The sequence below is a fragment of the Populus alba genome, chromosome 10, assembly GCF_005239225.2.
Source record: "Populus alba chromosome 10, ASM523922v2, whole genome shotgun sequence".
Lineage (NCBI taxonomy): Eukaryota > Viridiplantae > Streptophyta > Magnoliopsida > Malpighiales > Salicaceae > Populus > Populus alba.
Window position 1 is genome coordinate 12,772,151 of NC_133293.1, and position 71,307 is coordinate 12,843,457.

At 32.9% G+C, this 71,307-nt stretch overlaps 7 protein-coding genes across 10 annotated transcripts; 5 read left to right on the forward strand and 2 right to left on the reverse strand.

Annotated features, from left to right (window-relative positions):
* Positions 1-4,259: 4,259 nt before the first annotated feature.
* On the reverse strand, positions 4,260-7,063 carry LOC118046359 (uncharacterized). The gene is made up of 3 exons (XM_035055227.2): positions 6,417-7,063; positions 6,139-6,181; positions 4,260-4,890 (listed from the first exon to the last, which is right to left on the reverse strand). Exons 1-3 carry the CDS (start codon positions 6,894-6,896, stop codon positions 4,457-4,459), a joined length of 957 nt encoding a protein of 318 aa, XP_034911118.1. The 5' UTR covers positions 6,897-7,063; the 3' UTR covers positions 4,260-4,456.
* A 2,144-nt stretch (positions 7,064-9,207) lies between these two features.
* Positions 9,208-16,802, forward strand: LOC118046358 (ABC transporter G family member 7). The gene is made up of 12 exons (XM_035055226.2): positions 9,208-9,757; positions 9,998-10,188; positions 10,273-10,423; positions 10,718-10,850; positions 11,427-11,628; positions 12,609-12,882; positions 13,276-13,407; positions 14,361-14,581; positions 14,911-15,123; positions 15,238-15,322; positions 16,050-16,347; positions 16,450-16,802. The coding sequence occupies exons 1-12, from the start codon at positions 9,491-9,493 to the stop codon at positions 16,458-16,460; spliced, it is 2,178 nt and encodes a 725-aa protein (XP_034911117.1). The 5' UTR covers positions 9,208-9,490; the 3' UTR covers positions 16,461-16,802.
* Positions 16,803-27,587: 10,785 nt separating this feature from the next.
* On the forward strand, positions 27,588-29,748 carry LOC118046357 (protein PIN-LIKES 2). Its single transcript, XM_035055225.2, has 2 exons — positions 27,588-27,850; positions 28,262-29,748. The coding sequence occupies exon 2, from the start codon at positions 28,284-28,286 to the stop codon at positions 29,631-29,633; it is 1,350 nt and encodes a 449-aa protein (XP_034911116.1). The 5' UTR covers positions 27,588-27,850; positions 28,262-28,283; the 3' UTR covers positions 29,634-29,748.
* A 5,639-nt stretch (positions 29,749-35,387) lies between these two features.
* On the forward strand, positions 35,388-36,856 carry LOC118046356 (probable ribose-5-phosphate isomerase 2). The gene has a single exon (XM_073412158.1). The coding sequence runs from the start codon at positions 35,773-35,775 to the stop codon at positions 36,568-36,570; it is 798 nt and encodes a 265-aa protein (XP_073268259.1). The 5' UTR covers positions 35,388-35,772; the 3' UTR covers positions 36,571-36,856.
* Positions 36,857-45,342: 8,486 nt separating this feature from the next.
* Positions 45,343-51,010, forward strand: LOC118046355 (uncharacterized). The gene is given in 10 exon segments (XM_035055223.2): positions 45,343-45,919; positions 46,365-46,552; positions 47,181-47,228; positions 47,230-47,360; positions 48,005-48,289; positions 48,379-48,437; positions 48,539-48,575; positions 48,684-48,755; positions 49,245-49,566; positions 50,418-51,010. Coding segments are annotated over 10 exon segments (1,695 nt in total). The 5' UTR covers positions 45,343-45,801; the 3' UTR covers positions 50,853-51,010.
* A 5,887-nt stretch (positions 51,011-56,897) lies between these two features.
* Positions 56,898-60,661, forward strand: LOC118046349 (uncharacterized). 4 transcript variants are annotated; one of them, XM_035055212.2, is made up of 8 exons: positions 56,898-57,050; positions 57,622-57,982; positions 59,097-59,168; positions 59,312-59,376; positions 59,473-59,623; positions 59,841-59,921; positions 60,018-60,107; positions 60,235-60,661. In XM_035055212.2, exons 2-8 carry the CDS (start codon positions 57,737-57,739, stop codon positions 60,322-60,324), a joined length of 795 nt encoding a protein of 264 aa, XP_034911103.1. In that variant the 5' UTR covers positions 56,898-57,050; positions 57,622-57,736; the 3' UTR covers positions 60,325-60,661. The 4 variants fall into 4 exon arrangements, with proteins under 4 accessions (XP_034911103.1, XP_034911104.1, XP_034911105.1 ...); XM_035055213.2 differs by having other exon boundaries at positions 56,913-57,055; XM_035055214.2 differs by having other exon boundaries at positions 57,038-57,161.
* A 1,183-nt stretch (positions 60,662-61,844) lies between these two features.
* On the reverse strand, positions 61,845-69,507 carry LOC118046348 (sulfhydryl oxidase 2). The gene is made up of 12 exons (XM_035055211.2): positions 69,057-69,507; positions 67,006-67,030; positions 66,843-66,935; positions 65,837-66,018; positions 65,172-65,241; positions 65,005-65,073; positions 64,836-64,909; positions 64,598-64,751; positions 63,720-63,760; positions 62,737-62,883; positions 62,217-62,660; positions 61,845-62,072 (listed from the first exon to the last, which is right to left on the reverse strand). The coding sequence occupies exons 1-12, from the start codon at positions 69,281-69,283 to the stop codon at positions 62,051-62,053; spliced, it is 1,548 nt and encodes a 515-aa protein (XP_034911102.1). The 5' UTR covers positions 69,284-69,507; the 3' UTR covers positions 61,845-62,050.
* Positions 69,508-71,307: the final 1,800 nt, after the last annotated feature.

Below are 71,307 nucleotides of genomic sequence, written 5' to 3' on the forward strand. Positions count from 1 at the left end.
TATTTGTTTTTGTATTTTAAAATTTTTTATTTAAAAAAAAAAAAATTTATTTTAAATTAGCATTATTATTTTAATGTGTTGATGTCAAAAATAATTTTTAAAAAATAAATAAATAATTTTAAAAATATTTAGTACTTTAAAAAACAACCACAATTACATTTTCAAATACATTCCTAGAAGAAAAAAATTTAGCACTCCTCATAAAACACACTTTAATAATGTTTATTTTTTTCTAATTTATATTTTTTTCAATTTTTGTATTTATATTATGTATATTGAAGATTCAACTTCATAATTTTTTTCAATTTATTTTTTATATTATTATCTTAGTTTAATTATATGAGATTGACAGGTTAACTTAGGTTTTTTTATTATTTTTTAATTTTAATTTTATCATTTAATTTTAATTAAAAATTAAGCTTTGTGATTTATTTTGATATATTTTCAGGTTATCTTTATCTTATAACCTGAGTCATGAATTTGACGAGTTAACCCGGATTAACTCAAATTATTTTTTATATTTTTTTTAATTTTATCTTTCAACTTCAGGTTTATTAATAATATAATTTTATAATTTATTTTAATTTACTTGTAAATTTAATTATTATTTTTTTAATTGTTTGTCCTATTCTATAGAGCAGACAAGGGGCAGGGGCTTGCAAGTGGATACCATTCCAGTCAGTCCAAGTAGATGTTAAAAACTCTGGCTGATTACCGGGATGTTTTTCATTCTCCACTGTGTTAGGAAAACAAGGAATAATCCCTTTTTAATAGAAGAATAATTACGAGTCCTATTAGAAGCTTCAGTGAACTTGCTGAATAAAAACTCTTCATGGCACTGAACCCCTAATCTTAACTAGAAGCACCTCTGTTCTCTGCTCTCGTTCAAAACAATTTTCTCAGCCACTTCTACTTATTATGCATCACTATTGTTATCATTTGCCATGGGAACATTATATTTATTGCCGATTAAAAGAAAACGAGGGCTTAAGCTGCTAGCTTCCTTCCTCTCTTGTTTTTTTTTTTTTAAAAAAAAGGGAGTAAAGGTCGTGATGAATTGATGGCCGACTACCTAGCTACATGTTGAAGTTTGGTGAGCTAATAGTGAGAAGAAACAAACAAATACCTTGCAGTGGACAATGTTAGGTAGAAAATTAAGTAATGTTATAAACACCTATTTTTACACTTCATTCGTCGATTTCTTTGCCATCCATCTCGGATGAACGGTCCATGATGTTTGGAATGAATCTGCAACTTCTCTGGCATCCCTCAAAAAGATCCAGATTCATGAATCCTACCATCCCATGAAGAAAATAATAATATTTGTACGCACACGCATGCAGTGAGCTTCTGTCAAATGCTTTATTTCTTCGCTCCCACTGTTCCACGTCCATCCTTTTCGTTTAATTTCAAAAATAAAAAAAGAAAAACGAGGAAGTTAGATTAGCCCACCAGCTCCTGGGTTTGAGCTGTCCTCCTCTCCTTTGTGACCGAAAGAAAAATCAAAGTCAGGCGCCGGCCTCTGAGCAAGGGATGTTTTCCACTCGATCAAAACGTTTTTAATGCAGGAAATAACAAGTGGCAATTAGGTCATTACCTCTTTTTACAGAACGGTGCACTGGCCTTGCCGTGTGGTAATTGGTAGCGGTTTCTGCCATGTTGCTGATTGCTTCAGCAACAGCGTCGAAGCTGACCATTCCCCTCGGGGACATGATCTTCTGCATCGTAAGATTAGATCGTCCGTCCAGTCACTTTGATTTTAGGAGTCCCGAGAACTTAATACTGTACCACTTTCGCAATTCCTTATCAAACACCGTTTGGAACGGTTGCAAACCGTTTTTTTTTTAATTTTTGAATTATTATAAAAAAATATATATATATTTTATGTTTTTAGAATGATTTTGATATAAAAAAAATTTAAAAATAAAAAATATTATTTTAATATATTTTAAAGTATAAAATATTTTAAAAATATAACCACAACCACACTTCTAAATATCTTTTTAAACCCCACTATTTTGAGATTACAACCAACAACACAAAGAAATCCAAAACAAACCTTCCCAAATTACTTTTATAATTAAGATACAGATCTTATCGTGTTTGTTTCTGGCTTGTTCTAAGAAAATACGAGTTGTTTGCTTGATATTTGACATGAAAGAACACGATGGTATTATTGCATAATATAATGTATCTCATCAAAGAAAGAAGGTAAGCAAAATGCACAGAAATGCATTCAAGGGATAACCAGAAACATGGCACGTGATATGTTGCGAGCGGTGTTAATTTTTTTTTGCAACTGTAAAGAAGAATACTCGTGCAATATTAGCATTTTAAAATGAATAAAAAAATTTAAAAATGTAATAATCAAAAGAGATTGCATGTGTTGTTAGTACAATGACTTAAAAAATAAAACATAATTAAGTGAACATCTAATGCTTACTCTCGGATAATTAATTCAATTTAATTAAAAAATAAAATTTCTTTTAAAAACCTAGATTCAATAGAGGGAAAAAAAAAAACCAAGTTAATCCTTGTTATTTTCAAAATCATGAAAAAATCTTATAGAAAATGAATATAAAAAAATAACAAAATATTGATGAATGAAATTAAAAAAAAAAACTTAAAAAAGAAAGAAAAAACAAAGTACACATGGGTGAATCTCGTAAACCCAAGTTGGTCTTTCAAACTCATAACCTATTGAATTATAGACTCGGACTCAATTAAAAAGTTCAAGCTATCAAAGGATAAAATCAATAAATTTAATTTAATAAAAAAAAAATTCATTATGAAAAAGCTAAATTTAACAAAGATCATGAAAAATTGAAACAAACCTTGTTATTTTAAAAAGAAAGACAAATCATATAAAACAAATAAAAAGAATGTTGAAGGGTGAAATAAAAAAAATGAGCTTAAAAAAAAAAACAAACCAAGTAAGTCTTGATAAATCTTGTAAACCCAGGTAAAACTCTCAAACCCTTGTATTCTCGATCCATGCTAAACCTAAAAGCTCAACACTTGAATAATTGAATATTAAATGATAAAATTAATTAGTTTAATTTAATTTAAAAATGAATTTTCTTTTAAAAAATAAATTTAACAAAGACCGAAAAAAAAGAAAGGCAACTCATGTTATTTTTAAAATGATTAAAAAATCGCATAGAACATAACTAAAAAATAATAAAATATTAGGAGATGAAAAAGTAAAACTTAAAATAGAGAAGAAAAAAACTAAAAAAGTCTGAGTAACTTCTTATATCAAAGTTAATTCTTATAATCTTGTAATTTATTAACTACCAAACTCGAACTCAACTAGAATGCTAAACATTTGCCCAATTAGATGATGTAAAATGAAATAATAAAAGAAGACAATCTAAAAGAATTTTGCAGGGTAAAGAAAAAGCAACACTAATAAAAAAGAAGATAGATTTGACTGGGGAAAAAAAACTCAAGAAATATGAAATTATATAAAAATAATAATTTAAGAAACTATTTTAATTAAAATAAATAATAATTAAAAAATAAGAACCAAACCTGACACATAAAAAAAATACACAAGAAATGAAATTAAAAAAATCTTTAATTTCATAAGTTATTCTAGATAATTTTTTTTGAAATAAAGATAATAGGAATGAAATTTTAAGAATAATAAATTCCAGAAGTTGATTTGATTTTTTTAAAAGTTGAAATGAAAATCAAGTAGGAGAAAGGGAGGAAAAAACAAAAACCCACACATGCTAAATTGATAACGATTATATTATATACGCAGCTTGTATATGGAAAGCACATCAAGACACTTCAACTGCTACATTGAAAGCAAAGTTTTGAACACTGCACATGTGCCGTTCAAATCCAATGGATACTATTCATATGTTTTTAGTTTTTTCAAAAAAATTGCTTCTTTACTATATTACCCTTAATAACACCCAATAACCACTAAACAAGCGAATGTAGAAGACAAAAATACCTTAAAATCTAAGGAATAATATTTTTAAATCCAAGAGTTATTTTAAAATTAAGTCAAAATCTATTTATCCAAGTTCAATATTTAAAAATATTTTTTATTAAAAAATATATTAAAATAATATTTTTTTATCTTTAAAAAAATTATTTTTTATACTAGGATATGAAACAGTTTAAAACTATATAAACAGATAATTTTTAGTAAAAAAAAAATTAATTTTAAAAAATACAGATTACACCCCGTTCAAAACAAAATCTTCTTGCTTTTAAGGCAATAAAATAACCACACTTCGCAATAAAAATAGAAAAACACTAATGGGTCCATTGAAAAGATCTCCCTGAATGATTTTATCAATCGAGGGTAAAGTAATAATTTTACTGTAGATTTCTACAGTTAAATATGAGCTCTTTCTGCTTTTGTTATAATTTTGCGGGTACCCGCTTGATAATTCTTTGATAGTGTTTAGATGTTTCTTGAGAGTTGCTTTAACTTTCAAATAGAGCTGACAGAATCTTCATCACTGCCTTCACTGTCACTGCTGCTGCTGCCGCTGCTCCCGCTGCCGCTGCTTCCGCTTCCACTGCTGCTACTAGAACTGGAAGTCTGCTCGTCTCTCTCATCTGCATTCTCCTGGGCTCTAAGGGCTTCTGCAGCATTGAGACCCTTGTCTGCTTCATCACCGTTATCATCCACATCAGCAATCTCATCATCAGTGTTGTTTTGCTGTGGTGCATGCATATCAAAGTCAACATCAACGTTTTCTTCAGCTGCATTCCCATCATCAGGTGAGCCAGCACCAAAAATGTCCTCGATGTCTATGTCTTGATGTTCTTCGGCTTCATCATTCTTAGGGCTTGGTGAGGAAGTTGATGCATTTGGTACATGGGTTGGATGCTCAGCAATCCCCTCATTGGCTACTTTTGTACCTATCATATGATGAGAGCATTACTACATATGATAACACGCAATAAGTGGTAGATAACAGTAAGCTGAAACACTGAATATCAATCCTGATGACGAGCAATGGTTGAAGATAACATAGGAATAATCATTGGAACTCAGGAAATATCCATGTTCTTTGCTTGGCAATCGTTTGCAAGTGACCTTTTCAAATGGCTGAATGATGTTGACAAACAGTAAGAATGAAAAAGAACGTGTTTTTCATATAACCAAGGATCAAACAATTTTAAATATTCTTGGATATCAGGAGGAAAGAAAAACAGCCAAACAAAAATGGCTAAAATAGGTCCAAAGCAAAAAATAATATTAATAGAAACTGAGACCAGAAAAGGCAGATCAAGGAGTGCCAGTTAGGAACTGTTGAAGTTGCCATACAGACACAGTGTCATGCCCACAAAACCTTTTAACTTGAACAGAGTTTTCTAACTGGATAAGTTGGTGGATATTGAAAATGGAAATATAAGAGGGTCTGAATCTAAGTGACAGATTTGATCCATGATCAAGAGTCCTTGAGGATAATATAGTTCTTCACAATAACAAGGAATGCATCATTTTTTCCACTAGAAATTCTAAAAAAAATCTCATGCAGAAAAAAAGAAGGTAAAACCCAGCTCAAATACTAAAAAATCAGAGGGTTCATTAAGAGTGTTCTTTTTTTCTAAAAAAAAAAAACATATCCAGCCCTGCGATATCTTCATTTAGAAATCCTATCTACCAAAGTAAGAGCATGATTTAAAATGATTTTTCCCCTCATAACGTTACATCGAAACATCTAGTTGGCTTATACAAAAGAGATGCAAGGAAATTATGTGCGAATTCACAAGCAAACAGCACCGCATGGCCATTGTGATATGATAACTAGAATCTGAACCAAAAAAATCTTAATTGGGCAGATAATCCAACTAAGGTCACCATAATTAGAATAAATGCACAGTTTATCCATCCTAATAGATGAAAAGAAAATGTCCTGTTAAATGACTAACAAATACAACTAATTAACAAAGGTTCTGAACAAGATTCAGAAATTACTTAACTATTTGTGACGGGATTTATTTGTTACATTCTCGAATTAAAGTTTGGTTTGTTTTTCTGATCACTTTTATTTTATCCATAACTGGATTGTGCGAATAAATTTTTGGTTTGTGGCCAAATCCATGGTGAAATCAGGGATAAACATGCACTTGAATCCAATCATGTGTGCGTATTCAAAATACCTAAAACATGTGGCTCGCCGACATCAATCCGTTCCACCTCAACCTGTTCAAACACAAAGCATAGGAAGAAATATAAAGCATCAGCAGGGAAGCGGAGTAACAAAGAGATTTGGATGATCACTTTAAAAACAGCGGATGCAGAGACAGCAAACTAACAAACAAAGACTTAACAACATCCAATCTTCAATCCCAATCTAGTTCAGGCTGATTATATGGATCCTTTTGCGCCATTCCAGGCGATCACGGTAATCATCAAATAAAATTCAATCGAAACTTACAGGCACAGTAGGAAATGCACTTCGCCCAATCTGAACAGGCTTCGCAACCTTCCCAACAGGAGGAGACAAGCCGGGAGCCTCCACAGCCAGCATGGATTGAGCAGAAGCCGCTGCAGCGGATTCACCAGGCAATCTTAGGTGCCTGAGCTGCTTAACAGACCGATGAAGGCGCTCCAATCGAAAAGTCCGGCCATCGAAAAACAAAACGGCATCGTTTTCTTTATAATCCTCGCTGCTACCTTCAAAAGTGACTTTCGATTTGCCTAATTGATTGTTCTGAAACTCAACCGAAACTCGATTGTCTTTGTTCTTGTGGAATAATCCAGGCTTGGTTTTGTCAATCGAAGCTGGCTTAAATTCGTATCGCAGAGTGCAGAACTTATTGGAGGATTGCTCTTTAAATGAAGGACCTAGGGCTAGATTGTACCACCGATCTGGTTGTGGAGCACTTTTTGGCTCTTCTTTGGAATTATTGGCCATGTTTTGCTCACATGGCAAGATCTGTCTTTGAGAAATGGGTACTGGAAGTACAGTACCGCTCTGCCTACGCTACCTCATAGGGATGGAGGAAGAGAGAGTGTTATTGTGTTGTGAGCTGTAGGGTTTCCTTTTCTTTTCTGGGAAGAAGACGGAGAGAGACGGATATTTGCGAGAGAGAGAGTGCATATTCGGTTGGGTTGTGAGTTTGTGGGGTCGGAGCAGTGCGGGCAGTAGTTTTGTTACACGTGGACTAAAAATGACGTGGATTGAATGGAGGTGGTGGTCATGGGTTGCAAGTGCAGCTTGAAATTGTATTACAAACAGTGTTTTAAAAAAATTAAAATTTTTGTCTATAATTAATTAAATATTAAAAATAATTTTTAATAAATAAAAATATTATTTTAATATATTTATAATAAATTAGAAACTCAAAAGCATAGCTTCTCGCATTCGATTGATACAGCAAGCACATGTATGCGCTAACGGATGAGAGGTGATCACTAATCATGAAGGACCTTCCACACGTGCCGTGAAAAAAGTTTAATTTTTTAATCATGGATGGGCTTAGAGCACTGTAAGGTAATGATAATCGCTTACCTATAGTAAATAGTTTAGAGTGTATTTGACAGTGTGGTAGCGGTTATTTTTTTAAATAGTTTTTCATGCCGAAATATATGCCAATGATATTTTTTTTATTTTTTAAAAATTATTTTTGACATCAGCACATTAAAACGATTCAAAAAATAAAATCACACTTAATTTTAGAAAAAAAAATTGAAATTTGTTAAAACACAGGTTGAAACGCAGAGTCAAACTGTGTCTTAGTGATAAAAACTTGAAATTAAAATGTTTTTTTTGTGATTTTATATTTTAATCCTATAATTACTAATATGATAGTTACTTAAGGGTTACAAGTTGTTAATTTCAGGACTTGTGGAATTAATTGAAGTACGCACAAATTGATCCGAACACCTATATTAATAAAAAAAAATATTTGTTTGGGTATTTTTTTTTCTAATAAAAACCTTGTTATTATTATTCATTCAAGTTTGTTTTTTTTAGAAATACTCACGAATCAGTTCCCAACCAATATGTGGCTACTAGATTCACATTGCGACCTTTAAAATCTTGCAAGATTTTCTTCACACTATTGAGGGGGGGAAAACACGTTTACCTTCCAATTCTCCAGATAATTTGAAAAAAAAAACGTTTATCTTCGTGTCTCCAGTGCCATGCTTTTTTTCTATGTCTCGGTGATTCTTTTTTGTAGCTATACAGGATCTACAATTTATTTGTTTCACCTTGATTCTTTTATCTTTTAGTAATAATCCTTATTTTGATTGCCTTTTATGATTATTTTTCTAGGAAATAATAATGTTCAAAAACGGAGAATAACGACCGCAAGGTCCAGATCTTTTCTTTCTATCCATTATTTTGTTTGGAGAAAACAGTTTTATTGCTTTTGAAAATGCACTGGAAATGATGTTTTTTTTAAAAAAAATGGATTTTTTTATTTAAAATTATGTTTTATTATTTTAAAGTGTTGGTGTCAGATGTTTTCTAAAAAATCAAGTTTGGTTATTAATGTTTTTGGCATTACTTTTAAATGGATACTTAACTTTTAGATTCCAGGACAAATCGGTAATGATAGAACAAGTAACTATTAAGTATTTGATTATTAAGGTTTTTGGCATTACTTTTAATTTTTAATTTAAAATTATTTATTTGTGTGTTTTTTAATAGTTTTAATATACTAACATAAAAAATATATGTTAATATATTTTTAAACAAAAATATTTTTAAAAATAATATCTTTCACTCTCTTAAATAAAACTAAATCTAGTCTAATATATATATGCTCGTCATATCACACTTACTTATGATTAAAATCACTGATTCAATGATTAAGTTAAAATGACAAGTAAATATAACCTTATTCAACCAAAGAGCCAAGTATATTTTGATAGCAATTAATTATAAGTCTTGTTTGAAATTGTATTTTAAATAATATATTTTTTAAAAAATAATATTTGTAACTATTTTAGATTTACAAATCATTTTAATATATTAATATTAAAAAATAAAATTTAAAAAATAAAAAAATTATTTAATATATTTTAAAATAAAAAACACTTTAAATAATAACCCCAAACAACTAATAATAACAAAACACTCCATCACCCCTATTTTATAGAAAAATTAATGATCGACATATATGTTTTATAATGTAAAACCAACCATGCCCCTAAGCTAATCCCGCTTCTTTTTTTCTTTTTTTTTTACCATGATAAACTGATAACCCTACGCATTGCTGTGAACTCTTTGTCCACACCGAAGGAAGCAATCTACCTTATCCTCAGATTGGACACGTGTTCCCAGAACCCCAGCCAAATCTGAACCACCGTTTTCCTTTTTCTGAGACCACGACAAGTCTCACAAAAGCAGCAGCAGTTTTTTGCCCCAGACGTCGCCGTTTATCCTATCTACGGACCTTGATCACTATCATAGTCACAGAATAGAGCAGTAGCTCAGCTTGATCTTTAGTCCCCTGCCCCAACGGTGTCTGCTCCAAGAAGAAGCACAAAGAGAGCGAGATGGTGCGTTTTGGCGGGAAAATGGCGGGTCAGCTAGTGAGTTTGGGAGGGAACGGTGCCGGCCAGTTTCTGGCTGCTGCCGCAGTGGCTCTCCTCCTCCGACTGTTTTCCGGTCCCGGCCCCGCTCTGATGCCGGAGGATGAGTCTCCTGACGACGAAAAAAACGACGCAGCCGACGACGATAGTCCAGATGTCGGGAAAGTTTTTCCGGTTACTATCCGGTGGAGCAACATCACATGCTCGCTTTCTGATAAATCCTCCAAATCAGTGAGTGGGAATTTTATTTCCCCTCTGGGAGTTTCACGTTTTTTTCAAGTTCTGTTTGGTTGTTGAGAAAATGAAGAAAAAGAAAATTGATCGAGTCTAGATGATTCACTCTCGTGTGCTGATTATTATTATTTTTGTAACTACACGATTTCATCCTTGCTTAATTTAATTTCCCTGCTTTATCAAATATAGCGTGGAATTTTGGGTCACTTGCATGCTTGACTGAAATTTAACTTATAGGTGAGATTTCTGCTTAATAATGTGAGTGGAGAAGCAAAGCCTGGAAGATTGCTTGCAATAATGGGACCATCAGGTTCAGGAAAGACAACATTGCTCAATGTTCTGGCAGGACAGCTAATGGCATCACCGCGACTGCATTTGTCAGGTCTTTTGGAAGTCAATGGGAAGCCTTGTTCAAATAGAGCTTACAAGTATGGTGCTTTGTTGTAGACCTGTGATGCTGAGCTCAATGTATAAGCTTTTGATTGTGTTTATGAGGTCAATTGTTGTTACAGGCTTGCTTATGTGAGACAGGAAGATCTTTTTTTCTCGCAGCTTACGGTGCGGGAAACACTGTCTCTTGCTGCTGAACTTCAACTTCCAGAGATAGCTTCGGTAGAAGAGAGAGATGAATATGTGAATAATTTGTTGTTCAAGCTCGGTTTGGTAAGGCAAACTTCTTCTGAAGTTTAATTTAAATGCATAAATTAAATTGATTGATCCCCTTTGCAGACATAATATTATTCACTTCTAAAATTAGATACCAAGCCCTCACTTTTACTTTCACACTTCAAGCTAATATCCCTTCTACTTCGCAAACAATTAATGGTTTATAGTTATACAATGAAGTCATGTAACTATCATCTGTCTTTCAATTCTTTACTTATCATTCATACCATGCATTTTTTCTCTGATTTAATTTCTTTACGGGGGATTTGCTTTTATTCTCTTTGTCCAAAGGCCAGCTGTGCTGATACCAATGTTGGTGATGCAAAAGTTCGTGGGATAAGTGGCGGTGAAAAGAAACGTTTGTCACTAGCATGCGAACTCATTGCTAGCCCATCTGTAATATTTTCTGATGAACCTACAACGGGTATGCGTGCTTGCTAGTCTGGATTTGATCTGAATTGTGGAGGCATTAAGCTTTGATATGATTAATGTATACGATCATAATGCAGCATGCACAGGATACATTTGCACCGACTTTGCTATCACTGTATTTTAGGGAGGCAAAATGACCTTGTGTTTTAATAAAATTCATTGTGCACAAGGCATGTTTAAGAGTTAAGACCAGTGTTTAACAATGCTATGATACTGACGGAGTAAATTCTTCTTCAAATGTGAGGGTTGACCCGGTAGATATGGATAAATACCTGCTCTACTGAATCTGAATGTGTTGAATTTGGCTTTGCATTGATTCCCAGCATTTTGTAATGCAGAGTGAACTCAATAGTATTTGAAACTAAGGTTTCTTAACTTTTGGGCTGTGTCATGCTACATCAATGAAGAGATTTTATTTGACTCCTTAATCCTGGATAGATATTAGCAAGACTATCAATTTGAAGCGAAAATAAAAATCTATAAACTATTGATCATGTAACCCATATGGTTCACTGCTGAAGTAAAATCTTCTTTCCAATTTTAACAAGGTCATGCATGGTGTTTCCAGGGCTTGATGCTTTTCAGGCAGAGAAAGTAATGGAAACTCTCCGACAACTGGCGCAGGATGGACATACTGTAATTTGTTCCATACACCAGCCTAGAGGCTCAGTGTATGGTAAATTTGATGACATTGTGTTACTAGCAGGGGGTGCACTTGTCTATGCTGGCTCAGCACATGATGTGCCACTGACATATTTCTCCAAATTCGGGTTATTAGCCTAAGCTCGCCTATCTTTTTCTCATTTCTATATCTGCTGCTTACTGTTGATTTTGCTCATTATTCTCAACTTCAACAATTTATTTTCTCTTTAAACTATTATCTTGGGATGGACATAGAGGTCCATAGTACATGTAGAATAATAGCTGGATGGAAGCAAAAAAAGGGGGAGTAGGTGATGTTTTTGTGTTGCCAGTGGAACTAATTTTTTCCCTCTGGCAATGTTGTTTTACATTTTTAGACTATAGACAGATTTGATTTTTAATGACTTTTTTTCTAATATTTTCAATGGCTTGAATTACATTTTGACCTGGGACTATGTATATTATGTTAACTAATATGCTTTTGGAATTGTAATGGCACTTCATACTCAATTAAATACATTTGTACATGACAAGACATCTTACTGGGTAAGGCAGTGGTTAAACTTGGGAATCTTGAGGTGTCAGCCTTAGTTCCTGGGAATGTGGATAGGAGTTTATGAGATGGCAGGGACTTCCAAGTGTTGCAAGCTATTATTTTACTGTGGTTTAGAAATATATAACTGTTTACGTTGAACATTTTGCCTCTCGTTTCTATGGTGTATGACCATTTACTATTCTTTAAATGCAATACTAGTGATTTCATAGTTGAGAGCTTATGTTTGTCATGTATATGCTTCAACTTTGAATATCTGGAACTACTAATCTGTTGGTTGGATTTTTGATAGAATGTCCATTTGATTTTAAGTTCTTGCTTTCTCATTTAGAGCAATTCCTTTTTCTTTAGGTTTTTGTGTTTCCTCTTTTTTTTGGGTCTGTATTTTCCTTTCTCCTATACAAATATTAATATGTGCTCTGGCTTACTGTCTTGACTATCTCTCTCTCTGAGGAAAATATGTTGCTGGCGGTGCATTTGATTAATCATTAAAAAAGTAGAGCTGTTGTCTCAGTTTTCCAAAATTACTGAATTGTCTGTTGATTCCTTCAACAGGTATCGTTGTCCAGACCATGTCAATCCTGCTGAATTTTTGGCTGATCTCATATCCATTGACTACAGTTCTGCAGAAAGTGTCTACTCTTCGCGGAAAAGGATAGATGGTCTAGTTGAATCGTTTTCACAACAATCATCAACAATTCTTTATGCAACTCCACTTACCAGAAAGGAGGACTCCAAGAAATTGAGCAGGAAAACTGGTGTAAAGGGGAAAGGCAAAGGGTCTTGGTGGAGGGAATTCTGGTTGCTCCTTAGACGTGCATGGATGCAGGTTGGTTTTTCAACTGTCACTCCATTAATAAACAGGCATTTCATTAGTCTCTCACCACGACCTGGTTTAGTGCAGACAATTCCCCAACCCCTGAAACAAGTTCCTCTCAAAGGGAAGGGCTGGATCGCATTGACTTGGACTGCAATTATGACTTTGCTTTATTTTGCTTTTTATGTCTTCAATCCTAGCTTCTTCATTTTAATTAACTAAACTAAGAAGTGGAACATAGCAAATCATCTCTACTCAATTCTAGATGACAAAATAAACCCCTAGGAAGGGGATGACTGGCATAGAGATATGTATTGTATTAATTGACAAATTCACGGAAAAATAAATTTCAGATAATTGTAATTCTAGCTCCTGCTTTTCCCTTATTGCACCTTTTATGACTAGGCTTCTCGTGATGGGCCAACAAACAAAGTTCGGGCAACAATGTCAATTGCATCAGCTATAATATTTGGATCGGTTTTTTGGAGAATGGGAAAATCTCAAACATCAATACAAGATAGGATGGGATTGCTTCAGGTATGTTACCTTATTTTTTCCTCCTTCAAATCCCTGCTCTTTTTAAGGATCAATACACAATAGAATGAGAAGATCTCAAACATCATAAAATAACTGAATATGTGCAGATTTTGGTTCTTTCATGTTGTCAAATAGTGGTTTTAATTTCTACGTGTTTTTTATATTTGCTTGAATACGTGACACGAGATTGTAGTTTGAAAGTATCAGCTATTCATTAACTGCGCTGATTATTTTCACCAGTGATTGACCAAAGGACCTGGGTCATGATCTTGACTCCAACCTAATTTGTTGGTGCCAATATATATGCTTTCTGCTACTGACCTATATTCTGCATCTTCCGCATTGTTTCCCACTTTTACGATTTCTGCCACATTCACGTTCAGTTTCCTTGCTAAGAATACAAACCTACATCACTAAAAAAACTGCCTGCTTGATTAATGACATACACTCAAGGCCTGGCTTGCAACCTTCTAATCCACCAGCTACGAATCTATGACCTGAGTTCTTTTTTTTCCTTTTCTTGTAAGCTTGTGTGATAGCTGTAGCCTGTCTATCCTAGACTGCATCTTAACTATGACCAGTTAAGGGAATGGAAGACCTTTTAATGTTCGTTATGAGTTCAGATATGAATTTCCTGATCACTTATGTCCCAAATTACTGCCATTCATAAACATAATAATAAATAAAGCTACCTTACATTTAACATGTATCAGGCGGGTACAGCCAGTAAAAGATACCATTGGCACCCAACTAGTTAATTCAGATAGGTCAAAATGTTAGAACAGATGTTTTAGCTCGGATGCCCTTTGATGCACAGACGTGACATGATCATTAATAATAAGCTCCCAGATTAGCTGATCAGCGTGGTGGCAATTTTGAAATTCAATGAAAATCCCAACTGTTTTAAGATAGTTTTTAAAAAAATTCTGTGCATGACAATTGGTCTTTCTCAGGTTACAGCAATAAACACGGCAATGGCTGCTCTCACAAAAACAGTGGGTGTGTTTCCAAAAGAACGTGCAATTGTAGATAGAGAGCGTGCTAAGGGCTCTTATGCATTAGGACCCTATCTACTTTCCAAATTGATAGCTGAGATTCCTGTTGGAGCAGCATTTCCATTAATGTTTGGTGCTGTACTGTATCCCATGTCTCGTCTTCACCCTACCTTTTCAAGGTGTGCTTCCATATTTTACCATTTTGATTTCTGACACCACATGGGTTTCTGCGATTTGTATATTGTATGAATGCAGTTAAATTTTTACAGATTCAGAAAGTACATGGATCAGTAACTGAAATTTGTAAAAGTTTTTGGAGTATTGAAGTAACTGGCTGACATGCACGCATATAAAACTGAAAAGAAAAGAACCCAGATGAGCTGTTCTTCAGAGAAGAACAATCCCTAGTCAGTGGAAACATGGAGAAAACCTCTTTTAGGTTTGGAAATGCTATATTTATTGCAGTCACAATGCTTGAAGTTACTGAATTTGGACTGGTGCATTCCAGGTTTGGAAAATTCTGTGGAATTGTGACAGCAGAGTCATTTGCTGCATCTGCAATGGGTCTAACTGTGGGAGCTATGGTTCCAACCACTGAAGCAGCAATGGCTGTCGGACCCTCTCTTATGACTGTTTTTATAGTATTCGGAGGTTATTATGTCAATGCAGATAATACACCAATCATCTTTCGATGGATTCCTAATGTTTCCCTGATAAGATGGTAAATCAATCATGTCTTGCTTATACAGAAAGTCGTCCTCTTATATTAGTTCCCTTTATACTGGACGAGTTGATTTTGGCCTTGTTGTATGACTATTTCTGCACATGGTTTCAGGGCCTTTCAAGGACTTTGCATCAATGAATTTAGAGGCCTTCAGTTTGATCATCAAAGTTCAATTGATGTAGAAACTGGTGAACAGGTAATGTGATGCCCTGAATCTGTCTTCCTGCTTGTAACATAGGAGAGTTCTCTATCGTAGTTGAGAAAAGAGAAAAATCTTGAAAAAGGATGACCTGTTTAATCTAGAACCTTAAAACTTGTTAAGATGGAATTTGATTTTCAACAAAAGCTAAGCTGCTCAGGTCATGGTGGAAGGTAATACAGCAATGATATAATATTTTGCACTATAATACATTTCTTCTTTAATGTAATGCACATTATCTAAGCTCTTAAACTTCATCGCAACTTTATTTTGTTCTATGAGAAGTCGTGTGTATTGACAAGTTCTCCCGAGGAAAACAGGTTGGACCCAGTTGAATTGGCTTCGGCTTCCAATCCATGTTTTTTCTCTTCTCTTGAATTTGGTAGTTATTTTATAATTTTTTCTTCATTTATGCTTTCAGCCCACAATTTGATGAAAGGTCTACATTGATATGCATTGGAGTAAATGTGCATATAGCCCTTACTAGCTATAACTTGTCACCTTAAACGATCCACTAAGCCACCAAAGTTGTGCTTTTCTCTAGTGTTTTAGCTGTTTTAAAATCAAATTTTCAGGATTGCTATGAATTGTATTTTTCTGTGCCAATGACTGAAATATAGTGATGAAATTGACAAAATGGCTAATTTGGATGTGCCTGTGCCTGACATTTTTTTCCGTCTTGTGCATCCAGCATTTACCCTTTCTTCCTCCTCTTGTTTCTCAGGCACTCGAGCGGCTCTCGTTCGGTGGAAGACATATTAAGGATACTGTGGTAGCGCAAAGTAGAATTTTGTTGTTTTTGTATGGCACCACGTACCTTCTCCTTGAGAAAAACAAGCCCAGTTACCAAAGGCTTGAGCCACCGTGTCGTGAACAAATCCAGTCACAGGTACAACTTGAACCTTTGGACCCTGACGAGGTAAAACAACTCCAGCAACTTGATCCTCCTCCACCCAAAAAGGATGAATCAAACCAGCAGCTTGAATCACCACCTGCTGAAATCCGACCTTTTATCTTAGAAGGTTTGTAATTGTTTGGATGGTAAAAGAAAAGGATTTGTAATTGTTTGGGGTTAATAATAATAGCATGTTATAAAACACGATTTATTGATCTATCTGATACAGGTATCAAGTAAAGAAGATGCCAGTGCAATAAGGAGGGCCCCATGCCTTCACTGAGCTAACAAGCTGCTTCCGTAGAACCTGACAGCAATTAAGTCCATGTCTGAAACTGAAACAGCTAAAATCTCACGTGCAATGTGTCTAGTAAATGTAATGGTTTTATTTCAATGGCATCCAAATAGGCCTTCTTCCTCCTCCTCCCTTTCAATTACCGGTGGTGGAAAATGAGCGTTTGGCATTTGCTTTGATCGGTGCATATGCCGATGACTAAAACCTGAGGAGATCAAGACTGTCTTGTAAAATTGAATGTTGCTTTGGTAATTAATTGGAAAAACCTAGTAGTAGATCATGCAAAATGATGCGGTGTTTACTCGGGTGAGTCTTATGTCAGATGGTACATGGCAAAATGCAAGTTATTGTGGCCGTTCCAATGCGACGTCATTTTCTGTGAGTGGGAGTATCATAACAGGTAGGGGTGGCTATTTTTGAATTAAATAATTGCTGCAGTCTTCCCCTTCGAAAAAAAAAATGATGATGTTTCCAGTACTGGAATTTGACTTTGCTGCCTAGATACTGATTAGAGCATTTTGGGAGTCAGAAAATTGAATTAAGTAATTAAGCACCGAGAAGCATGAAGTTTAGAAGAGAGCTAGTCTAATCAGACGCGGAACCACGTAAGGGGGAGGTTAGAATTAGGTTCGTGATTTCAACAGAACCAGAATCATGCATGTGGACGGTAGCTTGTTACCAGACCAATTCAACTGCAAGGGGCAAGGAGGCTACTTTGCTGTTTGTTTACGCGGCTGCGGTTTGCTTTAATGCTTTTAAAGCAAAGCGCAGCTTGTAAACGTTAAGGAAAAAAAACTACTTGCTATTCATGGATTTCACAGTAAATTACGTGTGAAACGTAGGGAGAAGAAAAGCAGCTAATTGCTGCTTTCTTGCGTGGATGAGAAGTTCAATCATGTTATACTGTTCAATGGAGCATGTTTTCCCTGTTCAATGAATAGTGAATAATGCCTTTACTATTAATGCCTTCACTGTTTTAATCAGACTAAATTCGGTTTAATGTGTAAAATATATTGAACTGAGTCCGATCCGGTAAAATAAAAAACAAATTTTTTTATTTTTTATTTTTTATTTGTGTTTTATTCAAAAAACTAGTATTTAACATTATTCAATGACACTATATAAATTAGACGAAGATCGCTTGATGACATAGTATTTATAGAATTTGATCGCAAAGCTAATTTTGTTCTTAGTTATATTTTATCTGATGTTGTTGCGCGTTTAAAAAATCAAGAAAACTATCGAATGTATTTCAGACGTGATGGAACTATAGATAATTTAATGGAATAATAAAAAATATTTTATATAAATTATTTTTATTGGTTATCCTAGCAGGTAATTCTTAATTAATTTTTTAGTTAAGTTTTAATTGATATGTCTCTCTTTTTTATTGTTTTTTACATTATATTCATTTTTTATTTGAATTGTAATCAATACCCTCTTTTATATTTATTTTTGAAAAATAATTTGGCTAACCTTTTTAAAAGTAGTAATTAATATTTTTCATGTTTTTGTAGTTTATAGTGCTTCAAATATATTATATAACTAAATTATATTCATTTTACATATTAATTAATTTATAAAAATATTTTATTCTAAGAAAAAAATATATAAAATAAAAAGAACAATGAGGGTTAAATATTTGCCTATACCAGAAAGATTGGCTTTAAACTTTAATATTTAATTAGCGTTATAATTTTTTTTATTTATTTACCTGCTTATATATGTTATTAAAAATTATTTTATGTAACAAAGCAATTTATTTCTCACTTAAAAAAAAATCTGATATCCAAAAATACATGCGTAACTGATAAGACTAACTAACACCTTTTTCCACTTTAAAAAATAAGTCGGTGACATGACGTAGGCGCAACGCGGGTTTGGAAGACTCTTTCTTAACTACGAAGATAATTTCCCTCCTTGATTTGTCATCCTTTCTACTTTAGTCCTTATACCTTTTCAATTTGTCATTATAATTCAGAACAAATACATTAATTGCACCCACAGTTTTCTTAATTCTTACCTATGAAAAAAATCTCTCCCCTTGATAAATATTCATAGCTCAGTCAATTGATTTAATCCGATCTTTTTCGCTTTTTGCACGTGTTTACATAAATTCAAAGAAAAATGAAGTTAAATTTCTAGAAACATGCAAGCAAATTCCACTTGATGATGTGATCGTCGCAGCCTTCTATTATTATTTTTACTATTATTATTAGAGTATTATATATATATATATATATATATATATATATATATATATATATATATATATATATATACTCTGCTTTATTTTCTTGAAAGAAAGAACAACTAACTAGTGTAATGGGCCGCCGCCACGTAGCATACAGACATCGCAAAATCTTGAGAGAGACTTTCTTCTTTCCTGGAATTTGGAGGTGCACGTACATCGGCCGTCCAAGTGGCCAATTGCCATTTGACTAAAATCACGTTTTCATTAATTTCACGTTTCGTGCACCCTTCTATATATGTGTGCCCTGCCGATACAGGGCATCACACATCAAGATACATTCTTTCCAAAAATTGTCCTTTCTGATATAACCCATTTTCAGAAAACTTTGAAAATCAAGTATTCACTTCCAAAACAATGATAACAGCCATGCTAAAATCTCCTTCATCACCTCTCCTAGCTTCACAGCCATTTTTTGACAGATCCTTGCACCAAGCAGCACCTTCAAAAACATGTCTTAGCACAAATAAGAGACGTTCCGCCAAGATCTCGGCGCTGAGAAGGGATGATTATAGCGAGAAATTGATCGACGAAGACATGATTGTTCTTAGGATGCGCGTTCAGGAGATGAAGATAGCCGAGAGGATTTACGAGGTCTCATCTGACTGGATGGAATGGGAGAAGAGATATTACCGTGGCAGTTACAATTCAGACATTTGCGAGGCAGTGGGGTACTTGCAATCAGTGATGGTGAGAACCAGGCCAAGCTTGGTGGTGGGCATGGCTGCTCTTGTTGCTCTGAGTATACCAACGTCAATGGGGTTGGCTACGTTCCGTTTGGTAGAATGGCTCGTTGCTGGGAATATTATTCATCTCTGATTAATTAGCTAGATTCCTATATTAAAATTAATGTCTAGCTAGCTCGATTTAGAAGTGTATGGGTTTTTTTCCCTCTTTATAATAAATCTTGAGATGGTTTCTCTTGTTTTATACGGACATATGGTTTTTTTTTTTTTTTTCACTTGATGTGCCTCTGTGATTAGATTCGAGAGGGTGGAGCCTCGTAAAAATATGGTGGTGATGCCCGACAAACGCAGTGCTCTCGTTGTCGGCGATGATGCACTGTACTAGGTTGTCAGGTATCATTCCGAGCAATAAAGATTAAATAACATTTTATAAATTAAGCTGTGAGAACTACGTCTAATTGAAGATGATCATAACATCCAGAGATGGATCCATGATTCAAAGGAGAAGAGATTGAAAAAAAATCAAAGAGTGTAAAGTACGTACAGGACTACATATCTTTGAAAAAAAATAATAATAATTAAAAGCCAGGTCTCCTATTGCAACCAGCAATGTGTCAAATTCAAGGGGAAAAAACTCTTGACTCACTCGAAATATTTGTTTTTATTAAAATCATGATTGTATATAATTTTTATTTAAAATATCTGTGTGAATAATAATTAATCATATGATTTTTTTAAAAAAAAAATCAATATCTAGTGACTTGATTGATCTATGAAATCAAGTCAAAAATTATATTTTATAACAGTATAAATTAATTTAGAAATGTATCTCGAAGCAAGATTTAATGATCTTTTAATGCCTTAAAAAGTATATTTAATTTACTTTTAAAAGTGTTGTTGAAGAATTCTTTTAAAGCTTTTAAGCTTGATTTAACAAAGTTTTGTTTTTAAAAAATTTTAATGTATATATGAAAGAGACTTGAAAACTTTTAATGTATCTTTTTTATTTGAGGTGCTTATCATGAAGAAGATTTTGTATCTCCAATAATTTTTTTCTATAGTGAAACTCTCAGTGTATAAAGATTTGTAGGGATTTTCAAGTTTTTTTCAATGTCCCATGTTATTATTTTATTAGTTGATTTTTATTAATATAATATTATATTTATAATAAGACATCTTAAATATTTCATCATGCATGTCAATATTCCATTAATTATAAAATACGTGAAGATGAATTTATTTTTTATTTTATTTTATTTTATTCATGCAGATATAGAAAGAAAAATTGATACACGGGCGGAATTTGATGTGTAAATAATTTTTTGTACGCTCCTCCAAAATAAATTGTTTTAATGTCTCGGAAGATGTTGAGGGAGGGTGGTGCCGAAGCCGATGACGATGACAAGATAGTTTGACCAAAGCTGCTTTTTGAGAGTTCAACGGAAGCATTTACTGCTAATTCAAATGGCATTATTGATTATTGAGTTCAAGTGGCTTTGCTTGCTATTCCTATTCAATTGGCATCGTCGTCTGAGTTCAATCTTTTCCACTTTTGGCTGAAGCGTGCTCCGATGACGCCTTTAACAAGAATCTAGAAGCCAAATTTCCAAATGAAATTCAACCTGATTATGTCACTGATTACGGGGTAATTGTTTTTAGTTTCGTGAATGTATTTTTAAAATGATTTTTATTTGAAAATTTATTAAAATAATATTTTTTTTATTTTTTAAAATTTATTTTTAATATTAACAGTTCTGGAAAAAAATATCAATTTAAAATAAAAAATAGAAAAAATAATTTTTTTAAAATATTTTTGAAAGGTAAAAAACAGGAAAGCGTAGCTAATAATAGAGTATGGACAAGGACATGGAAAGCCTTGCTGTAGATTTGTTGTTTTATTTTAAGAATTTCGTAGCTTCTAGTACATGCTACTTTTCTGTTTCTTGACTTTCTACCATGTCTTCCCTTTTCCGGATAAAAACAAGCAAACTAATAATAGATGGCCCCACATGGCATCCAAACTTGGATCTGCGTTTTAATACACCCAGCTAAATCACTGTGTCGAATGTTTTTGTGAGAATTTTTGTTTTTTTAATGTTTTGGACATGTAATTATATAAAAATAAAATTTAAAAATAAATAAATATATTATTTTAATTAATTTTTAAATAAAAATAAATATTAAAAATAATCATTATTATATTATCATAATAATAATACAAGCAGCTAACCGTCACATTCAACGAATATGAGGAGACACACACATTCATGCATATACACATACATGAATATTAATGCATTCATTCATGTATGTGTACATGCACGAATGTGTGTGTCTCCTCGTATTCGTTGAATGTGACGATTAGCTGCTTGTATTATTATTATTATAGTATAATAGTATTTATTTTTAAAATTAATTTATATATATTATCATGGCATAAAAAAGATGTTGCAATCAATTAAAAAGTAGCCAGCAATATAAATTATTAAATAGGTCAGGAGCATTGTTTAGAAATATCGGTTTTTTTTAGAAGATTTCCTTTACTAACTAACTAACTTTCCTTTTCTTCTTTTTTTACTGGGAGTTTATTGATATTAAAAAAAAATAGAAAAAAACAAATACAAAAATAGTACGTTTTGTCAAGAGTTTTGAAATATCCTTACTGTCCTGTTCATGTGCTGACATAACTTACGCAATGCATGCTGATATATTTCTCGTCTTATAAAAGAAAAAACGAAACAAAAGAGTTGGAAATTCTTTCTCCTAGTCAGTATGAAAGTTTTAGTAAACGTTCCAAATCGCCATAAATTAGTGGGAATTTGTTTTTTTATTTGGAGAATTTTAAGCCTATTGCCTGATAATATCTCTTTAAATTTCTCCTTCCTTTAATAAAGCTTAATTTCACCATAAAGTCAACACTATGTAAGAAATGCAAGTGTTAATTCAAAATAGCTAATTTTGAGGGTTTAGATAACTAAACACTGGTTATTAATTAGATAATATTAGGAATATAGTTGAAAGTATGTTTTTTTAAAAAATAATTTTTTTTTAATATTTTAAAATTGATTTAATGTTTTATGTCAAAAATAAATTTTTTAAAATAAAAAATATTTTAAACTGTAAATATTTTATTTTTAAATACTGTTTAGCATTGATTATCGGGGCCATCCCATTGGCTTTTTAGTCAAACGTGACGCCTCAACTCCATGCTTCTCGTGACTCGTGTGCCTCTCAAATGCTCAACTGCTATATATCTCTTGAGCATGTTTGATTACTGTACCTATAGCCTGTAGCCTATATGAGTCTGACAGGTCAATCTCGCTAGTAGCTGAAGCATTGTTTTTTTAAGAGTTTATTCACGAGAAATATGGAATATTTACGACTCCTTAAAACATCATAACTAGTTATTTCCTCGATAGTAAAAGATCATTGAGTGGGCTTGGGTGCATTCCTCGTATCGCACTAGTGTATACAAAGTAATAATTTCCTTAGATGCTAATCTCAAAATTTAAATTTGGAATTTTAAAAAAAAAAAAATCTAATAATTTTCTAGATGCTAATCTCAAATACCACAAAAGGAGAGAGATTTTCTATTTATAATTAGATAAGATAAAAAGTCTGTTTAGAAGGATGGTTATGATTGTTTTTTAAAATAGTTTTTTTAAAAAAATATATTAAAATGATATTTTTTTATGTTTTAAAAATTATTTTTAATATCAGCGTATTAAAATGATATAAAAATATTTAAAAAATATATTAATTTAAAATAAAAATATTAAAAAAATACACTTTTAAAATATAAAAATAAACGGACAAAATAACCGATACTCGAACATGATGTCAGAATAGCAGCACAAGGAAGGTGGAGCAGAAACCTTAAGAGACTACCTTTTCCTCGGGAGCTCCCAAAGGCCAATCCGGCAAGCCACTCGAGTCAGTCAATTCCTTGTATCTCTGCTTCTACCAAATAAGACGATCATCTTCTTTCTTTGTCACTTCGGAGCCTTAGAAAGTCGTTCTACTCTTTTTTATAAATATATTAATTTCAATATAGATTATTTGTTTTAAAATCTATCTGGATAATTGAGTTTCCTTTTAAACCCACAAATTCTATCATAAATATTTACAGCAAAAAAAAAAAATCCTAAACAATTGAAGTGACAAGTAAATTATTATATTTTCCCTCTTAAAAGACCCCATTTTTGTTCTTTTAAACGTATCACTAGATTATCTATCATCATCAATATTGTCTTATTAATATCCCAAATTGATCAATGATTTTATATAAAATAATATTTTTTATAAGTTTTTTTTCAAATATATTTTTCAACATCAATTTTGAGACATCAACTTACAATTATTAAATGAAAATAAAAATAACTTGATAAAAAAAAGTACGTGAATGGAAAAAAAATTAAGATGGCTAAGTGGTCACAATCCAAACATTATTTTATAATTTATAAAACATTGATTAGATGGGATGCCAAAAAAACTAGTCAGAAGAGGATGCAGATTATGAAGAAAAAAAAACTCAATATAAAAAAAAGCTGCAATAGTTGTCTCTACTATTTTACAAAGTGAACAATAAATAATAAATTAATTAACTTTTCGTTGTTCATCTCATATAGTGAAGAGGTGAAGAGTAAATTAATTCATTTTCAATTGTTCATGTTAATAGTGGAGAGCATCTCTATTATTCATGGGTTTGACTAGATTGATTTATATGCATTGAAACAAAGTTTGACCCAGTAAATAAATAAAAATCCAACAAAGTTTTTTAAAATTGTGTTTTATTCGAAAAAATAATATTTAATATTATTCAATGGCATTGTATAATCACATTAGAAGAAAATCGCATGATGAAGTAGCATTTGCAGAATTTGATCGCATTCCCAATTTTATTCTTGATGATATCTTATTTGATATTGTTGCACGCTTAGAAAGTTAGAGAAAATTGTAGTCCTTATCGCATGAATTTCATATATGATGGAATTGCATATAGTTTAATGAAACAATAATAAAATACTTTATATGAAGTATTGTTTTTTTCATAATATAATAGAAGTAGTTAAATCTGTAATATTTCAATTAAAAACCACAAATATTAATAAATATCCTTTTAAATTATTTTATAACTTCAATTTGAAAAGCATTTTTAACCAAACATATTAAGCTATTTTTTTTCTAACCTTAATTTCAACCATAGTTGTAATCAAACATATATTTTACTAAACCAATCACAACTAAAATTTTTTTTATAAAATAATTTTTTCAAATCACAACCATAAAAATTACAATAATCCCAAAAACACGTATTTCCTGGCGCCATTAAAAAGTTATCACAGCTTTGTCCGCGTGAAGTTGATTCACTGTTTATATAAATTTTGGATTTAGAAGGCAGGCAAAACCCGTTCGTAAAGAGACTTAATAGCTCGATCATCAGCTAATTAAAAGCCCAAGAGAAACAAATCTACTGGGCCAGAACCCAAGAAGAAACCATGCATGTATTTGGAATTTAGAACGGTAGAGTGCCGAGAAGAACAGAAACTTGATACAGGTTGGAACCTTATCGGAAAAGGAAAGATGGGGAACTTGTCATCAAAATATAACAAGCAATGGATTGATACTTTTGTGATTTGAGGATCTGAAAGAAGGAGAATTGTCTGCAAATTACTTATGCTACTTCTCCTAACTATTTTAGAAGATTTTCCATTAAAATTGTGTTTAAGAATGTGGTTACAGTTATTTTTTAATTAAAAAAATATGTTAATAATATTTTTTATTTTTTAAAAGTTATTTTTTAAAAAAACCACATTAAAATAATTTAAAAACATCAAAAATATATTAATTAAAAATAAAAATTAATTAAAATTTTTTATAAATACTTTTAAAACATTCGCTTTAAACCAAAAATACAAGTCATTTTTTATTCTAATTTCATCCCAGAAAAAGAAGCTGTCCTTTTTTATTCACGTATCGTTGACTGAAGTTTTTGAGATCAAAGCATGAAGCTTCCGTTTCCTCTGTTTAATGTCCATAGACGGACGAGGAGGAGATACGATGCGTGTTTAATAAAAAAACAAACAAAAAAAGTCCTCGCAGGATGATGATCGATGAGCGCTGCTGTCTTTGGATTCGAATATATGCATGTTGGAGAAGAACACACGAGTCATGTGATGTCTGTCTGATTGCCTGTTTGCCTCGAGGTTGTTTAAATTACTATTTAACAAACCAGCTCAAGCAAGTGAACTAGCGCTCAGCAGCCATATGAATTTTTTATTGCATTTTTAGTCATTTTGACGGATTAAGGAGGCAGCGTTTAGTTACGGTGAGTATAGAAAAGAAAAATGACACAGTGAATATAAAAATATGCTTTATTAAATAGATAAAAATAAATATATTAGTAAAATAATTCTAGATTTTTTAAATTTCTAGATAGAACATGTCGCTATGAATAATATCTTTTTTATTTTTTTATTCATAAAATATATTTATAAAAACTCTTAATTTTAAGATTATCCAAATAAAACATGGATGAATAAAAAATATTATTATTGTAGTTTTAAAATTTAACTTGTGAGTTGATATGGGGTAACGTCATGGGTCATGAGGGTCGACGTAAAAAAAAAATGGATATTGTTATAATTTTAAAACCCAGCTAGATGAATAACCCAGGTCAACATAAGAATAAAAATAATTATTATTGTAGTTTTAAAATCCAAATCATGGCCGAATCAGGGCGAAACCCAGGTTACGAGTTAGGATGGTTAACTCGAGTTAACTTGAATCAATGTAAAAATAAGATGGTTATTATTATGATTTTAAAACCCGATTCGTGGGTCAACCCAAGTCAGTGCAATAATAAAAATAATTATCATTACTTTAAAACCTTACTTTAATTTTGATATGGGAAAAGGTTGAGGTCAAAAGTTGAAAGGGTTAATTCAAATTGATCTGAGTCAATATACAAATAAAAATAAATATTATTATAGTTTTAAAACCCGACTCAATAGTCAATCCAAGGAGAGACTCAAGTCACGGATCGGGAAAATCAACCTAAATTGACACAATTTTCTTTAAATAATCAAACCCCGACCTTGTTGCGACCATTTTTATTTTAAAAAATAATTAATGGATTTTAAATAGTATTTTATCTCAAGTAGATCATACCACAGGTCAATTTAAGTTTTTTTATCAATTTACATCGAGTTAATTTTTATTTTTATTTTTTCTTAAATTTAGATTGATTTAGACCTTATATTAATTACTTTCAGGTCAATAAGTTAGGCATGTCTTGATTTTATAATTAAACTTATTATAATATTATTATTTTCAACGTTTAGTAAAAACTAACGTAATATATATATATATATATATATATATATGTATGTATGTATGTATGTATGTATGTATATAATTATTTTAAAAAATATAAAAGTTTTACGGTAGCGCATGTCAAAAATAAAATATGTATATTTTTTTAATTTTTTATTGTCATATTTACTTAATCAAATATGTTACGGAAACAATTTATGTTCATATGAACTATTATTAAACATAATTATGTATTTTTTCTCTCTCTCATCTAAGCATATCTATATTCTTCTTCTTCTTCTTTTTCTTATCCCCGAGACAGTACAATCTAAAATATATACAGGGTGCATATACAGATAGGATAATTTTAAAAAAATTCATGATACATTATGTGAGGAATATGCGAAATTTTCAAGAATCTTACAAGTTACGCAAAAGATCGACTGGAAAAGTACAAAAAAATCAGTATAAAAAATGTAAAAATATATAAAAGTATATATAAAATTGATGTTATTATTTTTTTTATAACTAGACACAAATTTTAAATGACCAAAATTTAATCAATATATCTTGAAAAAATACTATAATAGTTATAAAAGGAACAATCATATATATATATTTTTCAAATTTAATCAGATCTACTCGCCTTTCTCTATCTTGTGATTTAAGAGAAAAACCAATTTTTTTTAATCTAAAAATAATGCTGTCATCTCTTGTTATAATATTTACATGAAATAATTTGCAGTGTTTATATTTTTCCTTCAATTAACCCTCACATAAAAACATGATCACATCATCGTTTCTTAAACAGGGCAGTTAATCTATTCATGAGGATAAATCTAGCTCTGAAATATTTTAAAAACCTTTTTTTTACAAAGGCAAGGCGACTGATAGCCATAGCCCCCACCCACCGTTTCTTAAACAGATTTTTATAATCGAGGTTTAATCATAGACATAGAGGTGCTTTCGTCCTTATCTCTGATGCAGAGTGTCAAGAATATACTCAATCTTCTACTTCTTCTTCTCTGCAATTCTTTATAGTCTCCTAATCTTACATGCTAGACTTCTCTCAATTGCCTCATCTGTAAGTGCTCCTTTTCCCTTAATTTTCTAGATTTCCCTTAATTAGCTGATCTGTAACTGTGGTTCATGGATATGTTTATTTCGTCAATTATCAAAAGCCCATGTTGGCACTTCACTGGTTTTGCATTTGGATTATGTTTTTCATGATTTCTGCTATCAATTATCGCGCGTAATCTGTTAGACAAATGCGCTGCATTTCCTTGAAATCTGCTGAGCGAATTGTTTTTGTTGTTAATTAGATTGTAATTATTGTATGAAATCCATGTTGTAATCTCCGCGAATCTGTTATATTTCCTGGTGATTGATTTAACCCATGTTGTAGAATTTCAAATTTCTCAAATATGTTCTTAAGGTTAATTATGTTTCGTTTGGAATGAATGTTTTGTAACAATTGTTTCGCTATTTATTGCAGGAAGGAAGTGTTTTGAGGAAAGATGTCTGGTTATATGGCTGCGTTATATGAAAACAAGATGATGTCAAGCGGCGAAAATCTGCTGACTGCCATAGTGCCTTTGATGAAACTTCTCTCCCTTATTGTTATAGGATTGGTTCTTGCACACCCAAAAGCCCAAATGATCCCAAGAGAAACATTTAGGCTCCTAAGCAAACTAGTTTTTGCTCTGTTCTTGCCCTGCCTGATTTTCACTGAGCTTGGTGAAAGCATAACGCTTCAGAACATTGCCCTTTGGTGGTTTATCCCTGTCAATGTGTTGGTTAGCACAGTCATTGGTTGCTTTCTCGGGGTGGCAGTGGTGCTTATATGTCGTCCGCCTCCACAGTTTAACAGATTCACCATTATCATGACTGCCTTTGGCAATACTGGAAATCTCCCTCTCGCAATTGTTGGATCTGTCTGTCACACTAAAAATAGCCCGTTTGGACCCCATTGCCACTCGAAGGGAGTGGCATATGTCTCTTTTGCCCAATGGGTTGCAGTGATTCTTGTTTACACCCTAGTTTATCACATGATGGAGCCTCCAATGCAGTACTATGAGATTGTCGCGGAAGGAACCGAGATTGAGGAACAACCAGTTAGTAATGTCAGTAGACCTCTCCTTGTAGAAGCTGAATGGCCAGGCATTGAGGAAAAAGAAACTGAACATTCAAAGACGCCTTTTATTGCTAGGGTCTTTAATAGTATCTCAAGTCTTTCACAAACTACTTTTCCAGACATTGACCTGGGTGAACGCAGCTTGAGCAGTCCCAGGTCCATTCAGTGTTTGGCTGAGCCAAGAGTAGTGAGAAGGATCAGAATTGTAGTTGAACAAACTCCCGTGCAGCACATACTTCAACCTCCAACAATTGCATCTCTACTTGCTATCATCATTGGAATGGTGCCTCAACTAAAAGCTTTTTTCTTTGGATATGATGCTCCTCTATCTTTTGTTACAGACAGTTTAGAAATTTTAGCTGGAGCTATGGTGCCTTCTGTGATGCTAATTCTTGGGGGTATGCTTGCGGAGGGGCCAAAAGAATCTGCTCTTGGTCTTCGAACTACAATTGGCATAACAGTTGCAAGGCTTTTGGTGCTTCCTCTGTTGGGAATTGGTGTCGTAGCATTGGCTGATAAACTGCATCTTCTTGTCCAGGGTGATGCAATGTACAGATTTGTGCTCTTATTACAGTACACAACACCAAGTGCCATTCTATTGGGAGCAATTGCCAGCCTGAGGGGTTATGCAGTTAAGGAGGCCTCTGCTCTTCTATTCTGGCAGCATGTCTTCGCCTTGTTCTCCCTTTCATTGTACATCATTATCTACTTCAAATTACTCACTTATATATGAGTTTGTGGTATCTTACAGCCTCGGAGTATTGTATTGTTTTCATCTAAGTTCTGTCAGATTGCTGCTGTCCATTTCATTGGAGTACTTTGCTTTTAATAAGATGGAATTCTGTTCATTTGCTTTCTTTACTTTGCTGGTTACTGGTGGTGGTAATGAAAGGTGCGTGCTTCCTCAAATTTGGTTTTGTTGAAAGATGAAATAAGGTTCTTATTCTGTAAAATATTTCTGAGAGCATATTTAGCAGGCAGGTCTGATGTAGACAGATACAGACAGCCATGTGTAATGACAAAATGCTGGATCGTATTCAGAAGTTTTTTCTATTTTCATTAGATATTAGAAAATTTTAGTCCCAATTTCCAACTAATACAAGTCAGAACTAGCGGTTTCACCTAGGCGGCCAGCATCCCGGTTCAAGTTGCCACGGGAATGGATACTGAAATTGAATTGGAGCACTGGACAAATGCTACGCTTTTTCATAGGATACATGGCTGGTGATTCCTTTATAATTTGTTATCCCATACATGATGAGCTTTTCACTTCTGTGATGATGTTTTGAGAAAAGAAAAGGGCTAACTGTCTCATTTCTCCATTTGCACTGGATACTTTTCAGGTTATATTGACATATACCGTTTGCATCATGCATCTGTCTTGCTATTCTAGAAGTCCCAAAGGGAATGGGATCCCACTGTACAGTGACAGAGGATTGCCCCCAGGGCGGGTTTAGGTGGTGACTCGATCAACTTGAGGTCCCAGGTTCGACTTCCATCATTGGTTTTTAAAAAGGTAGTCACGCGTCCCTTAAGCTTTGGAGTGGGAGTTCCTCCACACATAACAGACGTGCCGGATTTTCAATGGTTGTTTTTATATTTTAAAAGTATTTAAAAAAAAATTTTAATTTTTGTAATTTTTTTTATTTTAAAATAATATATTTTTAATGTTTTAAGATTATTTTGATATGTTAATATTAAAAATAATTTTGTTAAAATAAAAAAAATATTATTTTAATATATTTTTAAATAAAAAATACTCTAAAAACCAATAACAAAACAGTCACAATCACCCGCTATCGATTTATTTTTCTCTTCATGTAGTGTGGCGTTTTCTAGATATAAAAGATATATGGGAAAACAAAGGGCCTAAAGGCCCATGATGACATGCAAATATGGGTCTAGACCTTTTCTAGAAAGTGGGCTGCTATCTGGAGATAGATTGAAGTATTGCCCCATAGCCCAAATGATTTCCAAATCAACTCACCCTCTTCTGCGCAGCATGTCAGATCAAACTAAGTACTTGAACCTGGTGTGAAGAACCTTTCAAGCTTATGTGCCCTTGGAATAAAAAAACACTAACTGATCACGGGGTCTTTTTGTAATTTTAATTTTTGTTCTTGACATTCTCAAATAATCTAACCCTTAGGTTAAACGGTGTTTTACGTTATTTTGTTGATGTTTTTTTTATTTATTTATTAAAGAGCCGGGGTGGAGTTATTTAAATATTTTAATAAATAAAAACTATTTAAAAAAAAAAACAATACGGTAACACGTGCCCTCGACCACTTTTATCTTTTTAGAATGGCGTTTGCGGCTGATTCAGGAGGCCAAATCTGTCATTCTAAAATTACTTCAGTTCGTTTTAACGTGTTTTCCATGAAAAAATAATGTATGCATAGATGAATTTGCTGGTTTGTCATCGATAATTTTCTTTTCTTGTCTTTTATTTCCTCTTTCTTTCTTGATCTATGCACATGCCCTTTGAATTTTTAGATCAATTTTTTGTTTCATTGTTTTTTTTTTTTAATTTATTTAAGATTTCACAAATTACAAGTTTAATTACTTAAGATTTATTTGTTTTATTTAATATATATTTTTTAAATTAATGTTTTATTTTTAAAATATTTTAAATTATATTTTTTAATATCTTGAAAACAATTTACGAATACAAAGCCACTGATATATGCTTACCATGCTTAAAACTAGTATAAATAAAGAACATATACGTAACTTAATATAAGTGAATTTGAGTCCAGAGTTTCATCGTTACATATTAAAGGCTGTCTCTAAATATTTGTGCATTTATTGCAATTATATATATCGTGTTATTACTTTATAATTTTCCTGAGAAATCCTTCTATCATAATATTCCACTCCAATTAGCATAAATTATACAACTGAACAATGCATGAACATGTGATTTATTTAATTTTTTCTGTGTTTTCTTTTGTTATATATATGATGGACCTCAAGCCCAGATAGATAAAGAAACTGTCGGCAGACACGGAATTCTCCTATACCTCTTCGATATTTAACTAGCAGCTCCAAAATAAAACCACGAGCTTGATTGAATAATCTAAGCTACCCTCTGTCCTAACAAAACTTGTTTTACCAGGTAGTTTTTCAAGAGATGAAATGGAAGATAGACTAGTCTAGTTCAAAGACATATAAACTTATGAGTCATGTTGGATTCGTCTGGACAAATGCAGTTGATTTTCGATGAAATCCTATAGGAAAGGGACTTGTTAGGGATTGACTTTGAAGCTAAGAACATTATAATCACAGCTAAACATGTATTTATGAGGTATAAGAACATATTGAGTTGTTTAATCTGTTGTTCTTGTCACTGTTCTTTTCGTTTTTGCCATTGAAAGAATCATGTTCCAAAAAACACGTCACAGATTAATCGAGATCGTGTGATTGGTTCGTCTTTCATAATCGTCTTCTGAACGAAGACAGGGAAAAAAAAGTCCATTACTAACTAAAGTTCCATATTTTCAGTCCAACCAAATGGTTCAAGGCATCGGACCAAATCTCAGGCAAGATTGACCTTCGAATATGACCGGATTTGTGGACCCAGGCAGTATCCTTTCCGAATGAGATCAATAGCAGAAACAAAAACGTATTTTTCTTTTTAATATTCTCAAGAAATGACACGTCATTATAAAAAATAGACTAGCTCCACCTTTCTTTTTCTCCTTTGAGCCAAAAGAGAATGACAAAAGCAGCAGCTTTGTAATAATAAAAACGATTGTGGTTTTGACATAACCCATGAGAAGAGGTAATATTCGATACTCTAATAAAAGGAAGGAAATCGTGGTTGGCATACAATAATATATGCGGAGAATCGTAAAAGAGCAAGGCCCATGCCTTGTTTGCCACTTTTGTCTTCGAATAAGTAGAGTTTTATTGATTCTTAATTCTTTTCCCCCAGGTCTAATTTTATTTTAATAGTGTAATTGTAGTTATTTTTTAAATGATTTGTTATATTAAAAAACACGTTAATGATATTTTTTTATTTTAAAAAAATTATTTTTGATATGAATACATTAAAATAATTAGAAAACACTAAAAACATATTAATTTAAAGTAAATAAAAAATAAAAAATTTATTTTTTTTCAAAAATATTTTTGAAGCATAGAAACAAACAAGCAGATTATTAAGAAAAAAATTAAATATAATATTTAAAAAATATTAAATTTTATGTTTAATATTTTTTAATAATTTTAATGTATTGATATTAAAAAATATATTTTTATATATCTTTAAATAAAAAAAAGACTTGAAAAAAAACTGAAGACGGTAAAAAAAAAAAAAGTATTATCGAGGAGAGTGATTCCTCACAAATCTTGTCGGTTTTTGAGGAAACACGTGTCACGAAAACACATTCAGTACAAGCAAATCTTGTCGGTTCTGGCCGCCGGGTGAAAACCATGTCTTCCCGGGAAGAGTGGTTCCTCACTGGTGAACAGGATGACCCAACCAGCCATTCATTGGATTCTTATACTAAACTTATATTGTACATTGGCTATTTATGCCATCGATTACGGCATGTTGAAAGACATGTATTCTCGAGAAGAGTGATTTCTCATGACCGCAGTATCGTGTGCTGGATTAATTTTTTTAATATAAAAAATATTTAAATAATAATAACTCGACTCTATTTGAGTTAATTTAACTAATAGATAACTTGGTATATAAGATTAAAATAATTTCACGTAAAAAAACTTAAAAAAATCATAAAATTCAAGATTCAATAATTTAATGTTAAATAATAAAATTTAAAAAAAAAATCAAAAAAAAATTGCAAATTCATTTGGCTAACTTGTGATTCGTGTTATAAAATCTATATAAAATTAAACTATTTAAAAATAACCTAGAAAAAGAACTAAACTTGTATCAATAAAAAAAAGGTTGCAAAAAACTCTGGGTAGATCTGAGTTAGCTTTATAAAATCATAGCACATTATAGCCTCACTTTAAAAAAAAAAAAAAAAATCACAAAGCTTAAGACACGATAACCTAATATCAAATGATAAAATTGAAGATAAAAACTCAAGTAACCCGGGTTAACTTGATCAACTCATGACCTACGACGTGGGATAGAGATATGAAACTGTGATAACTCTATGGCAAGAAATAATGAAACAAATAATGAATCTCAAAATCCAATATTCATTAATGAAATAAAAAAAAAACTTAGAAAAAAACCCAATAATAAATCAAGATAATCTCTGAACTCAGTAATTCGAGTTACGAGACCAATTTTGATATGAAAGTTAAATGAAAAAAAATAATTAGAACTAAATTAGAAGATAGAATAAATCATGAAACGGATAAAAATAGCAATATTAAAAATAAATATCAAAATAAAATATCAAAGGGTAAAATTAAATAAAAAACCAAATCAGGAAAATAATTAAAAAAATAATGACCAAATTGGAATAAAATAAAATAAAATATCCAAGGACAAAATAAAAAAAATCTTCAAAAAATATTTCAAACAAAACAATAACAATAAAAAGAACAAAGACTAAAGTTGAAGTAAACAACAATTGAATGGCATATTTAATTTTTGAAAGGGTTGAAGAGAAAATTAAGGCATGAAGAGAGAAAAAAAATAGAAAAAATAAAAACATTCATGGGAGATTAATTACACTCTCGTTGTTGACACATGCCATACCACTATGCGAAGGTCAACACATTTTTTTTCAATGTTGTCGTGGATGATGAGGATTGAATATTTAGATCTAAATAGTTGGTGCATGCTATGCACTTGCCATCAATCTAATTTTCCCTTATTAAATATACAATACCAAAAAAATTATATGGAAAAAACCCAATTAACCCTAAATATCAATTTATTTTTTTTATAAATGTAATGGTATCGTAATCATTTTGCCGTGCATTTTAAGCTTAGAAATACAAAAAATCCCTTGCACCCACCTCTTAAAAAAATAAAATTTCAAGGATATATAAATTATTACACTGTTTATTTAAAATGTAATTGAACTTATTCAACCCCGGCTGAAATGATAATGATAAATAAATTTTATTGAAAATATATTTATACCCTAATACCATGTTATTTGAGTTTTTTAACTGCTCTCATCCATTGTAAACTATGTATTAGTGCGTAGTAAATAATTGAGGCATGTTAGTTTATTTTTTAATCGACAATCAATTATACATTTATATATATATATATATATATATTGATCATAAAATTTGATTATAACTTAGATATTTAACTAATTAATTATTGCATAATGAAAAATAATTAAATACATAATCTCTCGAGGAGCGCCAAGTATCCTCATTTGAAAAATGTTTTCTTATTTCATTGAAATTTGACAGACACAGGTTTTTTTTTAAAAGAAAAAACCCTTCAAACACGCATTACATCATAGGTGGCAGGGGGAGGGCGGGACACGCAATAAGTAGGGGTGGGGTTGGACTGCAAATATGGCAAGTATTGAAGGAAGGAAGTAAAATAAAGAAGAATCTGCTCTTTTACTTCTCCGCGCAATCAAAGCAATTTCCATGCCACTAAAAAACCCTAATTCTAATTCTAATTCTAAACAAACCCTTCCTTTTCCTCCTCCATCCAGGAAAAGGATAGGGATAGGACCACCACCACCACCACCACCATTCTTTCTTCCCTCTATAAAAATCCACCACAAGCCAACCCTTCTTTTCCACAAATACATACACCAATCTCCAAGCCCATCCTATCTCTCCCTCATCCACATATAACTCAACTTCTCCTCTCCTCACCTCCTTCAACAATGATCCTATAATCCCCTTTCCTTACCATCTCTTTTTTCCTTCTGGCATAAACAATTTTTATTTTTTATTTTTCTATCTAAATGGCTATCTCTTGTCCATCTATTTTTGGATCAGAAATGCTACCCATTGAGTCAGGAGACATGTCTCCTCCTCCTTCCCCATTAATCCTAACCCAAGACGAGCTCAAAAAAATCGCCGCCTACAAAGCCGTTGAGTTTGTCCAATCCGGTATGGTCCTCGGCCTAGGCACCGGCTCCACTGCCAAACACGCCGTCGACCGTATCGCCGATCTCTTACACCAAGGCAAATTGATGAACATTATAGGCATACCCACCTCTAAAAAAACCCACCAGCAAGCCGTGTCCCTTGGCATCCCTTTATCCGATCTCGATTCGCATCCCATCGTTGATCTTGCAATCGACGGTGCTGACGAGGTGGACTCAAATCTCAATTTGGTTAAGGGGCGTGGTGGGTCTTTGCTCAGAGAGAAAATGATCGAGAGTGCTTGCAAGAAGTTTATTGTTATTGTTGACGAGTCTAAATTGGTGCCTCATGTCGGTGCTAGTGGTGCCATGCCTGTTGAAGTTGTGCCATTTTGTTGGAAATTTACTCAAGATAGGCTACAAGGTTTGTTTGATTACGCGGGGTGTGTTGCGAAATTGAGGTCTAATAATGGGGGTGAAGATGGTGAGATTTTTGTTACTGATAATGGGAACTATATCGTGGATTTGTTTTTCAAGAAGGATGTCGGGGATTTAAAGATTGCTAGTGATGCTATTCTGAGGCTAGCTGGGGTTGTGGAGCATGGAATGTTTCTTGATATGGCAACTACTGTTATAGTTGCAGGCGAGCTTGGAATCACTATCAAGAATAAGTAGATTGAGATTTAAAAGATGGGTGTTTCACAAATTTGAAATTTTTAATGGGATACTAATCAAGTTGGAAAATTTGACTGCTTTGTTATTGTAACAGTATTGATAGAAATGGTGCTTTGGGGGGAGGTTGAGGGATCCCTCCGTAATTTTGTCAGAATTTTATTAGGAGAGATGGTTTAGGCTTTAGGGTTTTAGGATTACTTTAGCAGTTGAATAATCTAAGCTTATTGAACGTCAGCTGTCATCTCATGTTCTTTTCAATATAAAATTGGCCCTCCTTTCCTGCTGATTGTTTTAGTTTCATATTCTATGTATTTGATATGTTTTAATTGACTGGATTAGAGTCATTAGGCTTCTTGTTAAAACAAAGGGATCCTGCTCTGTGCTGTTGAATATGCATAACTGTTGCTCTGTGATTGCAACTTGGCAACATTATGCAATACAGGTTGTCTAGTCTGTGTCGTTACTGTAGTGATTGAAGGGGCAAAACATGTTTTTTCATTCAGCAAGCATTTGTTTGGCTAATTCTTGTCAAGCCCCGCATGGGTTGAAGGATGACGAGTATATACTTCTGCTGTCGGAGTGCAGTGCTTTTTGTGTGTTTTTCTTTTTCTAGTTAATGGTTGCGCTGAGCTGTTTGAAAGAGCTATTTTAGTGCCTGTCTTGAGAGGCAGAAGCCCATTATTTAAGGTTGCAAGCTGTTCACTCTCGTTAGCTAGTTTGTTACATGGATTTCATGCATGTTACGATGTTACTCGAACCGATATAAGCTCACATCCTTGTTCCTCCATAGTTGAATCTGCTGACCGTTTTCTTTTTATTTCTGTTATGAATATAATCGGCTGTTTTAGTAAACATGGTAAATTCGGGTAAGGTTCGCTGACCCTGTTCCTGGCCTCATAAATCCTGTCTATAAGTTAACCAACTTCTTGTTATATTTCTTTAGAAGTGCTGGTTATCACTTTGTAAGTTGTGGACTTGAAGGAATTTGGTATTTTGGTCTGGTTCTCACGGAAGAATGATTTTGGTTATGGAGTTATGTTCATGGTCGCTACTTTATGCAATCGCTCTGATACATTGCTACTTGATGGGGTTACACTATGCCGTTGAGGATCATCAGTGTGTCAATAATTTCTAGCAAGATACGCATCCTACTTGAGATGCTTATTGGATTGGCGGTGTTCATAGAGAAACATCATGAACTCTGCTAGTTGAACTATATCTCATGTTCTGCTAGTGTTTGTTAATGTCATTCTAAAAAGGAGTTGCAAGGCCGATGCTTATTAATTAAAGAGCAGTTTGTCCCACAGGCATACAAAATAATGGCGAGGGTGGGTTAATTAAAACATAACATCAGTATATTGAGTTCTAGACTTGAAATCCAAAAGTAAAAGATTTCTGAATGGAAACACATGTTGGGTTGGTTTGTTGAGACTAATTGGCTATCAGAAGGGGCTATTTTGGAGACTCATTGGCTAACAGGTGCAATTTGAATTGCTTTCCTTCCCAACTTTATAGCTCAAGGGACTCAAACTTTCTGCAGACCATGCACTAGGCTAAACAGACAATTTTGGTGGGGAAAAGAGCCCGGGCCTTATCGATTTTTTTCTGATTTATTCCAGAACTACCAGGTATGTATGGACCTCAAATTGTGTATTAGATATGAAAAGTGAGGATAGTGCTTCAGTTCATCGTCCCTGCTTGCTAATACAAAACTGGAGATACATTTTGCCTATATTGTGTTTTTTGGCATATTGGATGATCAACGGTGATTCTCTGGTTGGTGACGGAGCTCGTATGAACATACCTGCGCTCCTGATAGTATGGATGTGGATGCTCTTGCACTCCAATTTCTGCCACCCTGAAAGATTACTGCGAGTATGCCATTGTTTATTTGATGAAAAGTAATTTTTAAAAATTTTTTTAAATTTTTTTTCTATGTATTTGTTATTAGAAAAATTGATTAATAAAACATACTTTTTTAGTTAAAAAAAAATTCAACTTGGTTTCCAGGAAAGTGTTTTACTTTTATTTTGGGTGGAAAACACTTTCCAAAAGTTGTAAAAAATTTAGAAATATATTTTAACTGATAATTATATCAAAATTAGTTTTTAAATTTTTAATTGCTATATATTTTGTTTTGATTTTTTTTTTCAATTTCATCCCTTAAAATTTTATTTTATATTAATTTAATTTGGTCCTTATTTTTATGATTGTTATTTGCTTTAATCTTATTATTTTTTTAATTAAAATTTTTTATCTATCAAATTTGGTTTTTATTCTTTTAAATGTTATTTATTTTATTTGAAATAATTTATGAAATTATAATTATAGTTATTTTAATTTCATCACCTTTCAATATTTTTATTTGTTAGATTTGATCTCTATTATTTTGATTATTATTTATTTTATTTGAGATAATTTATAAAATTATATTTTTTTTCAATTTCATTCTCATTCAACTTTTTAATTTGTAAGATTTATTCTTTATTATTTTAATAAAATTGAAAAAAAAAATTAATAAATTATTTTGCAGTTTATTTTTCATGATATAACCAAACACTAAAAAGTATTTTCCAACTTATTTTTTATGATATTAACAACAATAAAAAAATAATTTATTTTTTAAAAATTTATTTTTCAAAAAAATCACTTAAAATAAAAATACTTTTCAGGAACAAATAGATATAAGAGTATATATATACTCTATATCTACTTATTTGCTGAAAAGTATATAAACACACATATATTGGATTCCATCACTTTGAAAGGTCCTATATATATATATATATATATATATATATTATATATATATATATATATATAGACACACACATATATTGGATTCCATCACTTTGAAAGGTCCTCGAGCTTAGTCACTGTACTGTAGTTACGTTCAAGGGCCCACTAACACAAAAACTTCCACAAGAGAGTGGATATGACCTTATGGAGTAACTGGGCCTGGGTTCATAAAGTCAATGGCCATTCTGTTTCCAAGTCATATACAGGCCTCTTTGAGGGTCCAGACATAGTGGTTTCATGACCATGTCTACAGTCTACGTACCAATGGTGGTGGGTAGGCAGGCGGGGGGAAAGGGATTTACTAATTATTAGGATCTGATGCGTTTATGAGCCTAAAGTCCTTGAAGCAAATTTCTACTAACAATCACTGAACTCGCTTCCTTTGTGCGTAAGAAAAGAGAAAGGGCCACCTTCCAATTATCAGATGCTTTTAATTTTACTGTGCATCTGTTGAAAAAGACACAGATATTTGAGCCAAAAGCAAATCTTGATAATGACATTGATGGAATGATAAAGTTTAGTGTGGAGTTTGATAAAGGTAGGGAAATGCTTTTTATCTCTCCTTTTCTTTTCAACTTCTCTCAATTTTTGCAGAAAAGATAATATATAAAGGAACTTCGCAGATAGTAAGACTCTTATTGGTCCTTTGTGACACGAAAGAAATGAAGGAAGCAGCCTCGAAGACAGTATTTTGGGCACGAGAAAGAGCAAAAATGTGTGCTTAAGGATGCATGTAGAAGATTCATTATCACACCAGGTCCATGCATGCCCGATGTGTATATGCATGTTTGATTAATGGGAATCATTGAAGGTAAAGAAAAGCATAGGCATTAAGGACCCTTGGAAGTCTTGAACTGTTAATAAACACCTTAAATGTGAATTCAGGAATGCAGCCCACTTGCTGCACAGGCAAAAGGAGATGATTTCATCCTTCATTATTTATCATCGATCGTTCCATCCTTGCATTGACTTTAGGACAGCCTCATCTCTTGGTAATAATACAACATGGATTATTTAATTTTGGAGTTGAGGTTGGAAATTGAACCTCCATGCATATATGATCTGTAATTAAGTTGCAGTCAAAATCCATATCCAGACCTTCAAATCTTATTATCACTCGGTGCTGTGTTGACGGGTTCGTAACTCAGTACTTCCGTTAAACAAGAGAGAAGTAAGAAAAGGGCGTTGCAAATGGTAAGAAAAAAAAGGAGGAAGAGGGGTTTCCTCGACCATGCAATCCTTAGTGGACCCAAAGTTAAAATGGAAAATAAGCACCATTATTCGGCGGAAAGTAATATTTAGGTCATGCAAGCTTTGCAAGACGACGTGCATTCTCACACACAACTTGCCTCTCTTGCTCCTTTTTCATGGAGCACCAAAGGGCAAAGGCCCTCTGTTAGGTTTGCAAATTGCAATGCCCCGTAGACATGCACCTTTATACGTTGCGTGGTTTGGTTTAGTATATATATATATATATATATATATATATATATATATATAATGTTATGCTGTCTAAACCAAACCACGCAACGTGTGTGTGTATATATATATATATATAAAAGTCAAAGATTCTCCCTATACTTTAGCTTCTATTAGGCCATGTCGGTAAACGTTAATTTCCTTTGACAGCAACAAGAGGCTCCAAATAAAGAACAGTGACTGAACAGACATAATCCTACCCCTACATACTAGCTAGTTCATTTCCTTAATTTATTTTGACGAAGAAGATTTGGACACACGAACCGGTGGTTAACTGTTTTGCAGTTTTGCTACACGTGTCTGTGTCTGCTAACTTGTCATCAACACTCTCAGCACCCAGTCACATGTCCATGGCTCCAGAAGAGACCCAGATTCAGACGAGGCAGAGATGATGACAAAAGATCCGGCACAGCTCAGCCTCTCAGGCTGGGGACGTGGACGTATAAATTGGATGGCCTCCCTCGAGGGGCGGAGATAAGGGGAGGCTGGTAGGGGTCGGGGTCCCTGTAAAGAAAAAAAAAATTTAGTCTCCTTTGAGTTTATTCTTAGTATTTTTATAAAACATCATACAAATTACTGTATTTTTACCCTTTTAATTTTATTTTTTAGTTCCGCCCCTGCCTCCTTCTAGACCACCGTGTGTATTAATGTCAATTATTCACGCTGCTACGAAGTGCCCACGAAATGATCTCACCTCCTAGCCAAGGACGTGGTGATTGATTGGTATGGAATTACTACAGTTCATATAATAAATATAGTAGGAGATTATGGTAACAAATTAAACTAAATTGATCTTTTAATCTCTTCTGGCTAGTTCGTATCTTTTAATGATCTTATTTGATTATTGATTAGTTCTATTATTTCGTTTTTTTTTTTTACATTATATTCTCTAATAAAAACCAAACTAATTTTCTTCACTGTATCTAGGATCAAACAAAGATACGCAAATTACTTTATTTCGTACCATTATATAAACTATATCATGGATATTTAGGCGGTTTTAGAATAATCTGAAGAGCGATAATGAAGACAAAAAATAACTCTTTTCAATATAGACGGAAAACTATTTTTAGATGCCTTTTCTCTTATTATATGTTTAATTCACTCTGAGCGAAGTTAGGATTTTAAGAATAGGAGGCCAGCTATGAAAATACTAGTTTAAAGTCGCAGATAGAACAATAAATAAAAGCGTCTTTGTCAACAAAATGAACATTTCACAAGAAATTTGAACCCGCCGTCCATTTTTTGCGTCTTTTCCATGTTGACCCACCTTTCAATCTTGTTTTTTTTGTTAATAAATTTGAAATTTAAATCAATTGTCTTTTAATTTCACCCTAAAAAAATACAATAACCAAAAATAAAAAAATTATATTCAAAAATAAAAAAATTGAATAGTAAATTCACAATGCTAAGTTTGAAAGCATAGTTGAAATTTTGTTTGTAAAAAAATTGATTTTTTTCTCAAAATTATTTTTTTATATTTTTTATTGTTTTGATATGCTGATGTCAAAAATAATAATAAACATATTATTTTAATATAAATAAAAATTCATTTTAAAATTAACTCGTTAACAATGAAGATGCTTGAACAAGTATAATATAACTTAAAATGAGAAGACACCAATCATGATTTGACATTAAATGTGTTCGGAATTCTGATTTAAGTTGCATTTTAAAAATATGTTTTGTTTAAAAATATATAATATTTTTTAGATTTTTTTTTTAATTTTTGACACTAACTCGTTTAAATTATTGATAAACACTAAAGAAATGTGTTTGTGATTCTGGTTTAAGTTGCATTTTTAATATAAAAAATAATTTTAAAACTTATCTAAACATATTTTTTTTTATTATAAAAGTACTTTATAGGAATACATTTTTTTTTTGCTATTTTTTTTAGTAAGCGATGTTTGTTTTTTGAGTGGTTATGTGCTCATGAGAAAAACTGAATTTTTTTTATTTAAATTAATTTTATTATTATTTTGATGTGTTAATAATAAAAATAATTTTAAAAATATAAAAGATATTTTAATATATTTAAAAATAAAGAACCTTTTAGAAAACAATTAATTCTAAAAATCACTCAGCCGAAAGATAGGATCACATCAAAATGACGTTCCGTGCTAGTTTTGCTCTCTTCACCTCATCTGATAATGCAATATTGTCGCCGTGCCACGCCAGAAGTCATATATCTCTCTATCGTTATTTTGGTTTATTTCTTACCGCCATTCAAGACCAGGACGAGCAATTGCCGGCCATCCCTTCCGATGTGGACCTTGAACCACCCATTTAAAACGGCCGTGCAAAGCGAAAGCCAGTCCCGACACCGGTGACTGCGTACGTCGGGATCTGTATTTGCCCTTTAATAATATACTAACCAATAATGTTCTTGATTATAAGCTATGAAAATCTACATGGTCACGGAACAGGATATTGGGACCATGTAGTATTTCCATCTGAAGATAGGAATAACTTGGAAAGGCATTCTTTAATAAGGTAAATCTAGTCCCTTATTTTTAAATGCAATTATAAATTAGTCCTCGAGTCTTGTACGTGACAATGCTCTCCTTGCCCCGTAATTTCAAAGAATATCTCTTACACGGGATGAGAAAAAAAAAAAAAATCTGCACGTACGAAAAGTATGGATATCAGCACATCAAAACGATCCAGAAAGAAACCACCAATTTTGAAATTAAAATGCACAGATTGAATAACCGCGTAATCAGGTGGCGGTGATGCGCAAAAGGGGCGCTCCTTTTCATGCAATGTGATTGATTGCAGAGGAATTGCTGGCCCCACAAATCCGCGCGTAGATATTAGACTCTGGGGTTTAGATGGGCCCAGCGTGTCTCTTGCCACGCGTCGCTTCAAGTCCCAAAACTGAGATTTCACTTCTCAGACAAGAAGGAAAAATGAAAAAACAAAGAGAGAGAGGGCAAAGATATAATAATATGCTTTTCCAAATACATACATCACATATAATTAATTACACGTGACAAAACATAGGCCATGTGATTTGATGGGATCTGCAATTAGATCCCATCAAAACAAAGGTTCTGTACGGGCCCCATCTCCCAACGAAGTGGTTGGTTTTTAGTCTTAACAAAATGGAGAGCAACATGATGCTACGCTACACCTAACCCACTCAATCAAATCTCCATGACAACTCAACGTTGTTATTAATTATTAACCGAAAGAAAAGGACCATCTTAAGCAAATACACACTGGATTTTACATGCCTAAACCATTAAAGAAAAACACACATCCTTTTATAAATAACTAGCTACATGACCCGCGATATCGCGGGTTTTTTTTATATAAAAAAAATTAAAATTTAAAAATTTTAAGTAAAAATAATATTTTATAATAATAATAACATTAAACTTACATTATTCAAGTTTGAGTGAGCATCGCTGCAACACCAGATCCAAGAATATTGGATGTGGGTCTAGCTATAAGATCGTGTCATAAAAATGTAATAATTAAAAAATTAATTAAAAAAAAAAAAAACCAACAAGAAGAAAAAAAACTAATGAAAAAAAAAAATTGAATTAATTGGGTTAACCCTTCAAATCAGGTTAACTTGTAAAACCTAGGATTCACGTCATGAAAATTTGATACCTAAATATAAAAAAAAATTGACAGGTTTACCTAAAATTAACTGAGTTAACCCATCAAACCAACTTAACTCGTCAAGCTCAGGATACGTATCATGAAAGTCTGATAATTACATAAAAAGAAATTTAACATTAACAAACTAAACTAAACAAAAAAAAATTAATTAAAAAGAAAAAAAATCGACGTTAACTCTTTAAACTAGATTAATCCATCAAACCCAGGATCCATATCATAAAAATATGATAACTAAATAAAAAAAATTCACATTAACAAACTAAATCAAATAAAAAAAATTCATAAAAAAATAAAATAAAAACGAAAAAAAAGAGAGACAATTCTATAATATAATATAATATAAATAATAATAATAATATACTCAATGCAGGTCGGCATGGATAAAAGGAAAGCTATCTCTCCTTAGTGTTTTACTATCAAATCTTGCAGCAAAGAGAATATTATATTAATAAGTGAAAGGCGTGGGGAAGACGCCTTTTAGAATATTACTTAATAATTATTTTGTTAAGATATATGATTTTGTTTTTGTATTTTAAAAATATATTTTTTAAAAAATTAATTATTTTATTTTAAATTAATATATTTTTTATATTTTTAGATATTTTGATATGCTAATATTAAAAATAATTTTTAAAAAATAAAAAAAATTATTTTAATATATTTTTAAATAAAAAATACTTTAAAAAATAATGATTATACTTTCAAATATATGCTCTGTAAACACTATTTTTTCTTTTAAAAAAAAATTGGATGCTGCAGCAAGGATGTATCTGTCATTAAAAATTATCTGAGGAGGTGAGTCAAGGATGGAAAAACTCCAAAAAGTAATATTATAAAAATGGGGAAACAAAACCAGAAAGAGCAAAAATAAGCAACTGATACTAAATCATGGAAGGTAGTTTAATAAATAACTTAATGTGCATAATAAAAAAAGAAGCAGCAGTGTGCTTTTAGTTAATGCACTAAGCAAGCTTAGGTAAGCTTTATAATGGTGGGGTTGAGAAGGACGACCCTGTTAAGTTATCAATCACACCCGCCTTCTCAGTTCCCTCTACCCATGTGAGGATCAGCTTTTTTTAGCTGCAAACCAGGAACATCTTTTTACTCTCCCGCCCCCCCCCTCTTTTTTTTTGCCCCTCTTATGAATGATAAGTCACATACTACAATAAACACGCCACTCTCTTTTTTGTTGTCTCTATTTGCTTGGGTTCTTTTCTCGAGTTCTCTGGACTTGGAGAGTGAGAGAGAGGCCAAGACATTTGGGAATGGGTTTTCTTGATTTCTTTTGGTGTTAGAGAGAGTTTGGTTTCGCTGCAAAGCATGAAGATGTTCCTGGTTCTAAGATTTGGTATCTTGTTTCTTGTTGTTTCTTTGAGCTGCTCTGTTTTAGCTCTGCCTGGAAATGGGCCTGCTAAAGATCCTCTCAAGTATATCTTAGGTATGTTTTCAGTAATGTGCAATCTGGTGTCTTGGTTCATTTGGGAAATTAACGATGTTGCTGTCTTTTCTCCACATTTGTTATCTGGGTTTTGTTGATTTTCAATAATGTGTACGATCCTGTTACTCTAAAACAAAGTTGTTATTTGCATATCAGATATGCACATTTTCGGCTGAAATTTGAGCTTGCCAGTAAGTACTGAGCTTTCTGTGGAAGGCGTGCACTCTTTTCTAAAGATGCCGAATTTTCTTTGCAGCCAAATGGTGTATTAATGATTTTGTTTTACTAATTTAATAGCCCTCTTTGCTATTTACTTATAAGGAAAGGGACGAGATTTTACTTGTGCAAATGACCGTGAGCATGTGCAATAGACTAGATTAAGCATTTTGGCATGAATTATCATGTAATAGGTTTTTTTTCCCCGGCTATGCTGTCGTGCTTGCAGGGCAGGATAATTTAGGGCCATTAAGAAATGGAATCTCGGAGAATGCTGCACAAGCACCTGGGCCTTCTGATTACGGGTCTAATAACACACTTGTGTTGGCGGCGAAGAGGACAGATCGACCGGACATTCTTCACGGATTTAAACATTATCGAGGAGGTTGGAACATCACCGATCCCCATTACTGGGCTGTAAGTCTTGTTTCTGTTCTATTTTACGTTATATCAATGTTGCAGTTGACATTCAACTACGATAAGATCGATCACGTCACCCTTTGAGATCGTGGTTAAAAGAAAATGAGTACCATGAGAATTAACGAAAAGGTTTTTTCCTTGATCTGTTAATTGGCATGTTAGAATTGCCGTTGTGTTCTGAATCGGAAAGCATCAGTATATTATTTAGATCCATGGGAAGAAAATCTTCAAACTTTTTTTCACCTATTGTTTATCAACAGTGTCGAATTAACTTGGCAATGTCGGTTCTACAACTTTCTAAGAGGGAATGGTTAAAATTTAGCCGTGGAACAAGGCTATTAGCCTGTTAGTGCTTGTCTTTGTCTTCAGTACAGCTCTTGTGGGAGGCAAGCTGTGTTATTTGCTCATATACAAGTAACTGTGACAATTAGAATTGTTGAATGCAAATTATCAGCGTGCTTGTGTGCTTTCCCTTAAGTCCTAATGTCTTTGTTTACTAGTGCTAGTATCGCACCTTTTCTTGACTATTTTCATCTCTTAATGTCCATATTTATGTGCTGTACTTACATTTGGAAAAGTTCATCTTTATTCTTCATGTTCTCGGTTCTGACCCAACTATCTGCAGTCTGTTGGCTTCACAGGTGCTGCTGGTTTTATTCTGGCTTTCCTGTGGTTTTTTTTTGTTTGGCTTTGCCCTTGTAGCACATCATTGCTTCAAATGGAGAATTAACATTAAAGACAAAGGATCAAGCCGATCTCAAAGGATTTCTCTTATAATGCTTATACTGTTCACTTGTGCTGCAGCGTAATAATCTTAACTGCCAACTTACCTCTACCGTTATTGCCTTTCTTCAATTTTTTCTGGCCTTTTGTTTGTTATATTACCACTTGATGGTTTTTATGTTTGCTTTATTGCATATAAAAAAGTATGGAGAAGTATATTGTATGCTTATTTTTGTCATGGTTTGTCAATATTATACTTGAAAAATTATGATACTATGTTGATATAGAATCACATTTGATGTGAATTAATTGGCTCGTTATGGGAGAGAGAAATGTCAAATTTCCACTATCTGACACTTTACCATCATTATTTGAAGTTCCTAATCCATCATTAAAATGAATCCATTTTATCTGTGAAGTTTAATGTACAGACTCAAGTGTTTCTGAAACTTGGGTGGTTAATTGTCTGTTCTAAACTGTAGTTTCTAGAGTTCGTAATTGTTTTTGGCAATTGCATAAATGATTAGAGTTGAACCATATTTCAAGCAGATATGTGTGTGTGTGTGTGTGTGTGTATCTGTAATACTCTATTTCTAAAATATCTATCATGTCATTCGTGACTGATTTTCCATGTCTTAAAGTAAATTAGGTCTCTCCTATTTCTGAACCAATGCATTGACCTTTTCTTTATGGCTCTTCCTGATGCCTTATTTTGATGTTTTCCAGGATTGGATGTATCCTTCTCTGTGTTGGGCAGGATGACTTTCACGGTGAAGCTATGAATACTCTGAAATATGTTGTAAACCAGTCAGACTACACTGTGCAAACCCTGAAAAATGTTACAGAGTATCTATCCCTTGCGAAGACCATCAATATAGCCCAGCTTGTTCTTCCTTCTAACGTCATGGATGATATTGACAAGTTGAATGTGGATCTCAATGCTGCTGCTGATACACTGACAGAGAAGACTAGTGAAAATGCTGGAAAAATAGTGAAAGTATTCAATGCTGTGTATGTATCTGAATCCTTGGTAAATTACCAACCAGGTATTTTATTAATATTCATGATGTTAATGGCTGGTTCTGAATTTATTGTTGCAGGCGGTCAGCATTGATTACTGTGGCTGCAGTGATGCTTGTCCTGGCTCTGCTTGGTTTTTGTAAGTATTTCCAACGGAGCCTTGCTGGCTGACAACTCATTTTACTTCTCATCTGTTCAGTTCTTTCCTGCTTGTAACTGATGGACGTGTTTTTATTTCAGTGCTGTCTATCCTTGGACATCAACATGCAATTCATATGTAAGTTACTGTCTTTGTTGGTTACATAATGTATTCTAGCAATAATATTAACATCCACTCGCTGGATGCTTTTCTTTTCTGTATCTGATCACAAACATATTGTTGCAGATTTGTAGTGAGTGGGTGGTTGTTAGTGGCGGTTACCTTCATTCTTTGTGGAGTTTTTATTCTTCTCAACAAGTAAGATACTGATATTCTGGATCTTAAATGGAGAGATGTCCATCAATAACGTTATGCTGTGTTTGCTTGTGTGCATAATTTGAAATTTACTATGCTGCGCATCATGTTTATTATAAACCCCCTTCACATGTAATCATAAACAAATACCTGCTGTATGGTTTATGAAATTATCTGTTACTTGTGGTCTGCTATATTTACAATGATGATCGAGTGCTTTCTTGTGTAGTCTGATTTTATGATTGCTTTTCCTTTTTGCTTGTCTTCTGAAGTTATTTTAGTTGAATGATGCCTGAGGCACACTTCAATATTGTGCCACGATAAATATGATGTCGATTTTTGTGAAATGCACTTTGATTACTTGAGGCTTTGTTGCTGCTGCTTTTGAATGCTTGCATATGGAATTTTTATTCAGTTAAAAAGGAATTGCGTATCGAACAATCAAATCTTATTTCAATTACTAAAATATAGTATTTTGTGCTTTTGCAACAGTGCGATTTCTGACACCTGTTTGGCCATGGAAGAATGGGTGGAAAATCCCCATGCAGCATCTGCTCTTAGCAGCATTCTTCCTTGTGTTGACCAAAGAACAACAAACAACACACTCGTCCAGAGTAAAGAAGTCATCACTGATATTGTAAATGTTGTCAATACCTATATATACACATTTGCAAATGCAAATCCATCCCAGACAGAGTTTAATTATTATAACCAATCTGGACCTTCCATGCCTCCTCTGTGCTACCCATTTGACTCTCTTTATCAAGATCGTCAATGCGAGCCCCGGGAGGTGTCTATGGCAAATGCATCTGTGGTATGTCTATCATCTCTGTCTACATCTTAATTTGGACTTGCATGAAATTGAAGTAGTGGCTTCTTTATCCTTATTAACCAATAAGTACTACTTGGAGGATAAGTTCAACATACAGAATGGGATGACTAGGAATTTTGTCATCATAGCTAATGAGATTTTCACTTCATACTTTTTGTACCAGATGTGGTCGTGGTTGATAAGTAAAAATTAAATTCAGTCACTTCATTTTATCATTATCGGGTAAGGGGTTTTCACACAAAAAATGAGGTAGCTGATATCTAGTTTTAACTTTGTACAGTACCTCGTTAGAATTTGCTATTTTCAATGTATAACTGGACACGTGAGTCTAGCCATTAAATCAGGAGAGAACAAAAGTGGAAGAGGGCGTGGGGGTGTCTCAGAGCTTACATTTTGATTAAACTTATGTTTTTTTGCGTGTCCTAGAGTTTTGGATCACTTTTCAAGCCTCTTTGTTATAATATCACATGAACAGGTGAAATCTCATATGAATTGACAAAATATTGCATCATTATCTTCAAGACTTTTGCTTGGTTTATCTGAAGTATGAGCTTCTAACTGATTTGATGCTTGGTCAGTCCTTTACTTCTCTCAGAGTTAGAAAATTATGAACTTTACATAATTGTCAGACTGGACACTCTGGGATTTTGTGAGAGAAAAGAAGTGGGACAATGATTGTTGCCTTTTGATGCCTTTGCCATGTAGAGTTTTTTATGCTTTTCTGGCCTTGATTATTTTAAGGACAAGTCTAGACACTAAGTTCATGGCAAACTACTACCTATTGTGTATTCATGGAACAAATTTGAAATTCATTTATTTGTTTAAATTTTCAGGTTTGGCAGAACTACACCTGCATGGTTTCATCATCTGGGCTGTGCACAACTGTTGGTAGGGTGATCCCTGACATCTATAGACAATTGGTGGCAGCAGTTAACGAAAGCTATGCTCTTGAGTACTACACCCCGGTTTTGCTCAGCCTTCAGGATTGCAAGTTTGTTAGGGACACATTCCTAGAAATCACCTCGAGTCATTGCCCTCCATTGGAGCATTATCTCAAGATTGTAAATGCGGGGCTGGGCTTGATCTCAGTAGGAGTTTTGCTGTGTCTCGTTCTCTGGATACTATATGCAAACTGCCCCCTAAGGGAGGAAGTGTTTGCGAAGATATCCTCGCCAATAAAATGCAGCAGTGGTTGTGCAGGTGTTAAGATAGGTTCTTCAAGTAGTGGCAAGAATGATGCATCATTGTCGATTACAAGTGTAGTGTAGTAGAAATCAGTGTAAGATTAGGTTCTTTTTTCCAGTTTGTTGTATCCCCTATTAGGGGAAGAAACCAAGATGGGGCGAAGTTCCATTTTGAGTTGGAGATCATAGCCATTGAAATGTACTTGTTACTCTTGTATAGTGCTAAAAATATTTTTGTTTAATCTCTGTACTTGGTGGTTTGTTCTGCAAGTTACAGTCCAAATCAACCTCCATGATGGCCATTCCTCATGATCCGTGTGACACTTCCCATCCTTTGGGCACTGCTTAAATTTCTTTGGCTATCAGAGTCCCAATATGCTTTTGGGCTCTCAAGTGCAAGGTAGTTTCTGCGTGGTGATAGCTTATAGTAAGCTACCTTCTATTTTTTTTATACAAATTAACTCTATTATAACTATCGTATAGGCAATCGTGGAAGCATAATCCCCAAGGATGGCTCTCATTTAAAATTCAACATCATCCAAGAAACTATACATTCTCTGGTTCCAATAGAATCCCCTTGGGGCCATGAATGACAAGCTAGTCATTGTGATGCATGTCTGGGAAACTTACTCCACTTAATCTTGCAAGGAACAACGTGTTTAAGAAAGATAGATGTAGTTGGAGGAGAGAGAGAGGGTTTGGCGGCCTGATAGTGCGAACGCAGTATCATAGGGAGAGAAAAGGAGTGTAGAATTAAAGAATCGGAGACTAATGGGAGGATTAGTGACATTGATAGGTTGGCGGAGTTGAGAGGATTACGGCGGCTTCACGGAGAGTTTCGGTGGGGAGAGAGGAGGAGGAGAATTTGGTCACTGCCATTGATAGAGGTTTTGGAGGTTTGTGTTTTTATGGTCTTAATTTGTTATGGTGCTGGGAGAGGGAGAGAGGAGTGCGTATGGATTGGGAAGGAAGGAGTTGGCGGGAAGGAGTTGACACGTGGAGAAATGGGATTTGCTGAGGTGTTGAAGTTAGTTGTAATAAGAACACGGGATGACAAGTTAGGAAGAGTGGCGGGATGCCCCTTATGGTTTTTATGGTTAGGCGCTTGTTTTGAAGGGAATTCCTCACACTATCGTAATAATAGCCAATTTTTGTTTTTTAATTGATACTAATTATTTATCTTAATTGCTTATATTAAACCTCAATGTGTGCACAATAATATTTTACGAGGAGCAGGAGCAATATAATGAGCAATAATTATTAAACTTTAAATCATCATACTGTCGACGAATTGCCCATGATGATTAGCGTGATTTATGAATCGGTGATATCATGTGAACTGGGTACACACTTACAATTATATCACCCTTTACATCACAATTCTGCAAAATCATGCTTAATAGTGCCAAAAGGGCCGTGAAAAATATAAATCAAAACTTCAAGTGGTGATTTAAGAACAATGGGCTTGAAATTGATCATTTCACAAATCAATTAAAACACAAGTCTCCACTTGGATTTCCCAGTTGTTCTTTTGTACTAATTTCTTCAGTAATTATCATCCAGCTTGGAGTGACCTCTGGGAGTTCATCTCAGCAATTCTATCTCCTGCAAAACGGGCGGTGGATTTCTGGGTTTGAGCTTATGAATGTTGGCACCGTTAGCTTAAGAGAAAAAACAGGTGACGATTGAAATGGATTTTGGAGCCCCACTATCTGCAGTAATTAAGACATCAAACGACTAAATATACTGATTTATTATTTACGCCAAACTACTTCTCCAGTTTAGGCAAGCGGTGGATGATCAGCTCACCCACTCTGCCTTTATGGAGTCAGCTTGCCGTATCATCAGTCAAGCATGTGGATCATATCCCATTAATCTAAAAACTTGTTGATGTCGATCCTGAACCAAACTAATAAAATCATAACAGGACAAGTCAACCGAAGTCCATAATCACGATAGAAATACTTGAAGCTCTCGTCATACCCAGTAGAGGTTTAACAGGGTTGTTCAACCAAGTCTTATCTAATTTGGCTATAACGGACTTTAAGTTTTCCGACGAAAAATGAGTGATTATACTGTCAACCGATGCGTGCATTGCCTATTGTTTATTGCTCCGGGCTATAAAAAAAGAGGTATCGTGAAGAAACTATGCACACGAGCACCAGTACCGTTCAACTTGGATGCTAATCAAGCCTGGAAATTAAGGGACGAAAGATAATAGACTATGTGGCGTAGTCTTATGAGATAGGGGCAGTGAATTAAGAATCAGAATAAAGAAAAATGGGGGGGTCATGGCTTGACCTCATGCTTGAGTATTGGATGATTCTTTGTTCTCCCTTTTTTTCTTTTTCTTTATTTTTTGTTTTTTTGTTTTTCAATGGAACGGTTGCCAACTAAGTTGTAATGTCATTTGTCAACCCAACCAATACAGATACGTGGTCATGAATTGCGGGCTCCCAGGCTCCGTGTCTCATGTTAACATATCTTGGTATTTTATTTGGCCTAATTTGGTCATCAACTTTTTTTCAAAAAAAAATAAATTATTCTTCATTGTTGGGTTTTTTAAATATTAAATTTTATAATTTTTATAATTTTTTTTTATGAATTTATCTTGATTTTATGACATGATTTTGATAAATTAACTTGAGTTGACTCGAGTTAATTTTTTTTTTTTTAATTTTTTTCTTAACTTTATCTTTTAATATTGAATTAATTGAGAATTTGGTTTTTTATTTTTTTTTTATTTGCTTTACATGGGTTAATCATTATCTCATAATTTGGACATCAAATTTGGCTAGTTAACTAGGTTAGTTTGGTTTTATTTTTTATTCTTTTTTAATTAATTTTTTTTTAATTTTATTCTTAATATTCGGTTGGTTTGAAATTTGACTTTATAATTTTATTTTTATTTTTTTCTATTGAATTATCCTAGTTTCATAATCCAAGTTTGACAAGTTAATTAGGATTGACTTAGGATATTGTTTTTTCAATTGATTTTCTTTTCAATCTAATCATTCAATATTGATTTTGATTAAGGATTGTATTTTTATATATTTTTTTTATGAGGTTATCATGATCTTCTGACATGGGTTGCGGGTTAGGTTGGTTTCCTCGAGTTTTTTGTTTTTTTTTTTAATTTATTTATTTTTTCAATTTCATTCTTTAGTATTATGTTGAAGAATTAGGCTTCATAATTTATTTCAACTTGTTTTTTATGAGGTTATCCTAATATTATGACTTGGATCACGGGTTTGGTTGGCTAACTTGGGTGGTTATTTTGTGTTTTTTTTATTTCATCATTTAACATTGAGTTTATTGAGAGTGGAGCTTCGTAATTTGTTTTAATTTTCTTTTTATGTGATTATCTCAGTCTCATAACTTAAATTTAGTAAGTTAATCAAGGTTGACTCGACTTATTTTTTGATTAATTTTTATTTTTAATTATATTATTTAATATTGGATTAATTAAGAATGAAGCTTAATAATTTTTTTTTTATTTACTTTCTACATGGTCATAACCTAGGTTAGAGATTTTTTAGGTTAACATAAGTTGATCCGAGTGAATCTGAGGCTATCAAAATAAATTCAAATAGATCTAATATGTTATATTTTAATATTTTAAAAAGATATTATTTTAATTTTTTTTAATCAAATTATATTTTACTAATAATTTTAATTATCTTTGAAGTTAATCCTATTACATCATGTCAATATTAATATAATTTTATGTTTTTCCGTTAAAAAAACATGTTAACAACGCTAAAATATTTTTTTTACATTCAATAAAAATTTAATCTGATACATCCACGACAAATCACTCGAAATTATCCAATATAATCTAAACGCCCAGCAGGGGAAGCTTCTAGAGGGTCAAAAGACAGGAGCAAGTCAATGGTCTAACATGGATAACTAGGCCTAAGAAACCCAAGTTGAATAGCTTGTAATTAATGAATATTGGGTTGAAAGAAATTCAAAGAATTAGGTATTATGTCTTGTTTCGTTTCACATGGCATTAACTTCATCGTTTTGGACATGTGGCAGCATACCTTGAATTTTCTTTTTTTTAAAATCAAATCAGTTCAAACCGGCTAGTTTCAATTTAGTTTTTTAAAATAAAACCAATTCAAATCAATTTGATTTAATTTTTTCAGTTTAGTTTAGTTTTTTTTCCGGTTTGGGTTCGGTTCAGTTTTTTCAATTTCAAGCTTATAAAACTCAAATCAAACTAAATCGGTTGGTTTTTTTTAAATTCTAATCGATTTGTTTTCATGGTTTAATTTTTTCAATTGTTTTTTTTTTAATTTTTTTAATTTAATCAATTTTTTAGTTTTTTGGAATCACCTCTAAGAGTGTGTTTGGTAGTGTGGTAGCAGTTACTTTTTAAATAACCTTTTTGTGCTGAAATGCATGCCAATGTTTTTTTATGTTTTAAAAATTATTTTTGACATTAACATATCAAAATGATCTAAAATATATAAATCATATTAAATTTTAGCAAAAAAAAAATTAAATTTTTTTGAGAACGTGGTTTCAACCACGGTTCCCACCAAACGGTATCTAAATTTACATGGCATTCTATGTTTTATAATCAAATACCATTACTTGAAATTGATAATCAAATACCATTACTTGAAATTGGTCTGAAACTTTAGCTAACAAACAAACTCAAATTTAAAGAGAGAAAAAATGGGGCACTGCCTTTCAATACTTTTTTTGTATAGACTAACAGCTTACTGCTATCATTATAATTTGAATGCACATTTGCACTTTATTTTTTATATTACCCTTGATCAATGGCTAAACTCACTTGCACCATCTAAAGTTAAAAACCTACAAATGAAAAAAAAAAAAAAAAAAAGCCGAGCTCGAGAAAATAAATAAATAAATAAGCAAAACAAAATAACCCCATAAGAGAGGAAGAGGTAAGAGGAGGAGAGTTTGAATATTTCGTGGGGCCGTGTTGTTAAACTTGCGTTAACGGCAAAAACGGTTTAAAAAGTCAAAGGTAGATATATAATAGAGAATCATCAACGCGGTCTTAACTTTATAATATTTTTCTTTTTCTTCTTATTCGACCATGACTAAGAATAAAAATGCAAGAATATTATAGTGATTATTTATTAAAATATTTTTATTAAATATTTTATATTTTTTAAAAAATATTTTTTAATCTTAATATATCAAAATAATTTTTAAAAAGTAAGTAAAAATATTTTAATTTTTTTTTTTAAAAAAAACATCATTCCAAACACGTTTTCAAACAACTTTTTAATTTTTCTATTTTTATTTTGTATAAAAACAAAAGCCTTCAAAAATGTGTAATTTAATGGGACGTTATAATTTAAATTTGTAATTTTTCCATTAAACTTCAGATTTAGGTTGGATTTTAAATTAAATTAAATTGAAGTTAATTAATATAATATGATTAACTTATCTAGTGAATATATAACCGGTTAAAATCTAATTTGGTTTTTTAAATTTTTATTTAAAGCAATGTTATTTTTTTTTTTTTTATAAATAAAATAGCATCATTTTGAATTAACAAAATAATATATCCAACCATTATCTATTCTCTGGATTGAAGCTAAATTTTATAATTTTGAGAAATATCAGGATTTTTTTTATTGGTAAAAAAATTAGTAAACGTAAAGGCTAATCATTTATCAGATAATAATATTACCTAATTTACACTTACGTTATATATAAAAAGATAAAATCTAGAGATGGAATGGGATCTAGGGATGAGTTTTTTGTCCTTTTGACTCAAACCCTTCATTTCCCAACATAAAACGGGGATTCTTTCCATCAAATTAAGTTAATTTTAGATCATTAAGATATTATAAATAAAGATAGCTAGAAGTAAAACAAGAAAGTTCATGACAATTTCAGAAAATGAATATTGAAAATTTACATCCCAAATACTCATATTTTAATGTGATATTACTTATGAAAACATCCACAAAATAGTTCTGTACATTTCAAAATCTAAAATGCAGGTGTCCTCATTAAAAATAATCGAAGACTGGATAGCTTTATCGATTACTGAAGGAAAAAAAGAAAAAGAAAAAAAGAGGAATCTCTTTTGACTAGTCAGAGTACTTAAATAGTTACATCTGCATATATTGTAATTCACTGAACTTAATGGACCTTTGATGGTGAAGTATATAAATACCAGAGCCATGAACATATTAAACTGTAAACGAACAAACTCACCCGTCTGGGACTGCGAGAAAAGAGGGAGGTGGTCTTCCTTGTCTGCTGAAAGGAAGGAGCTTTTTTAATGTACAGTAAGATTGAATGGATTCTATCTTTAAATATTCTACTGCCTTCACTCAATCTCTTGCTTCATTGTAAGACCTATTCTTAGCTTCAAGAAATCACGATCCCCTTCTTGTACGCAAGTTTCTCCTTTCATCAACACTTACTTTTTCTGTCATCTTTTTCGTTACATCACCTTTTCTTCTGCTCATGCTTATTCCTTTTAGTCCTTGAATTGCTAAAGTTCTGTCCTTTTTGTTGCATCTGAGAGGGTTCTTTCTTTTGCTCTTTTGTCTTTCCGCTTTTCCTTTCTGGGTTTTCTCTTCTTTTTTTTTTGGTGCGTTTTTAATGCTTATAGTTGTGTTTTCCTCAACTGGGTCTTTGCCATTTCTTGTGATTATTGGTCTCTTTGCGTGATCCTATTTGTTTGCCAGTTTTGTTAAAGCCTTACTCCACGAAGTTGTCTCTCGGCTCTCGCTCTCGGCCCCCTTTCCCTCATTCTTTATGTTTGCATCCTCTTTTTCTGTAAAGTTTTTTTGGTTGTTTTTGTTATAGTACTCACCTTCAAATTTTCCTTGTTTTATTCCAACTACAGTGATTTTTTATTTCAAGGGGAATATAGTGGAGAACAACAGCTTGGTTTTGGGCTTGGAGTTCCTGAACATTGATTGAGATTTCATCAATTGTTGGCTGTTTTTGAGAATTGGAGGATGGGGGATCACTTTGTATTGCTGGTGAATCGTTTGATAACTGAATCCACCTTAGAAGCTGCAATTGAGAGCAGAAACCTGTCGATGCAAGCCACAGCGTCTGACACAAAAATTGATAAATCTTTCCAGAAACTGGATTTTGGGGATATATCAACTCCGAGGAAATTGGTGGAGTGCAGGATATGCCAGGATGAGGATGAAGATTCTAATATGGAGACACCATGTTCTTGTTGTGGTAGTTTGAAGGTTGGTTAAGCTTTTATTTTCTTATCAATCCAAAAAAAATCATTCATATTAGTGATTTTGGAGAATTATATGTTCTTTTGATGCACATGAGAACGAGTGTTTGTTAACTGCTAAATATATTTTTGTTACTTTTTTTTTTTATCAACTTTGGAATTCAAGGTTGGTTTCCAACTAGTTTGGAGTGGAAGTCATTAAGTTTGAAACTTGATGCTTAGGCCTTTCTGGATAATTGTTTCGCCTTTTGGGGAGATAATTATCCACCAGAAGGTTTACCTGCTTTCATCCCAAAAGACCAAACCAAATATTTTCTTTCCTCGTGTAAGTGGACTGTTTGGTTATTTGGTTTACTGATAATTTGATTCATATAGGCTTCTGGTAATGGTGAGATGCGTCTGAAAAACCCTTATCATTGCTCGTGCTTAACTGGCATTTACAGCAGGTCACATCTTATTTGATGCAACATCAAGCCACAAAAACAGTCAATATCATGATCATTATAGACATGCCATCCCATCAACATTGACACCCTCCTTATTTTCCTGGAGGAAAATGGAAAGTTTGGTAGATAGCTTATAGCCGAGGCAGTCAAGCATCAATGTTGATGAAAGTTCTTAAGTTGGGTTGGTTGATCTGAATTTGCATGTTTGGTGTTGAAAAACATACTGAGACGTGCCTAACTTGAGCCAGGTGACCTGAGTTTTCTTGTTTATAGTTGAAAAGTATACCTAAATAATCTACCCCCAGGGATTTGTTTCTGGGCGTATTCTAGAAGGTGTTTATTTAGTAATTTGATCGTATTCCTCCCTTACGTTGTCACATTGCTTCTTCTTTTTTCCCCTTTACTGTTTAGCAGTCAAGAAAACTTTAAGGTATTTTCCTGTTTCCAGTAAACAAAGATCAGTATACTAAATATAAAAAGTTGGGTTGATGTTTGTCTTGTCATCAAACCGGCTTGCAATATCAGAATGTCATATAGATAGAGTATGCATCGGTCTATATATGATTTTTGCCAACTGTTCCAGTTTAACATATGTCTCTTTTAAAGTCATTTGACTTGGCCTTCAGTAGTGATCACTTGTAGCTTGCCATGTCTGACTGGTTCTTCATATTGCAGTATGCTCATCGCAGGTGTATACAGAGGTGGTGTAATGAGAAGGGTAACACTACATGTGAGATATGCCTCCAGGTGTGTTCCGTTCTTTCATATAGCTTCAATCTAGTTACTATTCTTTGGTTGTAGGGAATCTTCGTAGTTTACAAGATGCTCTAGTCTTTGCCATCAACAAACTGAACCATAATTTTAATGATAATAAATTGGATTGGTTTCAGGAGTTCAAGCCTGGTTATACAGCACCACCACCCCTGTTCCAAATTGGGTTTCCAATGAACTTGAGGTAATCTGGAGTGCTTCTTGGTTTTCGTATGAGATCTGTCTAATTGTTTTTCCATTTCACTAGAACCTCAACAATGTGCTCCAACATTTTTATCAGGGGAAATTGGGAGACGTCTAGAAGGGAGTTAAATGGTCCTCGCTTCATAGCAGTGGTCTCATCTGAACATAACTTCCTGAATACTGACTATTATGAGTATTCAGCCTCAACTACAAGAAACACAATCTACTGTCGCTTGATTGCTGTGATTGTAAGTCTCTCTACTTTCTTTGATCAAATTATAGAGGATATTTTCATGGCGAACTTTGACATATGAAAGAGACACAACAACATGTTATGGACGTTCATTTCTCAGAAGTTTATGTTCTATTTTATCAGACAATGCTCTTAAATTTTTTTTTTAAGAGAAATCTTGTTGCGTCATGGTGTTGTTCTACAATCTGATTACTCGTCTTGTTCTTTTGCAGTTCTTGGTTCTTTTAATTCTAAGGCACACTCTTCCTCTCATTCTTAATGGAACCAACAATGTCTCATTCCCAGTGTTTATGGTAAAACAAGTCGGATTACTATTTTATTTGGAAAAAACATTGATGAAAATCATGGGTGCAAAGCATAGGCTTACACTTTCTTGCTCTGTTTGACAGTTGTTATTTCTACGAATTGCTGGGATTATGCTTCCAATCTATGTCATGTTAAAAGCACTAACTGCTCTCCAGCGTCGCCGCCTCCATCAGGTGAGTTCTGGCCACAGGATACAAACCCTTGCTTCTTTTCTACATTTAAGATAAGATGTTGAGCTGACTGTAGACTCAATGCTCATCAACTTTTGGTTTCCTATTTTTTGGTTACGTTGATCATTAGGCGCCTCCAAATTCATCAATTCATTCGTATGATGAAGATGCTGAGCATTCAACCCTGCAGCCTCGGCCACATATAATAAATGTTCATTAGACTCCGCCAATCGTCAAGAAACTATTTTGTTTCAAGATAGATGGAGATAGTATCATTGTCAACTGTAAAAAAAAAAAAAGAAAGATAGATCAAATTTGCAAGGTGCTTTCTCACTGGGAAAAGTTCAATGGGTTCTGGATTCTGAAAGAACGTCTTATTGGTGTCAGGGAGATAAACAAACAATGGTTCCCTGGAAAACAACTGTGATTTAGATTCTTAGATATGCATTTTCTTTGCTGCTCCATCTTTTAAATACTCTGTACAGCCAAATAAGTTCCACTGTATATACAAACACATATATATGAAGAAATTGGAAGTCAAATTATCAACAACTAAATTATACTTGCTCATGTTTCAAGGCTTGCGGTTTGGTTTTCTAGTAGTTTAGCATGTACACATATCAACGAGAGAACGAAGAAGAAGCTGACATAGCACTTCTACTTAAAATATAAATTGGTTCTGTTATTTTCGTTCAGTTTGATTGCGGAATCTCTGGATTCATATCTGTAACAGGGAAAACCAAATTAGTTGTTCTTGGGGGACTTGAAAGCTTCCCAAATGGGAGCAGTCCGAATTGCGGACACCCATTTTTTTTCCTGCAATTCTGTCTTTTAGGAAAGAACTTCTGCAGTTGGTTATGCTCTTCACTAAAAATCATGATGATTTTATAAGATGAGGATTGAGAAACCCACATAACTGGACAAAAACCCCCCATATCACCAATCTTGGGTAGTTTCTTCCAAACTTTTATTAAAGGAGCAACCAAAGAACTTAAATCCTTGCATTATGCTTCGCGTGCCTGAAATAATCATATGATAACAAGGGACCTTAGATGTGATGATGGAGCCCAAGTTTCAGTGAAGAATGTCTATAAATATAAATATGCCGATAAGTATATGATTATTTCAGGCACGCGAAGCATAATGCAAGGATTTAAATTGAATGGGCAAGATTGTTCCACGTCTTAAATTGCCGCTAGAAGTAAAAACTAGTTTGTTCTCTTAGTCTGTTATTTTTGCTTTCCTCTTCCCCTTAAAACTCCAAAATCCGTTCTTTCTTTTCCATTATTTTTTTGCTTCCCTAACGAGGGCAAGCCTCTCTTTCTATACGTAGCGACTAGAATTTGATGTCCAATCCCTTTGCAATAATACCGCATGACTAAACTAGTAACAGTTCGAGTCCCAAGTATAGAAGAGGGCTCGTCCACTGTAAAGAACTATAATTCAACCACATAATTCACAGGGAAAAAATAAGTCCGATAGAATATATTTTCACACCAGCTAACGCAGACTCTGAGCTAACACATCGTACTTATGTTCAAAAACTTGACACTGAACTAATCTCTCATGCCAAATGTAAAATCCAGCGGATGAAAGGGAACGGTCATACCCTTTTAAAACAGCAGATTCAATCTCTTAATAAGTTCCATCCTTTTCCTCAGGAGAAAAAAAAAATCCATCCTAAACCGTGGATCATTGCAGTTTTTTAAAGTGAGATAAAAAAAAAAAAAAAAAAACAGAGAGAGATAATGATCGCTTGTAAGACTGAAATTATAATATTAATCTGTACAATCCAAAAGCGTGCACGGAGGGAAATTTTCAAAATATGGTACAGAGTAGGACCTCAAAGCAGGTCAGTGAGATTGTAATCTGGATTCCTATTCAGAGCTGATTGAACCCGACCGGGCACCTTAATGACCGTGTATAGTTTTGTCCTTTTAACTATCTTAGTTCCAGCTTCTCCTTGGCCTGAAATATTGGGGAAGGAAAACAAATAAGAAAATTCACCTGAACATTTTAAACTTCCGGTTAATACTTTTTATCAAATTTGAAAAAACTTATCGTCCCCATTAATATCAAATGTTCTTTAAGGAGTGTAGTTGGTGGTAATACTTCCGGGTTTTTTGCTGTGAACGCCAGCAGCAAGCAAGCGCTCCAAATGCACAGCTAGCAAGAGCGATTGCCAAAGCAGCCCCCACCGGAACCACAACTGCATTTGTTGAGGCCACTGGATCTACAATAGCCCCATCAGTCACTCCATCCCCAAGATGACCCTTCTCCTTGTACAAAGATGCAAGTGTTTTGCCATAATAACCAGTCAAGAACTTGTATACTTCATTCATGTCCCAATCTATTTGACTGGTTCCATTTTCTCTCCAGTTATGAGAGAGGTAACATGAAGGGCAGAGCTGTTTTGGAGGCCAAATAACCTTTGGGAACTTGGGGTCACCGGTTCCTAGAGAAGCTTCTTTTTTCATTAATCTCTTGTTGACTTTATTATGGGTACTCCACAACCAAAGGGCAAAGTCACGGGATGTGTTGAAAGGGATGGTGACACTGCAAATTGGAACAGCATATATAAGTTGGAAGGAGCTTGAGAACCTAAAGCTAACTTATTCTGAGTTGTTTTTACCTTGAACACATTTGATAAAAATGTTGACGACAATCCTCGCAAATAAAGAAGTTGTGGATAAAATCACATACAGCTCTGAATGCAAACTGGCTCTCTCCATCCTCAATCCTCACAGAGAGTGAATGCAGTAGAACCCAAAAACCACAGCTGCAAATGAAGAAACAAAATAATGAATCAAGGAAGAATTCGTTAAACAATTCAACTGTAGAGGAATTTTATAACAGTTATAGTTTGTTCCACAAGAGCAGGGGTTTGGTTTCCATGGTATGAAAAAACACTACTTAAGATGCCAAGTTTTATATTACTGACAACAGATATGCCTTCTTTTGTAAGAGAAGATAAGCCTCAAGCAGCAACAAATACTAAATACCATCTCATAAACATGTTGATAGAAGCCATCATAAGAATCCACACTCATACGCATGTTTAATGGCACACAAAAAGTAAAAGCAATTTATGCTCTTTTCCGATCCAAAAAATTAAACTGCCATGCACTTTAAATTTGCTATTTCAGAGGTGAGAGCGGGCTAATGCTTATCAGTAGAAGGGAATGATTCTTGCATCTGATGGCAAATCTGCATTTTTTTGCCTATGATCTTGGAAAATGTTCAGAAAACTGAAGCAGTGGATCGGTCCTCCATTTCAGTCATAACAACTAGCAAGTGATGGTACAATGGAGATGATTGGCCTCAGAACATGACAATATATGATTCACATTTATGAACTATACATAGCCTTTCCAAGCAAGCTGAAGAAATCACTATGAGGAATAATCCAACAGGAACAGATACAAGACTAACAAAAGAATAGGTTAGGCTTAGGTTGGATGCGCCTTGCCATATCAAGTACTGTAGCACTATTACACATGAACTTGCTGTCTCAAGTGTATGGATAACCGGATAAATTGCTATATCAAAACTTAAAACATTCTAAACAAAGTATTGGTCCTGTAAAGAATTGAATGAAGGAGAATAGGTTGTTACCTGAAGCCCCTGGTATCATTCTTGCTGCCACGGCAAAACATCTGAGAAAGAACACACAAGGCCATTTTAAAATCAATCTAGCAATTTGCAAAGTAACAAGAAACAAGACATGGTTAAACATATGGCACAAACTGGTATAAGCTAACCATAGGAAGAAAAGGCAGTAACAAAAATCTTCAACAAAATTTAGACATACATCATTGTTTGATCTCACAAACAAATCTTCAGTTTCTCAAAAAAAAAATATCTAAAACTACAAGGACTGCACAAAAACTAAATGATTGAAGCTGCATTAGAATGGATTTTTTGAAAATTCACGAACTTGGTTAGCTCTTATTGTATAGATGAATGAGTGCCTTGCAAACACAAAAACTACTGAAAAGCTACAGAAACGTTATGATGCAGTCCTCAATATTGAAAGCAATGAATAAAATGATACTATGTTCCACCAAGTTTCACTTGTTTGAAGCAATGGCTAGAGGGAGAGAAAAAAAAAAGCAGCCCAAACAAAGCATTAACATAGACAATAATATAAAAAAATATGGTGATTTAGCAGAGCAAGTCCTAGTTCAAAAATTGTCAGCTATCTCACTGAAATTAACTGACTGATATCATTTCCAAACTCATTTATGCAGATGAGTATGCACCCCCATGAAACATAATTGTAGATTTGACATCATAATCCATCAGCAAAAACTACATACATTTAAACACAATTCAAAATATCAAAATACATCAGCCAAAACTATATACATGCTACCACTGTCAGTTCATGTCAAAACATGCCTAAATAGTTCAATTCAATTACACAACACTTCAGTCCTAAATTGGCTATGGTAGGCTAATGCTTAATATTATCAGAAGAGAAAAGCACCTACCCAATATCCTCGAGGAACTTCTTTCCCACAAATCTGGAAATTCCCTAGCATGCCCTTGCCATTACTAACTACTTCCTGTTTGTCAGGTGACCACATATCTGGTGGGCACAAATCATCAAAGTTCACAAGCACTTCTGCACTTCCCTTCCGGCACCTAATACAAATAATCTAGAGTAGATGAACGAAGTAATTACTGGATTGAGTATGGAAAGTTTCATTCAAAGAAGATGGTCTTTACCTCTTTGAAGGATGATGAACCGCTAAAAGTTGAAGAAATTTAATGAGTGAAACCCGAGTGTGTTGTTTGATCATCTGCAGAACAAGCATTTAAATCATGAGTGGAGAAAGGAGACAGTGCGAAATGAGTATGTGCCCCCATGAAACATAACCAGAGGGGAAATGTCTACCTTGTGTTCGTGTATGATTTCAACAGCAAAGGCTGTAGCCTCCTCAACATCATACACAGCACGTGCAATCTTTCACAAGTTGTGCAGGATAGAAGTTAATATATTAAATTAATGAAATTATTGTTAATTAAAATAAAAAAGCAAATCTGAACTATGCAAACAGAAACCTGTCCAGGGTCTGATGTGTTTGAATGAAGATGCTCATTTTCAAATTTCTCATCGTCCAAGCCATATGAGCTGCAAACAATCATGAAGGTTGTAACAGGGCAAAGGGGTGAAGCCAACATCCAGTATTACAGAAACAATAAAGCATACATTGCCAAAATTAGAAACTTTTAACAACAGATTTCAATTAAAAAAAAAAGAAGTTAATAAAAAAACATATGTCAATGCACTATAACAGCCCACTTCTCTGAATAAAAAATAACAAGCACAAGGCACAAGCTGTGGGTGACTCTAGCACATACTGAATCTTCTGATTTTACATATTCAAGATAAACCTAAACTATAGTTAAGCACTTATATCACAAAATTAAAAAAAGAATTTATCACATGCATATGTCGCAAACATAATGCAATAAAAATATGACATGGAAACATTTTCCTACTAGCAATACCACAGGAAAAAAAAAATCAGCTGACTAAAGGGAATGCATGGAAAATACAATTTTTATCCAATTTTTTTTCTACTTACAGAGAAATTTGATACATGACTGTGTTTAATAGGCACGATATTGATAAATTTTAACATCACACACATTTGAAGTAAAGGTATGTAAATTACAATATGAAGATTTCACTTAAACAAGTGATAGTTAGGAGTATCCCATACCTGCCCAAATGCTTATTGATCCAACTAACCAAACGTTCAGCTGTCCGTCCATCATCAATCATGCGTATTTCACTCTTCTCTTCTTTAGGTTCCACACCGTGAGATGCAAATTTAGAAGGTGGACCCCAAAATAACATAGGATAAAGACTCACAGAAAATTTATCACAGAGTTTATTGTTTATCTGTGCTGCCAAACAAGTTAAAGAAGGACTAATCATCAAGTATCCCATGTATATCAATTGAGACTGCAATAGAGCTAAGAGAGCAGAAACTTTACAAACAGAATCATTGATAGGAGAAAGCTAAATCAATAGGGTGATGGGCTCCATTTGTGCCAATATGATCAACTACAATCTTTTGCGCAAATCACCAATCATTTGATATACTTGGAACACTATTTTATCAAGTCTAGGTTCTTATAAATTTCATCCTTTCACCACCTTTAGAAATTTCATAAAACTGCAAATGACTAACAATAAAAGTTTTCAAAGACAAATGAACATATATTTGTCAATTAGAAAAACATACGAGTTTCAAGAGACACTTGATGAAATGGTCTTCCCAGACCATAGCGATAGTCCATTCAAGATTAGAAAAAAACAATTCTTTAGAAAAGTAAAAAAAAAAGAAGCTTAGTACACAGCATTCCAACTTTCAACATGTAACTAGGGTTATGGTAAAGGACACTGTGAGAAGGGATATACAACATTCCAAGGACATGAAAACAAGAATTGGAAAACCAATTAAAGTATTGCCTTCAAATACATTATCCAGACGTGTTGTAACAAAAGACACTCTTATAATTATTCCGTACAATAAAATACACATATAGCCTTCGTCCTTTTTCTCTTTTAAATTTGTGCAGATGTAAAGTTTTCCAAAGAAAGTCCAATTTAAGTATTTATGGAAACAAGTAATTTTCTGTGTACTGCAATATAATTTGAAAGGAGTAGAATAAGACCACAGCATGTATAAAAAAAAATTCAAGAAGACAGTATATATATACCTTCAAAGCACAATCCACCCTTGTCATCAATACAATGCCAGGATGCACAGCATCAGGCCCATTAAAAAGCCTTGCAACCTTCTCGTAATGGGGCTGAAAATTTGAAGCTCACAGAATAAGAGAAAAAAAAAAACAGCTAATTCAAAAAAGTAAGATACAATACCTTATAATTTCTGCAAGCAGGGCACCTGAAAAAGACAGTGATTGCAAATAGAGGAAACAGAGTCATATAACTTAATGATATTGTATAAATGAAGACATGAGCAACACATCAATCATATAGAAAATGTAATAACTGGCATTTCACCACACATGTAGAGATGCTTTCTTTTCATGTAGGGAGAAGGGGTTTTGCAATTAACAAGATATGATACAACAAATAATCTGCATGAGAATATGGTGCTGTATTATTTGATGATTTGACAATTTAATAATTTTTTGTTGATTGAGTAAAATAGATATCCAATTTATTGTTACACATACAAACAGATTAACCTGGTTTTGAGAATCCAACACATCCAGTAGTAGACAACATAGAAGAGAACAAACAAAAATTTGGCCAGAAGATACATGATTCTACATGTGTGTGTGTGTGTGTAAAATGAATTAGATAAATGCAGAAAATCTCATATCTATGCCAAAGATATACTTAATCAGCTTAACAATTTGTTATAGTATAGTTTAAGCAATTAGAATCTTTAATTGTTTAATCGTCCCATGAAATATCAAAATTTCAACAAAGCCAAATTGACATAAAGGAGAAATCATGGAAAAACAAACACAAAGCCAAATTGACTCACATGGACCACTGGGTAGTGATCATCAGGGAAGTAACAGTAAACTGAAAGGAAGATACTTTTGTCCCTCTCAGCTTAAAACATCAGTGCACCAAGTGGTTGTCTCCACTTTAAACCATGAACTGAAGAAGGAATTTTATATCCCCTTTAAGCTTATAACAGAGGGGCCCAAGGTGGCCTGTGAGAGCTGACTAGCTCAAAAAAACCATCTAGCAGTGGTTCTAGTCTTAGGAATGATAGCCAAAACAAATAAAGCTTTATTATTGTAAAGTTCTTCTATCATTTCAGACTGCAAATGTTTTTTCAGTTCTGGAAAATCAACACAAATTGATGACATAGTACAGGCTACATTAGCAACCAGCATAAGCAACATTACTCTATTATACCTTACGATAGACAGTGGATCATGCGGAGAAAATATTTAGGGGGGAGCTTTGAAACAGTGACGCAAGATAAGTTATCAAATTTTATATGAGGTTATGAGAACTCAATTCTCTTGGAACAGTTGCTAAATACACAAAGTGATGAATAGTAAGTTGACCCCAGTGCATTAGCAAGTATCAAAATTAATAATTGTAACAGACATAAAACGTTAATTATATTCATTGCACCACTGCTGTATTCTTTCTATCATTTTCTCAGTTTCAATACCTTTCTTTAAGCTACTCTATATATGATATTCAACAGTTAATCCATCAAATATAACCAAGATGTTTTATGGAAAGTCTAACAGACACAATACGAATTGGAACAAGAAACTGATACTATGTGATTAAAACAGATCCAATTGAAAAATCTCACATTTCATGTTTTGTCAAACAGCTGAATTCCAAACTAAATACTATATTGGTCAGATAGGGGAAATTCTACAGTGCTTCCATAAATGGGAAGGCATTACAAAAATTTTTATTTTTGCAGTATTCAGTCTCTTTTTTTTCTTTTTCTTTTTTTTTAGTAAAATCTTCACTGAATTCAGTACATTGAATTCTGCAAACTGAATTGTAGAAGCCAGTATAAAAAAAGAAGACATAACCAACACCTCAAAGTAACAGCCTTTTCTGCTATAACTGTCTTTCTATTTCCTCGATGGAATATAACTCAGTAAATGATGGAATCTTCTGGTATGATCAAACTAACGAACACATTGCTCCTAAAAAATTGTTGAGCAGAAAAGGTACAGTTTGTATTAAAAGAAATTTTAATCCTTGCACTACTCTCTAGAAGCTTATCACAATTCAGTTCTTGATTATCCCTCTAGGAAATTCATCTATAGTTCTGTGCTGAAAATCACTGCTTTATTGATTAATACATAAAATAATTTCCTATTTCAAAACTAAAAATTTTGAAAATTAAACCACTTCATTTGATAAATAAATAAATGTAACAGTTAGGTGGTTTGGGATGGAGGGTAACTGACCAGTTGGCGAAGAACTCAACGATGGCGTGAGTGGCGGGGGTGTCACGAAGAACAGAATCGAAATTCGTGCTATTCAAATCGACAGCGTAATCAACCACCGCTTTGTTTTCGCCGCTTACAGCTCGGAGGATCGAACGGGATCCCGACTGAAACGACGCCGCTTCTTTAGAGCTGATTAGCAAAAGCATGATCGCAAAAAGAATCACGCATGCTTCTGACATGGACATGATAAAATTATTATTGTAAAACAGGAAGAAGAAGCTCTGGTTTTTTCGATATATATGGAAACCCTTTCAGTGATTTTTCCCCCCTGGGGTTTAGAGAAGGAAGAGGGAGTTGGAGATGTGTTTTTCGTTTTTATTGTGTATGCGTTGTGTATGTGAGAATTTAGAAAGTGGGCAGCAACAGGGTTGTGAGCGTATTTCGAGAAACGCGGGTCAATTTCCGGCCAAAACCCAAAAGCCAAACAGCTTGCTGATATGTAAATAACATGTGTAAAATTTCATTACCCTGCCATGCTAAGATGCTGTTTATTTTAACTTTTTAAAAGTATTAAAAAAAATTTAAAAATATTTCTTTTTCTTTCAACTTAATATTTTATATATATATATATTATTAAATTACTTTGATATATATTAAAAATATTTTTTTAAAAAAATATTTTAATACATTTCAGAGTAAAAATTATTTTAAAAAATAAGTACCATCATGCTCCAAATACCCTATAAAAGTTGAAAATAAATGAATGATGAAGATTTATTTTTATTTTCAATTCAACTTTTTTTTTTCATTTAACTTCCGTGTTTATTTTATATAAACCTTTAAATGTCTATTTACTAATAATATGAAAGAAAAATAATTTTTAAGGCTATTATTCTCAAAAACAAATATCATATATTATTTTTTGATTATATAAAATTTAATTATTGATTTTTTTATTGATATATATTTTATTTTTTTTGTGATTTTTTTTATTTTATCTATTATAATTTAATTTAATTTGACTTTTATATCAATTTTTATTCTCATTCTTTTTTTTTTTTCTATTGTCCTTTTCTTAATTAATTTTTTTTATTTATTAAATTTGATTTTTATTTTTTTAATTATTATTTGTTTTATTTGAAATAATTTATGAAATTAAAAAAATTTTTTATTTTATTTTATCATCTCTTCAACTTTTTTATTTATCAAATTTAATTATTGTTCGTTCAGTTGCTATTTGTTTATTTAAAATATAAAATTTGAATTATTATTTTTTCTCTAATTTCATCCTGCTTCAATATATATATATATATATATCAGATTTGATCAATGTTATTTTAATAGACTGGAAACACAAAATTAAAAAATTAATAAGTTATTTTCTAACTCATATTTTATAGCATGGCTTAACACTAAAAAATATTATTGCCAAATATTGAAAAATAATTCAACTTTGCATGGAGACCACTTCAATAAGAAAACTACTTCACAAAAAAAAAACAATGTGATTTCATTTTTTTCTACTAAATTTCTTCCATGTACATTTTTCAATAACCATTTAGGTTATCTTTGGACACGTGAAGTCAATTAGATGATGTTGAAGTAAACCTCGTATAATTTATTTTTAAACCGTCTAGGTTGATAGGTTTTTTTTACTTGTTTTCATATTTTTTTTTTTTGGTTGGCGAGATTGCTTCTGGGCTAGTTAAGCCAATTGAGTCATGTCAAGAAAACTATCGCATAATTTAATTTTAAACTTGTACCAAATAAGAAGTTAGGTTGAAATGTTTTTCTATTGATTTTATCCTAAAGCTTTTTTTAATGAGTGGCTGGGTTGTTTTTAAATTGGTCACAGTAACTTGGTCAATTAAATTAATTATTATATGGTTTAATTTTAAATTTAAACTAAATAAAAAGTTAAATAAAGAGATAGAATTTCCACAAGTTTGATATTCTGAAAATTTTTTTTTATTGGAAAATAAATTTCAATCCCTCCGACAACACAGGGGATCCTTTAAACTAGTTCTTGCTGACCCTTGTTTTAAACATGGCGAGTCGACTTCAAAATTGATAAAATACCTGCCCAGTTTGCCTTTATCAATGATTGCCATAGTTTATACTATCAGAATTAAATTAAAAAGGTTCTGAATTGCATTTTTTAAATATAACTAATGAAATATTGTTTTTCTAAAAAGTCATAAAAGCATTAACATCGGGAGATCTCCAGAGGGTCTGATTTTAAGTTCTTGTATTTAAAAAGTTGCAAGTT

Bases quoted from the DNA above. Each gene is read 5' to 3' on its own strand.
- LOC118046359 (XM_035055227.2), bottom strand. From the start codon at position 6,896: ATGGCCAATAATTCCAAAGAAGAGCCAAAAAGTGCTCCACAACCAGAT. The intron at 6,182-6,416 runs GTAAGTTTCGAT...GTGTTTGAACAG, and splicing joins GTGCATTTCCTACTGTGCCT to GTTGAGGTGGAACGGATTGA. The intron at 4,891-6,138 runs GTATTTTGAATA...ATCATATGATAG, and splicing joins CGGCGAGCCACATGTTTTAG to GTACAAAAGTAGCCAATGAG.
- LOC118046358 (XM_035055226.2), top strand. From the start codon at position 9,491: ATGGTGCGTTTTGGCGGGAAAATGGCGGGTCAGCTAGTGAGTTTGGGA. The intron at 10,189-10,272 runs GTATGGTGCTTT...TTGTTGTTACAG, and splicing joins TGTTCAAATAGAGCTTACAA to GCTTGCTTATGTGAGACAGG. The intron at 10,424-10,717 runs GTAAGGCAAACT...CTTTGTCCAAAG, and splicing joins TGTTGTTCAAGCTCGGTTTG to GCCAGCTGTGCTGATACCAA.
- LOC118046357 (XM_035055225.2), top strand. From the start codon at position 28,284: ATGTCTGGTTATATGGCTGCGTTATATGAAAACAAGATGATGTCAAGC.
- LOC118046356 (XM_073412158.1), top strand. From the start codon at position 35,773: ATGGCTATCTCTTGTCCATCTATTTTTGGATCAGAAATGCTACCCATT.
- LOC118046349 (XM_035055212.2), top strand. From the start codon at position 57,737: ATGGGGGATCACTTTGTATTGCTGGTGAATCGTTTGATAACTGAATCC. The intron at 59,624-59,840 runs GTAAGTCTCTCT...GTTCTTTTGCAG, and splicing joins GTCGCTTGATTGCTGTGATT to TTCTTGGTTCTTTTAATTCT. The intron at 59,922-60,017 runs GTAAAACAAGTC...TCTGTTTGACAG, and splicing joins TCTCATTCCCAGTGTTTATG to TTGTTATTTCTACGAATTGC.
- LOC118046348 (XM_035055211.2), bottom strand. From the start codon at position 69,283: ATGTCCATGTCAGAAGCATGCGTGATTCTTTTTGCGATCATGCTTTTG. The intron at 63,761-64,597 runs GTAGGTGCTTTT...GTTCTTTCTCAG, and splicing joins AAGTTCCTCGAGGATATTGG to ATGTTTTGCCGTGGCAGCAA. The intron at 62,661-62,736 runs GTAAAAACAACT...TCCAATTTGCAG, and splicing joins TTTTATCAAATGTGTTCAAG to TGTCACCATCCCTTTCAACA.